Here is a 72089-nt window from a genome sequence, read left to right on the forward strand (position 1 = left end):
AAAAACCTATGGTTTTGTTCCAAGAAATGCAGGTCTGTGAACTCAGTGACCTCACCTGAGGTGAGGTCACTGAGATTAATGAGCTCACCTAAGGTTATTTTACCTGCGATCACAGGTGGCTTACCATAGGAACCTCCAGCTGTGACCACAAATAATCTGAGTGACATCATTGTTGTGGCTCAGTCTCTGCCTGAAGTCCATAGTGGGTGGTTATGTTCTGTGCCCACTCGCTGTTACTTCAGATGTAGTAGAGTTGAAATCATCTTGAGACCGTGTGTGGACTATGTCGGACCTGGGTGTTTGGGGGGTTAATAAAGGAATAAAAGAACGTTTTTTTTGTATTTTATTTCTAATAAAGATGTTTTTTTCTGTTTGTGTTTACTGCCTTTCACTTATAGATTAGTAATGGAGGGTTCTCATAGACGCATACCACTACTAATCTAGGGCTTAGTGGCAGCTGTGGGCTTATTACCCTTTATTACCTTGATTGCCACCAAATCGGGGCAAATGGGATGAGCTAGGTAAAATGCCAGGCTTGTCGCATCTAATTGATGGGACAATCCTGGGTGGCTGCAGGTTGCTATTTTTAGGCTGGAGGGGCCAATATCTATGGGTCTCCTCAGCCTGAGAATATTAGACCCTAGCTGTCAGCTTCATCCTTTCTGGGTCTCAAAATTGGGGGTGACTACACACCAATTTTTGTAATTATTTATTTAAATAATAAAAAAAATCCCAAACTGCATGCGGTCACTATGATTTTGATACATAGGCAAAATAGGCACACGGCTGGGAGCTGCAGCCTGTAGCCATATGCTTTATCTGTGCTATCATAATATGGGAGGACCCCACACAAATTTTTTTATTTATTCATTTTTATACTATAGTTATGTGTCGCGCCCCGGGGCAGCCGAGCTGCTCGGATCCGGGCGGTCCGTGGCTCGAGGGTTCCCGGATCCGGGGGCAACATCGACCAGTTTTAAATAAAAGGAAAAATAATAAAAATAGTCCGACTACGCCACTCGTGGTGCGTGGCCAGGGATGGTATGGCCGCCGCTGCCGGTTCTTTCTGGTGATGATAGATGGGGCAGCGTGGATGGTGACGCCCTTCGCGAGTAGGGATTTTCCCCCAGGTGTAGGTAGGGGTTAATGTAAATGCGCAGGGAAATAACTCTGTCCAGACAGGGGAGTGCAGTTAGGTCGCTTTTACTTACAGCTAGGTTCACACCCTGTGGATGTGCTGGATCCCAAGTGTGCCCAAGTCCTGTGTCACTGTGCCAGCCGACCTGGTGCCACTCGCCCACCAATGCACTTGTGTGTGTGTGAGGGTCCTCCCTGGCTTGAAGCACCCGGAGGTCCGTCTGGTATCTGGGTCCTGCCGCAGGCAGCTTGGACTATTTGAGGGAATATGTCCCAGTCCTCCCTTTCCTGCTGATGCCTCGGATGTTAGTAGTGGCAGATGAGTCCTGGAAACCCACCCGCCTGGAAGAGTTAACAGATGGCTTGAAGTCCCAGTCTGTTCTGGGATCTGCACCCCATGCGTGCAAAGTACTGGGAGCCCTGGATGTCCACCCCCACAGGATTCCACTGTCCCTGGAGCTTGATCTCCCGCTCTCCAGCTACTTTTTCCCCTGAGTGTCTGATGTTTCTCCTCATGTCCTGGTGTTGTTTTTTCTACTACTCCGCTGACTTTCTTACTCCTCACTTTTCTTTCAGTTTCATTCTCTTTCTCTGTGTCTCAAGATTCCTTTGTCTGTCTTGACACCTTTGTTGTCAACTCTCTCCTTCTTACTACTGCTCACTTCGACAACTACTACACTAATCTCCACTACCTCGCTTCCACTTTCACCAACTCCCTTCCCAGGCTACTCACTGCTCCCCCAGGTCTGGTCCCTCCCTTCCCAGTTGGCTGCCTGTTAGAACCAGGTGACAGGACTTAGCACTGTGAGCTATGGGAGTCTTCCACCCTGGTTTGGGAGTGTAAGGGTATGTGCGCACGTTGCATTCTGTGCAGTGCGGAAAAGAATGCACCCTCTGGCAGACTGGACAAATGTAAACACTGCATTTGTAAAAAAAAAATGCATCCAAAACGCATGCATTTTGGATGCATTTTCCATGCGTTTTGGATGCATTTTTGACAGTGCGTTCCCCCTGCAATTCAGCTGTTACATGCCCACTGACAGCAGACACAGACAGAGTCGTGTGATGAGAATGAACTCGGATGAACTTCACCCGACTTCATTGTCATCCCCTGGCTCTGTCTCTGTGTCGCGTCCTGATTAGTGGTGACCCGTGAAGGACTCACCGGTGATCGCTAATCCCCTGAGTGACTGAAGTGAGCAGCGTGATCAGCGGTGCTGTCACTCAGGTGACCTGTGGCCAGCTGGAGTCCTCCACCCGAGACTGCAACTTACCTGTGACGTCATCACTGACCGCGCAGCTAACTTCAGTCACTCGGGCGACTTGCTGTCACACTTGGAGGATCCTGCAGTGGTCGCGGGTAACCTGAGTGTCATCATCGCTGATCGCGCGGCTCACTTCAGTTGCTGCGTGGAGCTGACAGAGAGCAGTCGTGGTCTGTGGCTGCTCCTGTCAGCTTCATGTAGCAGAGCTGGATGCATCGCGGGACCTCGCTTGGATTACGTCGGACCTGGAGGGGTATTTGGGGGATTAATAAAGTGGTGAAAGAGGGTGTTTTTTTGTCTTTTATTCCAAATGAAGGATTTTTTTGGGTGTATGTGTTTATTTTCTTTAACTTACAGGTTAATCATGGAAGGTATTTTGGGGAGACACCTGCAATGATTAACCTAGGACTTAGTGGCAGCTATGGGCTGCCATTAACTCCTTATTACCCCGATTGCCACCGCACCAGGTCAATTCGGGATGAGCCGGGTACAATCCCGGGAGTGTCGCATCTAATGGATGCGGCAATTCTGGGCGGCTGCTGGCTGATATTGTTAGGTTGGGGGGCTCTCCATAACGTGGAGCTCCCCATCCTGAGAATACCAGCCTTCAGCCGTGTGGCTTTACCCTGGCTGGTATCAAAATTGGGGGGGGCGCACATCTTTTTTTTTTATTTTTAATTACTTATTTATTCATTTTACTGCATGATATAGACCCGCCCACCGGCGGCTGTGATTGGTTGCAGTGAGACAGCTGTCACTCACCGTGGGAGCGTGTCTGACTGCAACCAAGCATAGGCACCGGTGGGCAGGGAAACAAGGGAATACAAGATGGAATAATGAGCATTTTCAAAAGAGGAAAAGCCGCCGGAGCTTTGTAACAGGCATGCAGCACCGTGCCAGTGATCGGTGAGTATGAGAGAGGGGGAGAGACTGACCAACGGACAGAGAGAGGGACAGACAGAAAGAGAGAGACCGACGGACAGAGAGGGAGACAGACAGAGTGACCAACTGACAGAGAAAGAGACCGACTGACAGACAGAGGGAGATTGAAAAGACTTGCGTTTTGCTTGTCAAAAAAGCATGCGGAACGCAACACAAATGCAGTCCAAGTGAATTTTGGTTGCGTTTTGACCCACATCATTGATTTCAATGGGTGGAGAACGCAGCTACAACGCAGAAAAGAAGGGACATGCTGCTTTTTTTTCCACAGTGATTTTTGGCATCCAAAATGCTGCGTTTAAAAACGCAGCGTGCGCATTGAATTTTAAGACTTCACGTAGACTTTGCTGGGGAAGCAGAACACAAGCAATTTGGCACTGAAAACGCTGCTGTTCAAAATGCAGCGTTAATGCAGGAAAAAACGCAATGTGGGCACATAGCCTAAATCAGCCAATAGACCTGTCAGAGTGCATCCGGACAGGCCCAGGCACGACCACTGGAATATTTCCAATATATGATGCATTAGTATTATAAGTGAATAGACTTTACGTGAATAGCTTAAAATATAGACTTGTCAGGAAAATTCTGTGTTCAGATTTGGAATCAGGGAATTCAATTTAGTATGATCACTTTTTTCTCTCATTGTTCTGCAGATTTGATTGTCTGCAGACTCAAATCTGAGTGTTTTGTAACTGTTTACCTTCTCCAGTATCATGTGACGTGCTGATAAATGGCTCATTTTACAGCCATCTGTGGGCATTTTCTGAAGGTTCTGGAGTGAGAAGGACCTGACAGGGGACACTTGCTTGGAATCTAATTTAGAGAAAGCTTAAAAATGTCACCTCCAATTCCTGGATATTTTTTGGGGTGCATGAGCCATTAGCATTGGATGAAGTTTTGAAACTTCTTAGCAAGATAGAACTCAATGAATCAAAAGTTATTTTGATGCCTCCAGTATTGCCAAAAGGAGGAGAAGTCTATGTGTACTGCTCACAATCACCGGAAAGGGCACATTAAATGGATTTCAGGTATGACCAGTACAGGTGGATTTGCAAAGGTTCTAATGTGACTTCAAAGATGGAATGTTTGCCTACAGTTATTAAACAATACTACTACCTTAAAGATCCAAATTGAGCGAAAAAACAAACATTTTCTGGTTTCAAGAAACGTATATTTTCTCAGAGAGTCATCAGACATGAATCGATTATTTGTCATTCATTATTTCGGAGATGAAAAACTACATAGGCCATCAGCCCATGGTAATCAGAAGCTGACAAAGCAACCCTTCATTCCTACAATGAAAACAGTGTTTACTGATGCTAGAAAAGACATTATGAAGTCAAAGAACTATAAAAAAGCCTACAGTAGTTTATTGGCCAATATGTCACATCCTAACAATCAGCATATCCTTGTGGTTGTACCACGCAATTTAAAACAGGTTCAAAATGTGGACTACCAATTAAATTGTTAAGGTGAACTCTTAACCAGAGATCACTGGTTGCCTACTGCCTGGTCTAATTGGTGTGGGTCGAGTGCATGCTTGAAAAATGAGATCAGACACAGTCGGATATTCATCTTTCCTCGACAGAAGTCAGCCCATGCTCTGCTTTATTACAACTGAGCTTGCTCTGATATAACCTTGCAAAGGGGCATGTCCGGATGTGCTCATTGGTCAGTGGGTCGAACAATGTATTAGTCCATGAGCTGATTTGTAGGCGTCATTGTAGGTGGGTCTATGACATCACTGGATGGATCCATGGTGATGGTGATGGGAAGGACGTCATCTGGTGGATCCATGCTGGATGGTCTGGTCTGTAATGTCATCTGATCTTTGGTTTGGTCTTCCCTTATATGGTATCTTCTTACACCTGGACATTCCTTGCATTCCAGGCAAGGTGTGGATAAACAGGCAACGACAGCCACCTTTATATCTGTGTCATGTATACGATCTGAAACCTGAATTATGTAAGGCAAATCGACATATTTCCCACAATGCTCTATGTCCAGAGGTTAATTAAGTATTTCATTTTATGGCTCTCCTCAACAGTCCCCCCTAAATACTTTATTAACCTTCTGACCCTACCGTGGTCCTCTAACACATCAGCTCTAATGCTTTAACTGCAACTTTTTCATTTTTCTATCCGCTATACAAGCAATGCTAAGCCTTTGCCCCCGCTGGTACAGACTGCTAATCAGAGAGTTGATCACATCCCGCACACACAGTTCACAGAGGCACAGGTAACGAACCAGTCCTTAGAACAGACTATTTAATACCGAAGATTTTGAGATTAATCGATAAGAAAGAGTAAGGCAATTGCAAGAATAAGCTTCTTACTGTTATGCTGCAGCTTTTAGCGTTACTGTTTCTGAAAGACTGAATCTCAGTCAACATCTGAGTGCTGTCCGCGTCTTCAAGACTTTTCTACCCGAATACACCTGATTGTATCACATCACTAATGGATCTCTTCTTGTCTCGGGTCCACAATCTACCACCAAGAGGCCTTTAACAAGATTTCCCTTACACATGGATCCGATTACCTTCAGTAACACAGAGTAGCACTTTTACGGCTTCAAATACCAACAAATAAAACAATACCAGTTACCTACAAGTGTATGTTATCCTTAAAAAGTCACTTAAACCCTTAAAATAATTGATTGGTTCAGGTCAGATAATGTTTTTTTCCACCATGAGCCCTTATTTGTGTAATGTTCCTGTACCCAATGTTCCCTTATCGTTATTTCCCATGTATCATCCCCAATCTAGAAATTCTCCATAAGGTTCTATGTGAGATAATCCAGCACTAGGTGACCCTCATTCTGCTGGTACGATGGACTCTTTACAGCGGTTGTTGTCTCCAGATGGGTTTTCCCTCAAGCTTCATGGAAGTCGCTGTGGTTGGGAAAAGCTGGATCGGTCCACCTGATTCTGACTCATGGCTCATTCTGACTTGTCTTTTTAGGATCACCCAGTCTCCTGGCTGGAGACCACGTGCTCCTAACACTGATTTAGGATCTGGAATTGGAGGATACACATGTTTAACACACTATATAGGCAGTCGTATATGGCTCATACATCACTGGTCAGGATATCACACTGTATCTGCAGTATCTGTGAGAAATATAATCACGTTCTAGGTACTAAACCAAAAATACCTTATATAAAGATCTAATTAATAAAGGAAAACGAACATTTGTTACATGATTTGCAGCGTTCACCATTATCTTGTGGATCGTTACATGTTTATGTAATAATCATTAAAATTCCAAACAACATCCACCCATGTGATTATAGACACAATTAAATATTCCAATAAAGGAGGGGGCAGGGATTGGGGCAATAGCCCTAAACTCTCCCTACCTCGCAGCGGAGGTCGGCACCCTATAAGGCGAATTGGCGCCCCCGCTCACCGACGGCTCACCCTCCCTATCCCTACACTGCTAAGGTAATACGTGCTGCTAATGTCAGTGAGGGAATATAGAAACCGTGAGATACAGGGATAAAGAGGCATCAATATGCAATTATATATCCAATTCCTTCCAAAAGATTAAATATTCACACTCTGTATTTACATAGCTGTTTGGTAGCTTAAATCAATATGATACAGCAAAATTGAAGGACCAAACCCTAAAAGAAATTAAATATCTCACATGTATAACATGTACCCACTGTATCAATATAATAATAATAATAATAATAATAATAATAATAATAATAAGGCCAGGTAAAGTCTTGAGGAGATCTCGTCCAATCACAGACCCTCCGCTGTCCAATTCACACTCAGGCTAATAAAATAAACGCATATTTGTCAGACATTTAGCATGAAAGAAGCGCAACGCATTTCTCCCCTCTTCACAATGGCAGATGGGTTCATCAGGTACTGTAAGATCTTTATAATGACCTGTGCTATAGAATATGTACTTTTTACCACTTTTTAGGAACTCCATCTTTACATACCACCAGCATCATGAGTTTTTCAGCAGTAATGTTTTCCATACTGGATATGTTTCAGAGCAGGCCTGAAAAGAAACTCACACAACACGCATAAAACTCATATAAACCTACTCATGGTAGATGTATATGACTAATCTGCAATCACCGGAGCAGTAGAGCGGATGAGGGGGGTGTTTCTACGAGGTCTTTACAGGGTTTTTTTCTACCTTAATAGGCACACGTCTTACTAGACTGGAGGTGTCTGGCCACCTGGGTACTGAGCAGTGGTGCCGCCCATATCTTGTCCATCCCAACACCTTTGTCACATGGGTTACCTGGGCCATTATTGAGTAGAACGCTCACGGCAGAGAAAGCTTACCGCCCTTTATCCACAGACCTTTCTCAGTCACTGGCTCCCTGCGTCTCACACTCCATTCCTTGCTGAATCGCTTGTTCCTGTAAGGATTTAAGAACACAAGGAGTGACCAATGTCACGGACGACGTGACAGGAGCCACCGAGGTACTGGTCTGCTTTGCATAAGGACTCTCAACTCTAGGCTCATTCACTGCTTCTTTGTTGTGCACCTGTGCGAGCATCTCCTCCGGCTGCTGCCTATATCCACATTTTGACTATCTTACCCTTTTCCGCTCTACAAACCACAGTGATCGCAAATCTTCATCTCATTCTCCTATTCCGATGAGAGAGGAGTGGTTTGATTTTTAATACCTCATGTTGCGTAACCTCAGCATATCCAGTGCAGAATCAACCAGCATCTAGGTATCTGGATCCATCTACGGAAAAACTCAAAATCTGCATTAGCAATGGCCTCATCTGAGACATGTTCAAAACCTGACAATTCTTGTTACATCAGAGCAATCATGAGATATGTCTGTCTGCTGTATCCTCCTTACAGATAAAAATATAAAGACAACTTAATAGAAAAACTCAATCGATGAACAAATTAAAACCTTAAATAATATGTGTGATTTTCCACATCATCTTTCCCCCCCTTTATGAATCTATTATCCAAAACATAATTAGATTCAAAAAGTGTGTGGCCCCGGAGCTCTACATTTAGGCATGAAAGTCACATTGTATAGATTGTACCTAATCGGGAACACCAGAAATATTGTTTTTATCTGTAACGTAATAATGGAAAACCCTTTCAATGGCTTTTATAACCTTTGCTTGAACCACAGAAATCTGCATTGCAATCATTCTTTCTATAAAAAGAAAGCAGATTATTCAATACATTAAATATAAAACACAGAATTCCATAAATCATCCACATTCCTTAAAACAAATTATTGTAATTATTAATAAATATATTAATAAATTATTATTATATTATTATTATTATTATTATTATTATTAACTATAATAACGTAGCACACCTTTGGATATTGGATGTAGGGGCGTTCATTTTTGAATCATTGAGGACATTATCAGCATCTCTGTGATCCTGTCCTATAACTTGAAGGGATATAAGAATCTAGAACAAATAAACTGGCCATGTGGGAAAACAAAATGTTGATTTGCCATAGAAAAATTATCTAACAGACTTCTATGCTTGAAAAGCTATCAATGAATCTAAACATGTCCACAGTTGACTTTTATTTCTTTGGGATAAAATTAGTAAAATAAAACTACTGTCAATGACCTTTTTCCAATATAATTTGCAATGAATTAAATGCAGGAAGCCCCTATTTTTTTTTTTTTTTCTTTTGGGCTGCTCTCACAATAGATTCCAAAGGGAGACAAAAAAACCCTGTTCCACAAGTTTTTAAGATTGCTCCTCCCCCCAAAACCAGATGGAAAGAGGCTTCCTCAGCTGCAGGAGACTAGTCACATTTCCCTTCTTCTGTTGATTTATTTGTTTATTTTTATTTTACTGTTGATTTATTTGTTTATTTTTATTTTTTAAAACATGCAACTCTCAGGATAAATCTATCAGATCCATAACGGAAATATTTATTATTTACTTCTTTATCATGACCTCTACTGCAAAGGTACGTTATTTAAAGGTTTTTTTTCTAATTTTATTGCTTACTAATTAATAAGATATTCCTCCTTGTGACTGTCCTGACTCAATCCAACCTGCACACTGGATCTATATTAAGTGTCTTCCACAACTTACCAATCATTCAATGTTCCATCTTTTAGTGCTATAAACATTTATAGTACTCCATCCTTCCATTGCTCAAACATTTACAGAGCACATGGTCTTCTTCACACAAACCCCCGACTCACTTTGCTTTCTTTGTCTCAATCATGCTGTAGCCATGTGCTTCGTCCACCATTTTAAAATCTTACCTAAAATGTCTGCCTCCATGACTAGCACATGGTTTATCACAGGATTGCGGCCTAGAGTCCTCACATCTCAACACATTCCACTCATCCGGATTTTTTCCGACCACAACTACACACAACTTCATCAATTTCTCCATCTTTCTCTCAAGATAAACAATATCAACAAAACCAACAAACAAACACAGGACTAGATGACTCACAACTGACACACAACTTGAACACTAAGTAAAGTTTTTGTTAAGTCTGCAGCAGGCGCCTCGTCACGGTGTCCCTGCCCAGTTTCTACATGGTCCGTAATTCATAAAGACACCAATGGTGTCACCCCTGGCTACAAGGTGCCCGTACCAGCCGATTCACGTCCTGCGCTTTTTCTAGACCCCAAGACACCTCATACCAATTATATCACCCAAGCTTGCGCTAAGCCCCAATGGTATCCGTACCAGCCATTTCACGTCCAGCGTTAGGCCCCAAGACTACCACGTACCAGCCACAATGCGCAACTTAAACGCTATGCCCCAATGGTATCCGTACCAGCCATTCCACGCTATACTGCGCTAGGCCCCAAGATTACCACGTACCAGCAGTCCCACGTATTTCCTCACAGAGCCATAAACTGTACCACAGGCGACAACCGTATACTATACCACAGACAATATCCTTTACTATATCAACAAATTTGAGAGCCCGTGAAAAACACGTGCCTAACCTGACCAATTAAAACCTGACCTATATCTCTAAGTCTTGTACCAAACCATATTAACTACTTAAGTCTCCACTAGATCCACAAACCATATCACAGGCAACAACTAACAGAACTCATAAACCCACATGCTCTCTTAACTACCAGTCAATCTCTCCTCAAGACAAATACACAACAGGCAGCAGGCAACTGAATATGTGATGGTTCTTCCGAGATTAATATGGCCAATAGCCGTGAGAACCGTCTGCCCGTCAACAGATACCCCAACAAACCGGACACAGTCAGGCAATCAGTGCCACACACCAGACCGAGACCACGGGAAGACTACAGATTATGAAAAATCAGCAGACTTACCATACTCTCGTTAGGAAGTGATCAGTTTCCTGGGGTGTCCAGCACGTCATGCCATTCCAGTTGCCGGTTCATCAGGATTTCAGGTGTCTCCGTCTATTGGCCCCACGTTGGGCACCAATAATGTTAAGGTGAACTCTTAACCAGAGATCACTAGTTGCCTACTGCCTGGCCGAATTGATATGGGCCAAGTGCATGCATAAAAGAATTCACACCAGACACAGTCGGATATGAAGTCTCTTCTTGGTCACAGTAAAAAATGGCACCAAAACAGACAGAGGAGACTCATGCATCCTCTTGATATAGGCTAGGGGCGTACACAAGTTCAGATATGCCCATTTAGTGGGACAGTTCATGGGCTAGCGAATGGGGAGATCCGTGTTGCTGTTGATGGGCAGGTCTGACTCCAGTGGATGAAACCATGACGATGGGAGGGACGTCATCTGGTGCATCCATGCTGATGGTTTGGTCTGGGATGTCTTCCAGCTTGACCAGGGATCTTCCCTTATATGGTGGTCTTCTTTCATCTGGACATACCTTGCATTCCAAGCAAGGTGTGGATAACAGGAAATGGTGGCCATCTTTATATCTGTGTCATGTATATGATCTGAAACCTGAATTATGTAAGGCAAATCGATATATTTCCCACAATCCCTTGTCAAGAAGTTAATTAAGTATTTCATCTTATGGCTCTCCTCAACAGCTGGAGCACTAGCGTGGCAGGAACGGGAAGAACCAGGTCACCAGGGTCATGGAGTCCCATAGGACAGTACAGGAACAGGTACAGGTACCAAGTAGCAAAGACAGGTCCAGTTCACTAGGGTCACAGAGTACTTTAAGGCAGTAATACAGGAAACAGGAACAAGAGGACCTGAGCACTTAGCTCACAAGACAAGGCATAGAAACACATACGATGATCAGGCCCCGCCCACATGGAAAGGCCAGTCCTATATACTCAGCACAGCCTCAGGTCTCCTGTTGCAGCAGTGCTGGGCCTATAAGACCAGGTGAGTGGGCACGGCCAGGTCCTATACAGAGGCATCAGTCAGAGTCAGACTCCTGAGACCCGGAACAGGACTCAGGGGATCAAGAGCAGGAGCGGCAGGCGTGACCGGTGGGCGCATGGACTGGACTAGTGAGCAAGGAGCGGTGGTGCGATGGTGAGACTGGATCAGTGAGCACGGAGCGGTGCAATGCAGGTGCGACCGGATCAGTGGGTACGGAGCGGTGCCTGGATGGTGAAACCGGCTCAGTAGGTAAGGAGCGCTGCTGGGACACCGGGAGCGTGACACTCCGTTACATGCACAGCTCTGCTCCATATATGTCGTACACACATTTTCAGCGACTTGTGATCAAGACCGATCAGTTCCAAACGTCTTTATTTAAAAGTCGTACAACAAATCTTCTCCTCACCTGAACTTATCAATAAAGAATTCAATAAAGCAAAGATCGAAATAAGAGTGTGAAGGGGTCACATACATACGCAACAGGGGTCACAAACATACGCAACAGGGGTCACATACATACAAAACAATAGTTTACAATAACCGTCCACTGACACCGCGCCTCATCCAGTGTCTGCACATTAATATAGGAGTACACTGAGGAGCTGATCATGTGACCCCTGACTCCTCCCCTCCATGTGACATCATCACAGGTCCTGTAAGCACAGAGCAGCCATATATCTAGTGTGCGGCTCTGCAGGTGGAGGTAGGTGCAGGGTATTATATATCTAGTGTGCGGCTCTGCAGGTGGAGGTAGGTGCAGGATATTATATATCTAGTGTGCGGCTCTGCAGGTGGAGGTAGGTGCAGGGTATTATATATCTAGTGTGCGGCTCTGCAGGTGGAGGTAGGTGCAGGGTATTATATATCTAGTGTGCGGCTCTGCAGGTGGAGGTAGGTGCAGGTTATTATATATCTAGTGTGCGGCTCTGCAGGAGGAGGTAGGTGCAGGGTATTATATATCTGGTGTGCGGCTCTGCAGGTGGAGGTAGGTGCAGGGTATTATATATCTAGTGTGCGGCTCTGCAGGTGGAGGTAGGTGCAGGGTATTATATATCTAGTGTGCGGCTCTGCAGGAGGAGGTAGGTGCAGGGTATTATATATCTAGTGTGCGGCTCTGCAGGAGGAGGTAGGTGCAGGGTATTATATATCTGGTGTGCGGCTCTGCAGGTGGAGGTAGGTGCAGGGTATTATATATCTAGTGTGCGGCTCTGCAGGTGGAGGTAGGTGCAGGGTATTATATATCTAGTGTGCGGCTCTGCAGGAGGAGGTAGGTGCAGGTTATTATATATCTAGTGTGCGGCTCTGCAGGTGGAGGTAGGTGCAGGGTATTATATATCTAGTGTGCGGCTCTGCAGGTGGAGGTAGGTGCAGGGTATTATATATCTAGTGTGCGGCTCTGCAGGTGGAGGTAGGTGCAGGGTATTATATATCTAGTGTGCGGCTCTGCAGGTGGAGGTAGGTGCAGGGTATTATATATCTAGTGTGCGGCTCTGCAGGTGGAGGTAGGTGCAGGGTATTATATATCTAGTGTGCGGCTCTGCAGGTGGAGGTAGGTGCAGGTTATTATATATCTAGTGTGCGGCTCTGCAGGTGGAGGTAGGTGCAGGGTATTATATATCTAGTGTGCGGCTCTGCAGGTGGAGGTAGGTGCAGGTTATTATATATCTAGTGTGCGGCTCTGCAGGTGGAGGTAGGTGCAGGGTATTATATATCTAGTGTGCGGCTCTGCAGGTGGAGGTAGGTGCAGGTTATTATATATCTAGTGTGCGGCTCTGCAGGTGGAGGCAGGTGCAGGGTATTATATATCTAGTGTGCGGCTCTGCAGGTGGAGGCAGGTGCAGGGTATTATATATCTAGTGTGCGGCTCTGCAGGAGGAGGTAGGTGCAGGGTATTATATATCTAGTGTGCGGCTCTGCAGGTGGAGGTAGGTGCAGGGTATTATATATCTAGTGTGCGGCTCTGCAGGTGGAGGTAGGTGCAGGGTATTATATATCTAGTGTGCGGCTCTGCAGGTGGAGGTAGGTGCAGGTTATTATATATCTAGTGTGCGGCTCTGCAGGTGGAGGTAGGTGCAGGGTATTATATATCTAGTGTGCGGCTCTGCAGGTGGAGGTAGGTGCAGGGTATTATATATCTAGTGTGCGGCTCTGCAGGTGGAGGTAGGTGCAGGGTATTATATATCTAGTGTGCGGCTCTGCAGGTGGAGGTAGGTGCAGGGTATTATATATCTAGTGTGCGGCTCTGCAGGTGGAGGTAGGTGCAGGGTATTATATATCTAGTGTGCGGCTCTGCAGGTGGAGGTAGGTGCAGGGTATTATATATCTAGTGTGCGGCTCTGCAGGTGGAGGTAGGTGCAGGGTATTATATATCTAGTGTGCGGCTCTGCAGGAGGAGGTAGGTGCAGGGTATTATATATCTAGTGTGCGGCTCTGCAGGTGGAGGTAGGTGCAGGGTATTATATATCTAGTGTGCGGCTCTGCAGGTGGAGGTAGGTGCAGGGTATTATATATCTAGTGTGCGGCTCTGCAGGTGGAGGTAGGTGCAGGGTATTATATATCTAGTGTGCGGCTCTGCAGGAGGAGGTAGGTGCAGGGTATTATATATCTAGTGTGCGGCTCTGCAGGTGGAGGTAGGTGCAGGGTATTATATATCTAGTGTGCGGCTCTGCAGGTGGAGGTAGGTGCAGGGTATTATATATCTGTGTGCGGCTCTGCAGGTGGAGGTAGGTGCAGGGTATTATATATCTAGTGTGCGGCTCTGCAGGTGGAGGTAGGTGCAGGGTATTATATATCTAGTGTGCGGCTCTGCAGGTGGAGGTAGGTGCAGGGTATTATATATCTAGTGTGCGGCTCTGCAGGTGGAGGTAGGTGCAGGGTATTATATATCTAGTGTGCGGCTCTGCAGGTGGAGGTAGGTGCAGGGTATTATATATCTAGTGTGCGGCTCTGCAGGTGGAGGTAGGTGCAGGGTATTATATATCTAGTGTGCGGCTCTGCAGGAGGAGGTAGGTGCAGGGTATTATATATCTAGTGTGCGGCTCTGCAGGTGGAGGTAGGTGCAGGGTATTATATATCTAGTGTGCGGCTCTGCAGGTGGAGGTAGGTGCAGGGTATTATATATCTAGTGTGCGGCTCTGCAGGTGGAGGTAGGTGCAGGGTATTATATATCTAGTGTGCGGCTCTGCAGGTGGAGGTAGGTGCAGGGTATTATATATCTAGTGTGCGGCTCTGCAGGAGGAGGTAGGTGCAGGGTATTGTATATCTAGTGTGCGGCTCTGCAGGTGGAGGTAGGTGCAGGGTATTGTATATCTAGTGTGCGGCTCTGCAGGTGGAGGTAGGTGCAGGGTATTGTATATCTAGTGTGCGGCTCTGCAGGTGGAGGTAGGTGCAGGGTATTATATATCTAGTGTGCGGCTCTGCAGGAGGAGGTAGGTGCAGGGTATTATATATCTAGTGTGCGGCTCTGCAGGTGGAGGTAGGTGCAGGGTATTATATATCTAGTGTGCGGCTCTGCAGGTGGAGGTAGGTGCAGGGTATTATATATCTAGTGTGCGGCTCTGCAGGAGGAGGTAGGTGCAGGGTATTATATATCTAGTGTGCGGCTCTGCAGGAGGAGGTAGGTGCAGGGTATTATATATCTAGTGTGCGGCTCTGCAGGTGGAGGTAGGTGCAGGGTATTATATATCTAGTGTGCGGCTCTGCAGGTGGAGGTAGGTGCAGGGTATTATATATCTAGTGTGCGGCTCTGCAGGTGGAGGTAGGTGCAGGGTATTATATATCTAGTGTGCGGCTCTGCAGGAGGAGGTAGGTGCAGGGTATTATATATCTAGTGTGCGGCTCTGCAGGTGGAGGTAGGTGCAGGGTATTATATATCTAGTGTGCGGCTCTGCAGGTGGAGGTAGGTGCAGGGTATTATATATCTAGTGTGCGGCTCTGCAGGAGGAGGTAGGTGCAGGGTATTGTATATCTAGTGTGCGGCTCTGCAGGTGGAGGTAGGTGCAGGGTATTATATATCTAGTGTGCGGCTCTGCAGGAGGAGGTAGGTGCAGGGTATTATATATCTAGTGTGCGGCTCTGCAGGTGGAGGTAGGTGCAGGGTATTATATATCTAGTGTGCGGCTCTGCAGGTGGAGGTAGGTGCAGGGTATTATATATCTAGTGTGCGGCTCTGCAGGAGGAGGTAGGTGCAGGGTATTATATATCTAGTGTGCGGCTCTGCAGGTGGAGGTAGGTGCAGGGTATTATATATCTAGTGTGCGGCTCTGCAGGTGGAGGTAGGTGCAGGGTATTATATATCTAGTGTGCGGCTCTGCAGGTGGAGGTAGGTGCAGGTTATTATATATCTAGTGTGCGGCTCTGCAGGTGGAGGCAGGTGCAGGGTATTATATATCTAGTGTGCGGCTCTGCAGGTGGAGGCAGGTGCAGGGTATTATATATCTAGTGTGCGGCTCTGCAGGTGGAGGTAGGTGCAGGGTATTATATATCTAGTGTGCGGCTCTGCAGGAGGAGGTAGGTGCAGGGTATTATATATCTAGTGTGCGGCTCTGCAGGTGGAGGTAGGTGCAGGTTATTATATATCTAGTGTGCGGCTCTGCAGGTGGAGGTAGGTGCAGGGTATTATATATCTAGTGTGCGGCTCTGCAGGTGGAGGTAGGTGCAGGGTATTATATATCTAGTGTGCGGCTCTGCAGGTGGAGGTAGGTGCAGGGTATTATATATGTAGTGTGCGGCTCTGCAGGTGGAGGTAGGTGCAGGGTATTATATATCTAGTGTGCGGCTCTGCAGGTGGAGGTAGGTGCAGGGTATTATATATCTAGTGTGCGGCTCTGCAGGTGGAGGTAGGTGCAGGGTATTATATATCTAGTGTGCGGCTCTGCAGGTGGAGGTAGGTGCAGGGTATTATATATCTAGTGTGCGGCTCTGCAGGAGGAGGTAGGTGCAGGGTATTATATATCTAGTGTGCGGCTCTGCAGGAGGAGGTAGGTGCAGGGTATTATATATCTAGTGTGCGGCTCTGCAGGTGGAGGTGTGTGGAGGTTCCCCATTACTGGGGCAGGCGGCATTAACCTTTTCAGCTCTGAGACTTTCTTGGTGTTTTTCTCTCGCTGATTTCTATGAATCGTGAGGTTTTTGTTCCTTTTCCTCTGATAGATACAAACACCCCAACTATGAGAGGCCGGAAGTGAGGAAACCCGTCTGCCCTCGGTCCCCGGCCCCTTTCTGCCCTCGGTCCTCGGCCCCTTTCTAGCCTCAGTCCTCGGCCCCTTTCTGCCTTCAGTCCTCGACCCCTTTCTGCCCTCGGTCCTCGGCCCCTTTCTGCCCTCGGTCCCTGGCCCCTTTTTGCTTTCGGTCCTTGGCCTCTTCCTGCTGTCAATCCGCGGCCCCTTTCTGCCCTCATTCCTCGGCCCCTTTCTGCCCTCAGTCCTCGGCCCCTTTCTGCCCTCAGTCCTCGGCCCCTTTCTGCCCTCAGTCCTCGGCCCCTTTCTGCCCTCAGTCCTCGGCCCCTTTCTGCCCTCAGTCCTCGGCCCCTTTCTGCCCTCAGTCCTCGGCCCCTTTCTGCCCTCAGTCCTCGGCCGCTTTCTGCCCTCAGTCCTCGGCCGCTTTCTGCCCTCAGTCCTCGGCCGCTTTCTGCCCTCAGTCCTTGGCCGCTTTCTGCCCTCATTCCTCAGCCGCTTTCTGCCCTCAGTCCTTGGCCCCTTTCTGCCCTCAGTCCTTGGCCCCTTTCTGACCTCAGTCCTCGGCCCCTTTCTGACCTCAGTCCTCGGCCCCTTATTGCCCTCGGTCCTCGGTCCCTTTCTGCCCTCGGTCCTCGGCCCCTTACTGCCCTTGGTCCTCGGCCCTTTTTTCCCCACACAGTATTATGTTCCCCCAGAATGTTCTCATTCTATGTTTCCCCTTATTATCTCAGGTCCCTACAATATCGGATCCTCTCAGTGGAGATCTTCTATAGAAGAGAATTCTCCTGATTGCCCCGTGAAGGATGGATATGGACAGGGACAAGATGGCGGAGAGGATATTACACCTCACCCTAGAGATCCTCTTCCGGCTTACTGGAGAGGTGAGAGATTCTGATGACGTCACATTACACCATTCTTATCTATGGGAATAACAGATGGACAGAACTGGAGAGGTGAGGACTCTGGAAATGTCTGGAGTGAGATTTATTACTGTGTCTCTCCATAACCAGGATTACACAGTAGTGAAGAAGACCTCTAGTGAGCGCTATCAGGCCCCTGCGTCTGTGGGATGGGGAAGACCCCTGAGCCCAATCACGGGGCCTCCACCTCACCCCCCGATACATGAGGACATCAATGACCAGAAGATCCTAGAACTCACCTACAAGATGATTGAGCTGCTGACTGGAGAGGTGACACTGCTGGGACATTATACAGTAACGCTATGAAGGGATCGGGGGTGACGGTATCATTGTATGTGTCAGGTTCCTATAAGGTGTCAGGACGTCACCGTCTATTTCTCCATGGAGGAGTGGGAGTATTTAGAAGGACACAAAGATCTGTACAAGGACGTCATGATGGAGGTTCCCCAGCCCCTCACATCACCAGGTAATAGACAGGACTAAATACACACGGCCTATAATTATCTGTATGTAAGGAATGAATTCAGTCCCTGTATGTGTCTCCTCCAGTTCTATCCAGTAAGAGGACGACACCAGAGAAATGTCCCCGTCCTCTTCTCCCACAGGACTGTAAACAAGAAGACCCCGATGTTCCTCAGGATGTGTTTCCTCCAGCTCTATCCAGTAAGAGATATCTACTCATGTACTTTCTGCACTAATTTGCGTGTTACATTTTTAGGTTTTCTGCTCTGTTTTTTTTCAGCTGTGTTTTCTTTGCTTCTGCTTCTTCTGCTGTTTGTTTCTAGTGCCTTCTCTATGTCATTATGAAGGCAACTCAAAGACCTGCAGAGGGTTCATGAATACCCTGTTTCCTCAAAAAGACAACCTACACCAAAAATAAGATCTAGCATGATTTTATGGGATTTTTGGCGAATGCTTGAAATATAAGCCCTAGTCCAAAAATAGTTACTGTCAGGGCCAAGGTTGGGAAGAGTCAAACTGCGCAATTTCTCAGGAACCTCACTCTCTTCGGGTCCCCATCAGTTGTATTCTGAAGTTGATTGTTTAAGGACCTTTGATGACTTCAGAGTCATGTGACATGAGGTAACCAAAGGTCTCTTAATTGCAGGAGTCTAAATTAATTGAATAGAACACAGGCTGGCATGCAGGACTGGCATTAGGGGAAATGGAGAGCAAACTGGGCAATTTCACGGGGCCCCCATTCTCTTTGCAGCCCCAGTGTTTATATATCGATTATAGGACTGCTTAAGGACCTCTTTGACATCACGTCAATTAAGACACCTTTGCTTACATAATAAAGTCTAAAGCTGAAGAGGAGACAGGCCGGTGTGTGTGTGTGTGTGTGTGTGTGTGTGTGTGTGTTCATGCCAATTTTAACCAGCTTTGCCAAAATGGGCAGAGTTACAGCCGCACACTGAAATGCAAACGTTTTCAACTACTAAAGAAGATGTAATAAAATTATTGCTGTAGAGAATGTGAACTTCTGGCAAACTACCCTGGAAGGAATAGAGACACATACAGAAGGAGAGTTGACACCCAGACCCTGATTCATCAAAGCAATTATGTCAGAATTCTGGCATAAATCACTTCAAAAGTTCCCAAAAATGTTTGTGCAACACAGAGTTGTGAAAAAAATTGTGCGACTTTTGGAGGTTTCACGCCAATTTTAACCAGATTTGCCATAATGGGTAGAGCTTGGCCAGAAGAAGGGTGTGATGCCACCGCTTCTCTGATTCATAACAAACTGCGGCGTTCCCTATGCCAAAAATCTCACTCCAGTCCCTGATGTCATTTTTCAGTGTACATTGTCGGTCTTGATGAATTGGAGCCCTAATGTTTTTCTGCACAGACTGCAAGACCCTGCTACCTGCTTTGTTTACAAAGCCTTAAGGTGACTTTACACGCTACGAGATCGCTAAAGCTAAAGCGATCTCGTTTGGGTCACAATATTTGTGACGCACATCCGGCCGCTTTAGCGATGTCGTTGCGTATGACACCTATTAGCGATTTTGAATCGTTGCAAAAACGTTCAAAATCCCTTATCGGTGACATGCCCCCCTCTTCCTAATTATCGTTGCTGCTGCAGTAACGATGTTGTTCCTCGTTTCTGCGGCAGCACACATTGCTACGTGTGACACCGCAGGAACGAGGAACCTCTCCTTACCTGCGGCCGCCGGCAATGAGGAAGGAAGGAGGTGGGCGGGATGTTCGTCCCACTGATCTCCGCCCCTCTGCTTTGATTGGGCGGCCGCTTAGTGACGTCGCTGTGACGCTGAACGAACCGCCCCCTTAGAAAGGAGGCAGTTCACCGGTCACAGCGACGTCGCAGAGCAGGCATGTGCGTGTGACGCTGCCGTAGCGATAATGTTCGCTACAGCAGCGATCACCACATATCGACCGTACGATGGGGGCGGGTGCTATCACGCTCAACATCGCTAGCATCGGATAGCGATGTTGCAGCGTGTAAAGCGGCCTTTAGGATGGGCCATCAATGTTACAGCCCCATTAAATATCCGGCATCTGTCTGTAACTATTTTATGTTCGTCTTCGAACGAAAATCTCTTTTTAAAGGTCTATGTTGTGCATCAATGTTACAAGGAGATTTTTGCAGGTTTTGCCAACTGTCATGGCGGCGTCAGGATCTGTGGAAATTATAGATTATGGTACTCTGCATTTTCACTTCTCTGATGTCTGTGAGCAGCGCAGGGAGACGCAGGCATCGAACCACAGGCTTGGGCAGGCTAGCAAGAGTTATTCTCTCCTGGGCTGCTTGTTAATGTCTTTGATCACATGCTGTAGAGGAGAAAGTATCATTCGCTCCCCTTCTGCATATGCTGGCTGGACTATTTCATTAATGCCAGCTATAGTTTACCTATACAGGTCTGGTGAGGTGTTGTAATCCAGACTTAACGGTGGTTGTTGTGCATTATTACTGTGAGCTGTTGTGGTGCTAACCCTTGTTGTCTTTTTGTTGCTGCATTTCTGCTCTTGCTTTTCTCCTTAGTCTCTCACTGTTTATTTCTGTGAGTTTGCAATGTGTCCCATTTGTCTTAATCTGTGTTTCCATCAATCATACTCCTGCCCCTTCCTTTCCCGGGGGGGGGGGGGATAAGAGATTAAATCTGGTAAGGAGAATAGTAAGGTACAGGACTCTGGCATCTCCACCTTCAGGGGCAATCCAGAGGTTAGGAATAGCTTAGGGTCCCCTAGCGTGAGGGACAGTATAGGAGCCCCTGTCCCTCATTATCCTGCAGTCACATTGTGAAAATCTATCAGATTATTTGTAATAGCACATTCCAGAGAACTGTTGCTAGTAATGGGAGATCCGAATTAATGAAGATGTAACTCTAAAGGGGGCTTTAAATGCAGCGACATCACTAGCGATGTTGCTTGTGAAAGCACCCGCCCCCGTCGTTTGTGCATCACGGGCAAATCGCTGGTCGTGGCGCTCAATATCACTAGGCCCCGTCACACGGACTTACCTGCCTAACGACGTCGCTGTGGCCGGCGAACTGCCTCTTTTCTAAGGGGGCGGTTCGTGCGGTGTCACAGCGACGTCACACGGCAGCCGTCCAATTGAAGCGGAGGGGCAGAGACTAGCCGCAGGAAAGTGACGCCCACCTCGTTGCCGGAGGACGCAGGTAAGCTGTTGTTCGTCGTTCCTGGGGTGTCAAACGGAGCGATGTGTGCTGCCTCAGGAACGACAAACAATCTACGTCCACAACGACCAACGAGATTTTGAAAATTAACGACATGTCAACGATCAACGATAAGGTGAGTATTTTTGATCGTTAACACTCGCTCGGAGCTGTTACACGCAACGACGTCACTAACGACGCTGGATGTGCATCACGAATTCCGTGACCCCGACAACATATCGTTAGATATGTCATTGCGTGTAACGGGGCCTTTAGATGTCAAAATTGGAAAACAGATTCAGAATATATTTTTTCCTGATTTAATTTCTGATGTTATGATTTAAAAAATAAATGTACTTTCATGATATCATTAAAAAATAATAACATGCTGTTTATTTTTAGCAGATGACTGTATCGGGAGTTCAGATGGAAATAAAATATGTTCAGAATTTGTAACAGATGATGAAAGTATCACACATGATACATATGAAGAGCATGCTGCTGTCCCAGATATACCTCCAGTCCTTCCTCGGAAAGATCTATCATCTGATCTTTTCAAACAAGTCCAAAATTCTGATTTATCACAGAATTGTGAGCAAAATAAAAGTTACAGAAAGGATGTGGGACATGAAACGGCTCCTACAAGGGAGAAACTATTTTCGTGTTCAAAATGTGGGAAATGTTTTACCAGGAAATCACATCTTAATATCCATCAAATAATTCACACAGGGGAGAAGCCATTTTCATGTTCAGAGTGTGGGAAATGTTTTATTCAGAAAATAAACCTTGTTAGACATCAGAAAATTCACACAGGGGAGAAGAAGCCATTTTCATGTTCAGAGTGTAGGAAATGTTTTATTCGGACAGCAGACCTTGTTAGACATCAGAAAATTCACACAGAGGAGAAGCCATTTTCATGTTCAGAGTGTGGGAAATGTTTTATTAAGAAATCACACCTTGTTAGACATCAGAAAAATCACACAGGGGAGAAGCCATTTTCATGTTCAGAGTGTGGGAAATGTTTTATTCAGAAATCACACCTTGTTAGACATCAGAAAAATCACACAGGGGAGAAGCCATTTTCATGTTCAGAGTGTGGTAAATGTTTTATTCAGAAAGCAGACCTTGTTAGACATCAGAAAAATCACACAGGGGAGAAGCCATTTTCATGTTCAGAGTGTGGGAAATGTTTTATTCAGAAAGCAGACCTTGTTAGACATCAGAAAAATCACACAAGGGAGATGCCGTATTCATGTTCAGAGTGTGGGAAATGTTTTATTCAGAAATCACACCTTGTTGTTCATCAAAGATCTCACACAAGGGAGAAGCCATTTTCATGCCCAGAATGTGGTAAATGTTTTACTAGTAAATCAGGTCTTGTTTACCATCAAAAACATCACACAAAATAAACCATTTTTATGTTCTGAATGTGGAAAATGTATTTCTTAGAAATCAGATCTTGTTAAACATGTGAAGAAGCCGCACAGGGAAGGAACCTTTTTCATGCTGTGAATAATTGAAATGTTTAACTGGTAAATCAAGTCTTGCCGACCATCAGAAAACCAACAGAGCGGAGCAGCCATTCTTGTTTTCAGAATTTGGCAAATTTTTTTTATCATTAATCAGGTTCTGTTGTCAGATGATTCAAAGGGTTTTATTTAAAAATTGGCTACAATTGCTCAAGTAAGAATTGGTGAGAGATAGAACTATTTTCTCTCTTTTTAAACTTATCGTATTTTTCAAACCATAAGAATGTGGTCATGACGCACTGTTAGGCCGGCTTCACACTTGCGATTAACTCGCATGAGTGCAATGCGAGAAATTCTCGCACTGCACTCGGACCAATGTTAATCAATGAGGCAGCTCCCATCTGCTATTTTTTTCTCAGTCCAAATCTGACTGAGAAAGAAATCGCAGCATGCTGCATTTTGGTGAGTTTCTCGCGCGAGTCTCTCCAATGCAACTCTATGGGAGCGGGTAAATAAGCGGATGTCACAGGGCCGGCACACACACCATCCTAGTGACATCCGTTTTTCTAAATACATTTATCGCATGTTTCAGAAAACACTGGTAAATGAGTGAGGTCTGACAATGTCGGTCAATCTATCTCTGTCAGTCGGTGTCTCCCTCTCGGTCTCTATTCTCTCTGTCCATGTCGGTCTCTCCCTCCCACCCCCTCTCTCATACTCACCGATCCACGATCACCAGCGTGGCGCTGCACGGCGTTCACACTGGAGGCTTCTCTTTTGAAAAAGCCGTCCGCTCATTATTCAATCTCGTATTCCCTGCTTTCCCTGCCCACCTGCGCCTATGATTGGTTACAGTCAGACACGCCCCCACGATGAGTGACAGCTGTCTCACTGCAACCAATCACAGCTGCCAGTGGGCGGGTCTATGTCATGAAGTAAAATAAATAAATAATTAAAAAAAAACGGCGTGCGGTCCCCCCAATTTTGATACCAGCCAGGGTAAAGCCACACGGCTGAAGGCTGGTATTCTCAGGATGGGGAGCTCCACGTTATGGGGAGACCAGCACCCTAAAAATATCAGCCTGCAGCCGCCCGGAATTGCCGCATCCATTAGATGCGACAGTCCCGGGACTGTACCCGGCTCATCCCGAATTGCCCTGGTGCGGTGGCAATCGAGGTAATAAGCTGCCACTTAGGCGGGCTTTGCACACTACGACATCGCACCTGCGATGTCGGTGGGGTCAAATTGAAAGTGACGCACATCCGGCATCGCATGCGACATCGTAGTGTGTAAAGCCTAGATGATACGATTAACGAGCGCAAAATTGTCGTAATCGTATCATCGGTGCAGCGTCTGCGTAATCCATAATTACGCTGACGCGACGGTCCGATGTTGTTCCTCGCTCCTGCAGCAGCACACATCGCTGTGTGTGAAGCCGCAGGAGCGAGGAACATCTCCTACCGGCGTCACCGCGGCTTCCGTAGGATATGCGGAAGGAAGGAGGTGGGCAGGATGTTTACATCCCGCTCATCTCCGCCCCTCCGCACCTATTGGCCGCCTGCTGTGTGACGTCGCTATGACGACACACGACCCGCCCCCTTAGGAAGGAGGCGGGTCGCCGGCCAGAGCGACGGTCGCAGGGCAGGTGAGTGCATGTGAAGCTGGCGCAGCGATAATTTTCGCTACGCCAGTTATCAAACGATATCGTACCTGCGATGGGGGCGGGGACTATCGCGTGCGACATCGCAGCATCGGCTTGCGAAGTCGCAACGTGCAAAGCCTAAGACACAAAATTATTGAACAAGGGCACATCTCGCATCAAAATCTACGCCACTCCATAAAGCACAAAGAAAAACAAAAACTGGAGCATTCAAAGGGCTGATTATAAAACATCAGATTCTCTATTGAATATAAATATTAAAAATAGGTTTCAAATTATTGCAAATATATAATGGTGCTAATAAGAGGCAAAGGTGAAAGACCACATAATGATGGGGAGCAGAGGTAAAAACCACCATAATAGAGAGAAATAATCTGGACGGGGACCAAGTAAAATGAAGGAATAATCATAAGTGGCTAGCAGGTGAGGCGCCTCTATCCTGGCGTGGTATATAGAAAAACGTACAAGCCAAATCAGCATCCCACAATCAGAACAGGGCAGAGGCACTAAAAACCGCTAGTCACATGATACAGAGTAAATACAAGTCCCAGACATAATAATGAAGGTGGTCACCCGAGCGTCCCACACCAGTAAAAAACGCCCTCCTACGCGCGTTTCGCAACACAGGTTGTTTATAGCTTCATCAGGGAAGGTGTGGAATAATGCCGTTCAAGGACCTTAAATAGGGAGTCACATGATCCCATTGGACCTGCAATGACCTAGGAAATGCGTTCCAGCCAATCGGATCCCTGCTCGGACGCATGCGCACCGCACGATAAGCATCACACGCCCCCCGGCCGCCCAATGAGAAGGGAAGCCCGGAGCCCAGAATGATCTGGACGCCAGGCCACCCCCACCCATAAGAAGGACGGCCAGGGGGCGGGCGAGGCCAGTGAGCGGCGCGCACGGGTCACAGGGATCAAAGGGCGGAACATAGCTCCACAGCTCTAGGCTGCAAAGCCTGCCTAAGTCCTAGGTTAATCATGGCAGATGTCTCCCCAAGATAACTTCCATGATTAACCTGTTAGTTAAAGAAAATAAACACACACATCCAAAAATCCTTTATTTGTAATAAATGACAAAAAACAACAACCTCTTTCACCATTTTATTAAAGTCCCCAAATAACCCTCCATGTCCAACGTAATCCACAGAAGTCCCACGACGCTTTCAGTTCTGCTACATCGGAAGCTGACAGCGGTCACAGACCACGACCGCTCTCTGTGAGCTCCCCGCAGCGACTGAAGTGAGTCGCGCTATCAGCGATGACGTCACTCAGGTTACCCGCGGCCACAGATCTCAGCGGGAGGACTTCTGCTGTGGCAGCGGGTAACCTCAGTGATGGCACCGCTGATAGCGGAGATCACTGCAGCCACTCACCGGTGACCGAAAATCTGGCCATGACACACAGACAGAGCCGCGGGATGACAGTGAAGTCGGATGAAGTTCATCCGACTTCATTCTGATTGCGCGGCTCTGTCTGTGTCTGCTGTCAGCGGCCATTCAGCTCTGCTACATGGCTCTGTCTGTATCTGCTGTCAGTGGCCATGTAGCAGAGCTGAATGGCAGATGACATAGCTGCTGAGAATACAAAAAGGAACACATACGCATCAAACACGGATTGCACACGGACTACAATCAAATGAAAAATCACAGAATCGCATTGCAGTTGCATTGCACACTGATCATAATGTGAACAGAGCTCATGCTACTTTCTAGCATGAGACTCGGACCGATTTTACACACATAAGTGTGATTCCAGCCTTATGGGGGGATCTGCTGCTGACTCTGTTACAAGGGTAATATCCCCCAGTTTCTAGTGCAATGTGTTAGATGACTTTCCCTCTAAATAGTGCTTATAATAAATCTGTGGCTGCCTTTATTATTTACTAAAACAGTGAAAAGTCGCAGATTAGTGAATTTTTTAAATATAATCCAGTACCAAAACTTTTTGAAGTGTCCCTAATGTCCCCCAAAAGGAACTTCTAGGTTGTGAGATCCCACAACCCTCAGTGATCACCCTCACAGTGGAAGAGTGAGCTCTACGACCCCAGCTCTGCGGCATCCTTCTTAAGTACTTCAGTAAAACCTTAAAAAAAGTTTGTGACAGCCCTGGATTAGTTGACAGAGCTACTTCTTGTGCTTAGAGCAGCCGCAGAGGTTTGTGGGATCCCGCTCTACATACTAAGATCCCACAAAGTGGAAATTCAAGCTCCGCTTTGCTAGTAAGTTGGGTATTTTGAGAGCCTTTATGAACATTTGTGAAAGCTTTTGATACTGGATTATATTTAGATAATTCACTAATCTCAGGTTGCCCACTGATTCATTTACTACAAAGCGCAGCCCCAGATTGGAGATAGGAACTCTGAAGTATATCATATTGTATCTAATTGCATTTCAAAACTTGACTTTGTTAATAAATGCTTGTAAATGTATATTCTTCATGCCCGTCTTTCTCTATTGTTTAGATGTGATGATTTTGCCTGTGAACCTCTGGAGTTGAGTCAGAGCTGTAGGCATTTAGCACAAAAATAGTGAGGGGATGTCACAGAGTTGTCACGGCCGGCAGAGAATCCAATGGCAGAAGTGTTGGAAAATCCCAAAAATTTGCAGAACGTGTTGTTAACTGACAGTTCTCTGTTTCTGCAGCAGCGGACTCTATGACTCTGGAAAACTATCAGTTTTTTTCTCTCTCAGTTGTGAGCCTCTGACTTCCTTTATAAACCTCACCCTTGGGTGCTTTGGGTGAGGTTTATAGTTGATCCTGTCTGTGATTTGCAGCAGTTGTCTCCTCTTTTTGTTCTACAGACTTCTGTGGTAACTACTCCTAAGATAAGTGTTTGAATTTTGCTATGTACCTGGGCTCAGGTGGTAGCATTTGTGTCTCCCCTGTATTGTTTCCTTTTGTCTCCCTTAGCGTCAGTTTGATGAAGAGCTCATACCTGCCATTCTTACTTAGGCCCAGATCAGGGTTTGCCTAGGGTGATGTATTCCTGCTCGGCGATAGGTGCAGAACCTGTATAGGGTTGGTGAGGGCAGTGAGGGTGAGCTGTATTGTCAGGGGTCACCACTTCACTCTTTCCCTAGTGATAGGGCATTATTTTCCCCTTCCCTTTGTATTGTAATATACAGCTGGTATAGCTTCTGTCCCCAGCCGTGACAGCGCAGAAGTGAATCGCACTATGCATCCTAGATATGTGAAAGTTGTTAAGACACTCTGGTCCCAGTTTATCAAAGCTTGTATGCCAAAAAAAAGTTACAGAAGCTGTGAAAAGTCCCAAAAATTTGGATCAATTCATTCATTCTCAAATTTTGGCAGATTTTGCCATTTCACTCCAAAATTGGCAGAGTTTGGGTGGGACGGGGGCGTGACACCACAGCTCCTTAAATTCATGATGAGATGTGGTGTTCCCTATGCCAGAAATCTCACTCCAGTGTCTGATGGGAGTAATATTTCTAGCATGGCACAAGAAGGCACATGCCACTCGTCAAACGCTCCAGATTCATGAGAAGGCACTTCATCCATCAAGAGTGGTCCCCGCATAAACTGGGCTCTTTATGTTATAAAAACAATCCCTTTTGCAAAAGATAATTGTTGTAATAAAAAAAAAATGGAAGGATTGTATATGTCTAATATCCAAAGGGATTGTTTTTTTTGTGGGGCTACCCACAAATAGAGATGAGCGGACCCGTTGAAGTTCGGGTTCGGCTTTTTCAGTCGGACTTTAAATAAAGTTTAGTTCGGAAACCGGACTTGACCTGAACCCCGTTGGAAGCCACTGATTGGACAGTTCGGGTCTCCGCCCACATGTAACCGGCCATTAACAGAGTATTTATTACAGGGGGAGGGATGACGGAGTTTTTTCCTTGTGCACAATACATCCTATAACAATGTTTTTACCTCCCCGTGAAAGCCATTCACACTCTGCAAGCGGCTCGCACTGGGCCGAACACTGAGTGTATCCGAGCACACCGATGCTAGATCGAGTGGTTAGGATACATAAAGCACCCGAACTCCGAACTCTAACACTGATTTTTTATATAAAGTCTGTATTTGGTACAAACACCGAACTTTACTATTCAGGTTCACTCATCTCTGCCCACAAACCTTTATTACAAGTGTAGAAGAGACCAGAGCTAAAAGGGGCCTAGCTCTGTGTGAAAAGCAAGTAACATTTATGATACTTATGCTGGGGATTTGTGAATTTAATGAGATTCTGTCACTAACTGTTTACTACTTAATTAAAAATCAGAATAATGTAAAGATAGTGTCACGCTAGGTACGGGGAAGTACCAAATGAACAGCGAAAGGGAAGCCTAGGGAAGGGGGAGATTGTGACCCCTGACTTAATCCCGCTTTACACGCTGCAATCTCGCTTGCGAGATCGATAGCGTGCGTGCTTGCCCCCATTGTTTGTGCGATACGGGCATATCGCTGCCCGTCGTGCACAAAATCGCGTACCCCGTCACACATACCTGCGTAGCGACGTCGCTGTGACCGGCGTAACGCCTCCTTTCTAAGGGGGTCGGTTCGTTCGGCGTCACAGCGTTGTCACTAAGCGTCCGCCCAATCAAAGCGGAGGGGCGGAGATGAGCGGGACGTAACATCCCGCCCACCTCCTTCCTTCCTCATTGCTGCCATGACGCAGGTGAGGTGAGGTTCCTCGTTCCTGCGGTGTCACACATAGCGATGTGTACTGCCACAGGAATGAGGAACTACATCGTCCAAGCAGCAGCAACAATAATTGGGAATAGGGGGGCATGTCACCGATGGGCGATTTTGAATGTTTTTGCGATGATTCAAAATCGCACACAACGAGATTGCTACAGCGGCCGGATGTGCGTCACAAATTCCTTGACCCCAACGAGATTGCTGTAGCGAAATCGTAGCGTGTAAAGCCACCTTTAGTCTACCCTGGGATCTGAGTTCCCTCACCACCCTAGATAGATTCCACACCTATGCGCCGAGCCGGATACCTGACTCTAGCCTGACCCTGATCTGAGCCCTAAATAGGGAACGGATGGGATGAGCTCTTCGTCAACCCCACTAAGCACTAAAGGACACACAGAGATAACAAACAAGGGAGAACAACAAACAACTTATCTCTAGACGACTCAGTAAAAAGTTCAGTAAAGTGCAACAATGAACCTTCTGATGCGTGCAAGCCACCTGCTTGCATCCAGAACTTGTGAATGAACTGAATATCACCAGCACAAGTCCAGGGAACATGAGAGTATTTAAACCCAAGGGAAAATACAGATTATTAGCAACTGAAGGGAAGAAGAGTTCCCTTAGGTCCTAACGGGGAAAAAGATGAAAACCCAACAGAGGAGATACCTAGTACAATGAATTCAGACAGCAGTAAAAAATAGAAAGTCAGGGAGCATTTTACGCAGCCAAACGCTGTGACAGAGAGGGACTCTGAAGTGTCATTTACTGGGATGGTTTCTGTAGTTTTAATAAAATCACTGTATTACCACCAAGGGATTATCACTAGAGAACTAGTAAACCTTCTACCATGTATCGTCGATCTCCATTAGCTCTGTATACCCCTGCCCCACCCATGATTGGCAGCTTTCTGTCTTTGCTTATTGTACACAGCTGCCAATCAGTGATGTGGGTGAGGTTATACACAGAGCAGCATTTCAAGAACTGGTAGATCTTAAGCAGATAAAACTGATGTTTATCAAAACTTCAGCAAGCAGCCAAGTAAGTGACACATCGCTGAAACCAGGGTCTCTGCCCCTACATCATGCTGTTCTGAGATGAGATAGCAAAACCCAGTGACAAATTCCATTTAATGATTGCCAGATAAACATCTATTTAGCTAAACTAAGGAAAAAAATGATGTCAGCTAAATGACAATAATAATCGTGCTAAGTTTTTATTTATTTTGCTATTAACTTTTGGAAATGTAGTCTATTGTGCTATCTATAATACTCTTCATTTGTCCCACAAATACCATAGATAAATACTCCTTATTCATGGACCTTCACACAATCATATGTAAATTAGCCCTTAAATTTCATAATGGATAACGATAGTCCCCCAAACAGAAAAACGTTTGATACAAAACAGCACGCTGCTGCCCCTAATTGTCAAGATAATTATGCAATTGACCGACGCTTAACGGAAGAGGCCATGACTGTTTCCACTACTAGGCCGATTATTGGGGAGCTCACAGTGAGGGTATAGGATATATACAACCTTTTCTATCTCATGGAATATATCTACATCTTGATACAGTCACTGCCAACTCCACAATAACAAAAGGAACTACTGCTAGCTGCCACCACCAATCGCTTATACAGGCCAATTGGACACACGTTACAGGTAGTGTATGGCTTCGGGATGCAATATATAGAGTAAGAGGAATGAAGCTATTAAATTTTAGATAATCTGAAAAGTAAGCAGTGTTCATAAAATATACAAAAGATATTACAAAGGGGAACAAAACAATACAGTATATACAATTACATAAAATTAAAGGGAATAACGAAAGAAAATTATTGAACCTGGGTCACAAAAATTGGCTTCAGATTTATGGAGGGAAGGACTCCAATGGAACGTGGAGCAATCCTACATGGCAATATTCCTTTCATTGAACGAGGATCATAATTGGCATTAGCTTTTTATTAACACAAGTTACACTCACATACTGGTGACTCATAACAGGGCTGGACTTCAGATAACTATAGGATGTATCTAAGTCTTAGAAAATTATGAGGGTCCCAACTATCTGATATCTTTGCCCCTGGAGGTCCCAAGCGGGAGATATTACTATCATCTTTCCTATCACGATTCTATCTGTTCATACATAGATAAAAATATCTATGCAATGTCTCCTATCTGGCCGATATCCAATTGGCGTGACCCCGGCCATCACACATAGATGCGGAACGATGCTTTGTGTTCTCCACTATATCACAAATTTCAAAATATGACTTTCCTATCTATTATATTGATGCAGTTCATAAAACCTCAATTCATATTTTCTATAAGGAGAAACAAAGGATTTGAATTTCTCTGCTATTTTTCTGTTCAACTGCTGCTCTTATCTCTACCAGTCATACATCCGTCCTTTTCTGCATTCTTGTGCATTCAAGATGAGATTGGCCTTATATCTGCTAGAGGATTCTTTTTAGTTACCTGTTTTCAAAGGAGGGGTTCAACTGCATAGGGGTGTTGTTAAGTCTTTATGGATTTTATAATTTCTATATGACACTGGGCTACATATTGATGTTTTTCCAAAATCAAGCTTTAACCCCTTGAAAGCCAAGGTCATTTTTTGGACACTTTTCTCGACTTGGTGCTTGAAGAGTTCAATAAAATCGGAAAAATTACTATCATGATTCATGTATGACTCTGCTTGTGGAAAGCAATTATGTGTGTTTGTTTTCCTGCTATCTTTATTCTCCAGGGTTTGGTTTGATGGGAGGAGCCTATTCTGTTGTGCCTCATTCCGGGGGTCATTCTTCCGTATCTTGGAACTGTTTTCCTTGGTACTAGTGATAGTTCCTGCTCTGCACTGTGCGCTTTTGGTTCCTGTGAGTCTGTTCTGTTCCTGCCCACTACCTAGTACTCCTTTCCCTGACCTTTGTCCTTCCCGTCTTGTCTTACCTACCTGTCTCCCTAACCTGCTCTCTGCTTTGTTATCCCGTCTCCACTCCCTCTATACTAACTTGTCCTCTCAGTTTACGACCCCGGCTTGCTATCTGACTATGGCTCTGCTCCCCTCCAGCTCCTGACGATACCTCCTGGCTTTCCAACCCTCGGCTTTCACTTGACTCCAGCTCCGCTTATCCCTCTGTACCTACGTGACTTCCTGGCACTGACTTTCAGCTTGATTGACCATTCTATTGCATCATTTCGCAGATGCTAGTGACCTCTAGTGGGCTTGCGCCTAACTACACTTAGAAGCACTACATTCTGCCTCAGTACTGGCTACCCCTGGTGATAGCATCACATTTACACTCCCATATACCCAAAATAACCTAAATAAAAAGCAAAAGTTGCCCTAAAATCATTATGAAATGATTCAGATATAGTAACTATTAGCAGACAAGGGGGATGGAATAGTCATGCAAAACAGGGATGACTTTAAGGAAGCTCAGATTAATCTCTCCGACCCCATACACTAAGGGATTACAACTATGGATCCTTTTTCAGCATTTAAAACAAAATATGCTCTCCCCATAACAAAAGCTTTTGAGAAAGGAATCTTAAAGAGAACCAACCACCAGGATTTTGCTATATGTGTTTAAAATATTTTTATAGGATAATTTCAACATAAGGGTATATACAATACAGCACAATACAGTACATTACTATAAAAAAACAATTAAAAGCTTCCAATAACTTAGCTACTTACTCATATTGTACATAAACATTTAACACATAGGAATCTGAAACATAAGGGAGGTGAGGAAGGGAAGAGAAAGGAAGGGAAGGAAATCTTTATTAGGGAAGAAGTAAAGAGCAGGAAGGAGAGGGAAATCCCTTAAAAAGGGAAAGATGACAAGCATCTAAACATCTACAATTACATTATAATTCAGTTTTTGGATAAGTCGTGCTAAATATTAATGCGTAGAGTAAGTAACGGAGGATTATGTAAAGTCTTAAATATAACTTTCTAAAGGTAGAGTACGGTATAATATATTCCTTGGGGAAAGGTCAACAGCTAGAAGGGGATAAAAAGTCAGGTTAGTAATACATATCAAGCAATATTTAGCACACAATGTTTATTACGCTTGCCCAGGTCGAGATTAAACCTCAACTCTGTGGGAAGAGAGTCCGGCCTTTAGGTGAAACGAACAGTTCCTGAATTAAGGTCCTTAGTCCACCATTAAATGAAGAAGTACTAAAGGATATTCCAAGAAAGAGTAGTGGTTCCAAAGTATAAAGTTAGTGGTGGAGTATCCATTGTAATGCTACAGTAGTCTTATAACTGGTAGATCCAGTAGGGCTGAAAGATTTAGTATTCTTTTCAGTTAAAAACTCCTAAGATCAAGATCCATATTTTCAGACTACAACTGATCAGAGACCATGTAAAAAGAATTCTTAATCAAGTGGAGCAGATATGATGGCCATTCTGATCAATGTTTATGTTAAAGCGTTGAAGTAACTGAAATCCTTCCTCCGGTGATGAAACAAAGAAGGACTTGTTGTTTAAACATAGCTTGATAGTTACGGACTGTGACCATTTATATTTTATTCCACTGTTGATAAGTTCTTTTGTGAAGTCTTAAGGCTATGTGCGCACAGTTCATTTTTCGCAGCGTTTTTCGGGTGTGTTTTTGGGCTCAAAACTGCATGATCTTGCTTCCCCAGCAAAGCTTATGAGTTTTCATTTTTGCTGTCCACACACAACTTTTTTTTTAAGCTGTGTTTTTGAGCTTAAAAAAAAAATGGACATGTCAGTTCTTTCCAGCGTTTTCCCCCCATGCAATGCATTGGAAAAACGCAGAAAAACGCAGAGATCAAAAACGCAGCAAAACGCGGTAAAAATGCATGCATTTTTACTGCTGCGTTTTTTGCGCGTTTTTGCAGCGGGTGCGTTTTTAGCGGCCAAAAAAGCAGTGTCAAAAAAACGCAGCGTGCGCACATAGCCTTAGAAAGTTTCCTAGCTTGTAAAGTTGACTTACAAAGGTTTTTGAATCATGAAATCAAGTCGAAAGTTCTTGGGAGCTTCATTGAGTTTCTTGTTAGTGACAGTAATTTATTCCTTTCATAGAGAGAGGAGAAGGTGACGATTATATCCCTTGGGGTCTCCTTGGGGAGGTAAGAAGGTTTTGGAATTCTATAGGCATCAGACACAAGTTCGTTATTTGAAAGATCTGGTATCAGTGTGCTTGTCATTGTCTTAAGGTAATATTTTAAAGGGAACCTGTCATCAGAAATTTCGCCCAAAAGCTAAAAGATTCCCCCTCTGCAGCTCCTGGGCTGCATTCTAGGAAGGTCCCTGTTATTATTGTGCCCCATGTGAGACCAAAATAAAGCCTTTATAAAGTTCTACCTTTTTGTATGCAGCTTCTGTAAATGCGTCCCGGGGGCGGGCTCTCTGCCGTCCGTTATTCTGCCCCCTGGTCCTGTATGCCGCCCCCATCGCTCCTTTCCATATCTGATGCACCGCCCACTGCTCCAGCCATCCCCGCGCATGCCCAGTGCCAGTCTCACAGGACTGAACAGTGTGACCGCTGGTGACGTCTGCGCAGGCAAGTGATTATGGTCGGGGCTGTGACTGTTATCAGCAAGTACCCGGCCATAATCTCGTGAGCGCGCAAACCTCTCCAGCGGTCACACTGAGCTCAGTGTAGATGCTAGACTGTATGGGCTGCTTCCAGGGATGACGTCCCTTTAGTCACGTGATAGTATTTCGAACACGCCCCTATCACATGACAAAGGGACGTCATCCCTGGAAGCAGCCCATACAGTCTAGCATCTACACTGAGCTCAGTGTGACCGCTGGAGAGGTTTGCGCGCTCACGAGATTATGGCCGGGTACTTGCTGATAACAGTCACAGCCCCGACCATAATCACTTGCCTGCGCAGACGTCACCAGCGGTCACACTGTTCAGTCCTGTGAGACTGGCACTGGGCATGCGCGGGGATGGCTGGAGCAGTGGGCGGTGCATCAGATATGGAAAGGAGCGATGGGGGCGGCATACAGGACCAGGGGGCAGAATAACGGACGGCAGAGAGCCCGCCCCCGGGACGCATTTACAGAAGCTGCATACAAAAAGGTAGAACTTTATAAAGGCTTTATTTTGGTCTCACATGGGGCACAATAATAACAGGGACCTTCCTAGAATGCAGCCCAGGAGCTGCAGAGGGGGAATCTTTTAGCTTTTGGGCGAAATTTCTGATGACAGGTTCCCTTTAAGTCAGTTGAGATTACCGATTCTGGAACGCCTCTTTTTGTTCAGATTTTTTCTTCTAGCATAATCCTCAGAATTTGCCTTTTGCATTTTTAAAGTTGAAATGTCTTTACGTATTAAATTGATGGAATTATTTAAATCTTCTTTTTCTTGTTGTATAACCAGAATTGCATTATCCATATTTTCAGTTTTCTTTTTGATATTATTGATTTCCGTAGATAAACCTGTAATCTGTAGGGCAAATATTTGTTTGATAGAGGCCAGCATTTCATTGAATATTTTCTTAGCAGATAATTCTATGATGTGGGTGTCTGAGCAGTCGGCATCATCACAGTCCAGTATTATTGAATCCACAGTACAATCATAATTACAATCCTCAGCAGACAATCCTGATATATAAGTGTCCGGAGAGTTGACATCGTCTTCTGTACAATTGCTTGAGGGGTAATTATGATTTCCAGCACACAATTCTAAAACATGTGTGTTTGTGCAGTAGGTATCATCACAATCCAATATTTTACAGTCTTTTGTACTATTGCTTGAAGGGGAATTAAAATCCTTACCAGACAATTCAGAAATATGGGTATCTGGGCTGTAGGCATCACCACAATCTAGTATTTTAGAGTCATCCATAATGGAGTCTTTGTCTGGGTTGATGGTACGTTTAATTGTATCGCTCATGTTTTTAAGATGTTTATCTATATTGTCCTGAAAGGCTTTACATAACCTTATTAAATATGATCTGGTGATTGGAGAGTTAGAAGCAGGCATATTACTTAATGATAGACAGTCGTTTTCCCATAAGGAATCCTTTGAACTCATAAAGCTGTCTCTTGTGAATTGAAGATTCTCAGAGCTGTAAGATGCAGGTGCATTTCCTTCAGATTCATCAACTGGTGAAGGGATGGAAATTTCCAAATTAGTCTTGGGTTCCTCTATGTTAGCTGCATCAGATATATTAGTGTGGTAAACTAGTTTTGTATATTTGTCGTCTTCTTCTGAAGTTACCCTTGCAGGAAGAAAAGGAGCTATCTCATGTAGATGACAGCCCATCCAGTGGTCCTCTCCTTGTATTTGAACACTATCATTATTTTCCTCATAGGAGGGTGAAGCTATTTTGATCTCCGCAGCTTTTATATCTGCAGCCGCTGACTTGTGTTTTTGTATATCTATCTCCTGAAGCAGGGGTGTTGTAGGCTTGGAAGGAGATAGTACTGAGCCTCTTGGTGGATTTTGTCTCCAGGGTATCTTATAATCCTGGTTTTGGGTAAGTACAGCAGGTTTTTCTGTTTTGCGTTGACTGCACTTCTGTTCCAATGTCATCGATTTAGTATCTGCCTTACATGCTGTGGACGTGGACCAAGACTTCCTTACAGGCCTTAGATGAGAGCCCAAATTTTGCAAGTGCAGGAGGGTCCGAAGGGTTATGCCCTACAAAATTAGATGCTTGTAAGGGGTACTTTACATGCTGCGATATCGGTACCGATATCACTAGCGAGCGTACCCGACCCCGTTGGTTGTGCGTCACGGGCAAATCGCTGCCCGTGGCGCACAACATCGCTAACACCTGTCACACGCACTTACCTACCTAATGACGTCGCTGTTGTCTGTGAACCACCTCCTTTCTAAGGGGGCGGTTCGTGCGGCGTCACAGCGACGTCACACGACAGCCGTCCAATAGCAGAGGAGGGGCAGAGATTAGCAGCTGTAACATGCCGCCCACCTCCTTCCTTCCTCATTGCCGGTGGACGGAGGTAAGGAGATGTTCGTCGCTCCTGCTGTGTCACACATAGCGATGTGTGATGCTGCAGAAATGATGAACAACATCGTTACTCACCAGACAATATTTGGTGTTTGGACGACCTCTCCAATACCAACGATTTTTACCACTTTTGCGATCGTTGAAGGCCGCTCGTATGTGTCACACACTGCGATGTCGCTAACGACGCCGGATGTGCGTCACAAACACCGTGACCCTGACAATAAGTCGTTAGCGATGTCGCAGCGTGTAAAGTACCCCTAACTGCTTGCTTTTGTCATTTTAATGAGGCACAAGAGGGGTATTTATTTTATGTGTAGTGTTTCTTCTATTTAAGGTGGTTTTATTATTTTTCCAAACCCCAGGCATTTTCTTTAAGTTGTTCAGTACCACTTATGTTAATGTAGTACTCTTTAGTTATCTATATAACTTATTAGGAGGTAGAGCAGGTGTTCAGAAGATACAGGTCTGCTCCGGTTCCTCACAGGTAAGGAGCCTCCTGTAGATAAGAGGATTTCTTCAGTTGTCTCAATCAGAACAGCCTCCACTGAGGATCGTATAAGTACGGCACCACAGCTCCACTGCCATGTTACAGCAGCAGGTATAGTGTGTGAGGAGTAACCATGGCAACCTCAGCACAGCAGCCCGGCCTCTTCCTCACACCCTGGATACTGTTAAGTCACAAATTCCTTAATGACAATTTATTAGGAGCTTCTTATTCTTTTGGTGTGAAATGAATAAAACTTTTATGTGCTTGAGCTTGGTGACCGAGTGATTTATTTGGTGTTACAGTCCTCACATACTCTGTGATGACAGGAGTCCAGGGATATCAGCGGTGCTGCAGCTTCCCTCACTGTCTGGAAAGATGATTGATATCTAATCTATTCCTTATCAGAAACAGTTGGTTTTAAGGTACCGTCACACTAAAGGCCCCATCACACTAAGCAACATCGCTAGCAACATCGCTGCTGAGGCACAACTTGCTAGCGATGTTGCTGTGTGTGACATCCAGCAACAACCTGGCCCCTGCTGTGAGGTCGTTGGTTGTTGCTGAATGTCCTGGGCCATTTTTTAGTTGTTGCTCTCCCGCTGTGAAGCGCACATCGCTGTGTGTGACAGCGAGAGAGCAACAATCTGAATGTGCAATGAGCAGGGAGCCGGCTTCTGCGGACGCTGGTAACCAATGTAAATATCAGGTAACCAAGAAGCCCTTTCCTTGGTTACCCGATATTTACCTTCGTTACCAGCGTCCGCCGCTCTCACGCTGTCAGTGCCGGCTCCATGCACATGTAGCCGGACTACACATCGGGTAATTAACCCGATGTGTACTCTGGCTAGGAGTGCAGGGAGCCAGCGCTAAGCGGTCTGCGCTGGTAACCAAGGTAAATATCAGGTTGGTTACCCGATATTTACCTTAATTACCAAGTGCAGCATCGCTTCCACGCGTCGCTGCTGGCTGGGGGCTGGTCACTGGTTGCTGGTGAGATCTGCCTGTGTGACAGCTCACCAGCAACCCATGTAGCGACGCTCCAGCGATCCCTGCCAGGTCAGGTTGCTGGTGGGATCGCTGGAGCATCGCTTAGTGTGACGGTACCTTTAGGGTCTTCAGATCCCCCAACAGTGAATCAAAGATTAGCAGTAGTGAGTTTCTCCTATATGGTCCCTGAGGACCAATTCATTGGGGGAATCAGTATTCTTCAGTGCTTTCACTTTCATGGGACTCCCAGGCCTAGAATTGTGTCACAGACCGGCCGGGAATAACTCCCTATATCTTTCTTACCTACCTCAGGAAATTGATGAGGCTAGTCTCTAAATGATCACAGGATATTCCTATGTCTGATGAAAAAGAATTTAATCAGTATTTTCTTCTTTGGGTAGATTTATTTGTCGCTTGAACTTACTGACTCATAGAGCTCGTTCACCTAGCGTCCATCTTGAACGGCCGCAGGCTACGCCCCATTCAGGATTTTGCTATATGAAGTAAAGGCAGTGCCATACTGGCACTAGGATGCTGTATCCCAAGCAATGCCCAGGGTTCATTAACCAATGCACCCTGCATTTTAAGCTGTTGGGTCAATCGTTTTCTTCAGACCAGTCCAAAGTGGTGTTTCTGATTTCGCACCTTGGTGGAGAAGCTGTCTCCTGGGTCTGTACCTTGTGGGGAAAAAATGACCCAATTACTACTGACCTCTTAGAATTGCTGGAGAGTTTTTGAGGAACTGACGGAGGTCATCTCAACTGCACCCTTTTGAATTAAGATGGAATGATCAGGCACTGGCGGACACCTTTTTGGGAAGGTTTTATCTAAGAGAAACAATGATGTACTGGCTGGTCTTGATATACGTACTACCCTGGATGATCTTATCTCCTTTGCCATACGTTCCAGGAATGTTCCAAGGAAGTATTCTGTGTGAAGAAACCTACCCGCCTGGCTCCATCCTTCCAAAGGCCATTTGATTCCCAGGTTCCTATTTCCGCTCCTGTTCCTGAGCCTACAAAAGTAATCAGTATCAAAACATCTGATCTACAATGTGAAAATCTCCAAATCATGGTACTGTGTTTAGGAGCAGAGCACCTTGTCCAAACCTGTCCTTTGAAACCGGAAACCTATTACCTGGAATTGGAAGGAGGGATTACCCTCGGCAAAAGCAAGCCTTCTTCCTATTCCTCATTCCAGTCCATGCCTACATCGTTTGGAGATGTTCAGCTCCCTTAGACGGCTCATTTTGACTCCAGTTCTAGTGGGAATTTTGTTCAGCGAGCTGTGGTGGAGAGTTAGCAGATACCGATTCGACACCTTCTAAAGGCCTTGTTGGTGTCATGCGTGGATGGAATGCTCCTGTCCGAACCCAGATGGTTCATTCCTGGGCAAGTGGAATTATGCATGGGAGATAAATATTCTTTCTTGTGCTTCCAAACGTGTCTTTTTTCTAGGTCTGCCTAGCTCCATGCTCTTGAGTCTGTTCTTCCAAATTACGATCCTTATCCATTTAGTTTAACATTGCAATGGCCTTCTGTTCAGAGAAGAATCCTTCAGATCCATTAAACATTGTAAATATATTAGGAGAGTAATTATGACCTGAAAGATTTCTATCCTTATCAAAAAAATGCCAGGGACAAAATTTAAGCCCCTGGCCCGGACGTTAATCTGCTCAACTGATAAAACTGTGGGTGTCAAAACCAAAATATTACGTCACGTCAAAGCTTACAGATGCTTAGTGTGCAGCATAACAAAAGGGTAACAACGGAAATGGTAAAAAAGGAAGGCCCTGATGATGAGGAGAGGGGACCTCCTGCAACTCGCATGAGTCTGTACCCTACGCTCCCTAACATCTTTTTACGGGTCCTCCCCCACCCGACGTCATCACGTGCCTAGACCTTCGCTCGCCCTGATCTCATCATGGCTAGTGAGAAGGCCGACGAAAACAGTAGTCTCACCACTGCACTAATACAACACAAGGTAAAGGAAACAAAGGGAAAATAGACACAAAAAGGAAAAACACTTCAAACTCTTCCAATGCAGCTAAACATCACAGCTGCAATAGTCAGAACTCCTCAGCTTCATCCAGAGACAGGCTCCTTCCATAAAGGTCAGCATAAAATGAGATAACCGGTGTCAGATGGTAAGATGCATGAATATTTCTAACAAAGGGGAGTGGTCACAAAAGAGATGAACCTGAGATTAAGGCTACAAAGGACAGCTAGAATGGAAAGAGTTCTTAACTCCTACAGCACTAAAAAAAAAAAGTAGATTCACTCAAATCAAGTTGTACACCTATGAACAACCGGTGCTGTGACCTTCTGATCCTAGAGTCGCCAGAGGTCTCCTCAGAGCGGGACACTCTCATGACACATTATCCATAAATTCATTCATATTCAAGTTCATTTTTTCTTGTTCTGTATTGGAGATCTTCTCATATCCTTCTTATTGGTTCTCCTTCCTCCTCTTCATTTTCTGATTCTGAAATTCTCTGAATGACGTATTAGAATGAACATTTTCTCTTTGATAATCACTTAAATTATCAGGATTACAGTCTGAAGATTCCAGATCTGTAGATCTTTGCAGCGTCCGTGCAATAGTTCTTATAGAAAATCTCTCACAATATTTACAGAACTTTTGTGAAAGAAGGTGTTTGCCCGACATTGCGCTATGGGCCAAATGTCTGTCATGGTGCAGAGAAAGGCGGCAATCGCTCCCCCCCTAGAAGTGGGACTCCTGGGACAAACAGGGGACAAATGTGGAGTGGGAAAAATGTGTGATCAGTGTTGGTCAGGAATAAACTCCATTTTAGTATAGATTATTACTTATGTTGTGCTCTGATCTGGAAGAACAGGAATTGTGAGCACTTTGGGAATGTCACAGAATGGATTGATAAAGGTATAACTAGATTGTCCCCATTATTTAGAGGAATGTGATATGTACATTGTGTAATGTTCAGCAGAGATTTGGGTAACAGAAGAATGACTTTCACTATCTGCAATTATTATTTTACTTGATAAAGGATAAAAATAAATGGTAATCACTGATAAAGGGGAGAATAGATCAATAGAGAATTAATCAATAGATGTAAGGGGAAGGGAAATTCAGAGTTGTCACAATTTTATGGCTCATTGTTGGAGATTTGGCTGACAACATCCACTTGTTACACGCCTGTCCCGTGTCTGGGATCTGCCCCTTCCCCCGCTCTACTGAACTTTCCTGTGCTTCATGTTGGGCTTTGTAAGTAGCCGGACACGCTCCATGTGCTGAGCTTAACTGGCCTATATAAGGCTACCAAGATACACCCCTGTGTCCTGGTATTAGGACTATTAGTGTGTGTGTGCACAGCGACCTGTCTGCAGTCTCCAGAACATCTCCAGACAATCTGTGGCCTCCAGCACCTCAGCTACCAATCTGCCTGTGGCTTCCAGTATGTCTGCCCCTGTCTGAGGTCTCCAGGACGTCTGCGGCTTTCAATACCTCAGTTACCTGTCTGCCTGTGGGTGTCAGTACCTCTGCAGCCTGTCTGCAGTCTTCAGGACTTCTGCTGTATGCCTGTGATTGGTAGTGCCTCTGCTACTCGCCCCAGGTTTTCCAGGATATCTGCTCCATGTCCGTCCACGGCTTTCAGTCTCCTGTCTCCCTACAGCCTCCATTACCTCACTTTGTGACCCCCCTGACAGAATCCAAGACCATGGCTCCCAATGGGGCAGTTACACACTCTTTTGGAAGAGTCTCTACATGGCTCTACTCCGTACACCTCGTACACACACGACTCCGCTCCGTACACCTCGTACACACGCGGCTCCGCTCCGTACACCTCGTACACACACCGCTCCGTACACCTCGTACACACGCGGCTCCGCTCCGTACACCTCGTACACACGCGGCTCCGCTCTGTACACCTCGTACACACGCGTCTCCGCTCCGTACACCTCGTACACACGCGGCTCTGCTCCGTACACCTCGTACACACGCGGCTCCGCTCCGTACACCTCGTACACACACCGCTCCGTACACCTCGTACAGACACGGCTCCTCTCCGTACACATCGTACACACGCAGCTCCGCTACGTACACCTCGTACACACACCGCTCCGTACACCTCGTACAGACACGGCTCCTCTCCGTACACCTCGTACACACGCGGCTCTGCTCCGTACACCTCGTACACACGCGGCTCCGCTCCGTACACCTCGTACACACACTGCTCCGTACACCTCGTACAGACACGGCTCCTCCCCGTACACCTCGTACACACGCGACTCCACTCCGTACACCTCGTACAGACACGGCTCCTCTCCGTACACCTCGTACACACGCGGCTCTGCTCCGTACACCTCGTACACACGCGACTCCACTCCGTACACCTCGTACACACGCGTCTCCGCTCCGTACGCCTCGTACACACGCGGCTCCGCTCCGTACACCTCGTACACACGCGGCTCCGCTCCGTACACCTCGTACACACGCGGCTCCGCTCCGTACACCTCGTATACACGCGGCTCTGCTCCGTACACCTCGTACACACGCGGCTCTGCTCCGTACACCTCGTACACACGCGGCTCCGCTCCGTACACCTCGTACACACGCGGCTCCGCTCCGTACACCTCGTACACACGCGGCTCCACTCCGTACACCTCGTACACACGCGGCTCCGCTCCGTACACCTCGTACACACGCGGCTCCGCTCCGTACACCTCGTACACACGCGGCTCCGCTCCGTACACCTCGTACACACGCGGCTCCGCTCCGTACATCTCGTACACACGCGGCTCTGCTCCGTAAACCTCGTACACACGCGGCTCTGCTCCGTACACCTCGTACACACGCGGCTCTGCTCCATACACCTCGTACACACGCGGCTCTGCTCCGTACACCTCGTACACACGCGGCTCTGCTCCGTACACCTCGTACACACGCGGCTCTGCTCCGTACACCTCGTACACACGCGGCTCCGCTCCGTACACCTCGTACACACGCGGCTCCGCTCCGTACACCTCGTACACACGCGGCTCCGCTCCGTACACCTCGTACAGACGCGGCTCCTCTCCGTACACCTCGTACACACGCGGCTCTGCTCCGTACACCTCGTACACACGCGGCTCCGCTCCGTACACCTTGTACACACGCGGCTCCGTACACCTCGTACAGACACGGCTCCTCTCCGTACACCTCGTACACACGCGGCTCTGCTCCGTACACCTCGTACAGACACGGCTCCTCTCCGTACGCCTCGTACACACGCGTCTCCGCTCCGTACGCCTCGTACACACGCGGCTCCGCTCCGTACACCTCGTACACACGCAGCTCCGCTCCGTACACCTCGTACACACGCGGCTCTGCTCCGTACACCTCGTACACACGCGGCTCCGCTCCGTACACCTCGTACACACACCGCTCCGTACACCTCGTACACACGCGTCTCCGCTCCGTACACCTCGAACACACGCGGCTCTGCTCCGTACACCTCGTACACACGCGGCTCCGCTCCGTACACCTCGTACACACGCGGCTCAGCTCCGTACACCTCGTACACACGCGGCTCAGCTCCGTACACCTCGTACACACGCGGCTCAGCTCCGTACACCTCGTACACACACCGCTCCGTACACCTCGTACAGACGCGGCTCCTCTCCGTACACCTCGTACACACGCGGCTCTGCTCCGTACACCTCGTACACACGCGGCTCCGCTCCGTACACCTCGTACACACGCGGCTCCGTACACCTCGTACAGACACGGCTCCTCTCCGTACACCTCGTACACACGCGGCTCTGCTCCGTACACCTCGTACAGACACGGCTCCTCTCCGTACGCCTCGTACACACGCGTCTCCGCTCCGTACGCCTCGTACACACGCGGCTCCGCTCCGTACACCTCGTACACACGCGGCTCCGCTCCGTACACCTCGTACACACGCGGCTCTGCTCCGTACACCTCGTACACACGCGGCTCCGCTCCGTACACCTCGTACACACGCGGCTCCGCTCCGTACACCTCGTACACACGCGGCTCCGCTACGTACACCTCGTACACACACGGGGCCGCTCCGTACACCTCGTACACACGCGGCTCCGCTCCGTACACCTCGTACACACGCGGCTCAGCTCCGTACACCTCGTACACACGCGGCTCAGCTCCATACACCTCGTACACACGCGGCTCAGCTCCGTACACCTCGTACACACACGGCTCTGCTCTGTACACCTCGTACACACTCGGCTCCGCTCCGTACACATCGTACACACACGGCTCCGCTCCGTACACCTCGTACACACACGCGGCTCTGCTCCGTACACCTTGTACACACACGGCTCTGCTCCGTACACCTCGTACACACACGGCTCCGCTCCGTACACCTCGTACACACACGGCTCCGCTACGTACACCTCGTACACACACGGCTCCGCTCCGTACACCTCGTACACACACGGCTCTGCTACATCCACACTGTAAACCCCTCCTGACCCCACACATAACCTCCCCTCACCCAGCACCATGACAACCAGCACAGCAGAGTCCTGCATACACTGAGGAGCTGATCATGTGACCCCTGACTCCTCCCCTCCATGTGACATCATCACAGGTCCTGTAAGCACAGAGCAGCCATATATCTAGTGTGCGGCTCTGCAGGTGGAGGTAGGTGCAGGGTATTATATATCTAGTGTGCGGCTCTGCAGGTGGAGGTAGGTGCAGGGTATTATATATCTAGTGTGCGGCTCTGCAGGTGGAGGTAGGTGCAGGGTCTCTATTATTTTGGGGTCATCATTATCATTAACCCCTTCATGTCTTGACTATTTTCAACTTAAACCAGTTCAGGACCAGTTTCCCGCTATTCCTGACCCGGCTCATTTACATTCAGTTTAACCCCTTAGGGATGAAGCCAGTTTTGTATTTCATGACTCGGCCATTTTTTCCAATTCTGACCAGTGTCACTTTGACACCAAAAAGTGGACCCCACAGTTTGTTCCCCACTTTCTTCTGAGTGCGATGATACCCCACATGTGATCACAAACCTCTGTTTGGACAAATGGGAGGAGCCGGAACAGAAGAAGCAATATTTAAATTTTGGAAAGGAAATTTGGCTGAAATAGATTGCGGGCATCATGTAACATTTGCAGGGCCCCTAAAGTACCTAAACAGCAGAAACCCCCACAAGTGACCCCAGTTAGGAAATCTAGATCCTTCAAGGAATTTATCTAGGGGTATATTGAGCATTTTGAACTCATAGGCACTTCACAGAATTTGATAACATTAGGTCGTCATATTGAACATTTTCAATTTTCAAATTTCTCACTTTTTCAAGAGGAAACACCAAAAAGTGGACCCCACAGTTTATCCAAATTTTTATGAGCTCAGTGAAACCCCATATGTGGCCAAAACCTCTATTTGGACAAACAGGAGGGCTCAGGATGGAAGAAGCAGCATGTGAATTTTGGAAAAGTTTAAATAAATTGCAGGCACCATGTCACATTTGCAGGGCCTCTAAAGTACCTATACAGTAGAACCCCCCCCCCCCCCAAGTGACCCCATTTTGGACACTAGCCCACTCAAGGATTTTATTCAAAGGTTTAGTGAGCAGGTATTTCACAAAAATGTTGTTGTAGTGGCAAATTTTACTTTTAGGCTGTGTGCCCACTTCCAATTCAGTAACACTGCATCTAGGACGCAATGTCAGCCCTTCTGCAGAGATGCGAGTGTTGTCCACAGGAGAATGCAGCTGCCCGTGCCCAAGATCTGGGTTCAGGCTGCTGCGGACTTTATTCTCCCTGCGAAGAACACTCACATCCCCACAGCATAAACTGAAATCCTGCGTCTCAGGAAGCCGCGCCGCTGGTCAGTTTATGCTGCAGATAAAAGAAGCACAGTGAGCAGGAGATTTCTAAACTTCCCTCCACTGCGCTTGTACTGCACAACATCGCAGTCAAAACACTCTGCATCCAAACCACTGCAAATCCTGATCGTGGGCACACAGTTTAGAAAGCTAGAATGGATAGATGGATGGATAAATAGATGTCAAACACATATATAATGTCCCACCCCCCTGCATATTCTAAGCTGGCACCCTTTAGTAACTTTCATGTGGCATTAAAGGGTGTTTAACCTTGTATTTAGCCCCAAAAAATAAATAATTAAAATAAAAAACCCAACAAAACAGCTAGCGTAAAGCAGACGTCTGGCAGACCACAGCTGGCAGCTTCATCTTGGCTGGTAATCCAAAATGGAGGTCTCCCCATGCTGTTTTTTTTTTTAATTATTTATAAATAATTAAAAAAAAAAGTGTGGTCCCGCCCAAAATGGATTTCCAGCCAAGGTAAAGCGGACAGCTGTGGTCTGATATTCTCAGGGTGGAAAAACGCATGGTTATTTGGCCCTTCCCAGCCTAAAAATAGTAGGCCGCAGCCGTCCAGAAGTGGCGCATCCGTTAGATGCGCTAATCCTGACACTTCGCACGTCTCTTCCCGTTTCCCTGGTGTGGTGGAAAATGGGGTAATAAATGGGGATGTTGGGGTTAGGATTAATGATGTCAATGGTGTCTTTTAGATACCCGACAGCACGAACCTAGTCAGTAGTAAAAAAAAAAAAAAATGTTCTCACATTCCCTCCTTCATCAATTTTTTTAAAAGAAAAAAAAATACGGTCCACCGTAATCCATTTTGGAGGTCCCACGACGACTCTGGACCTTCCACAATATGGGGGGCACACTCAGAGAACGTATCCCCCATTTTCTGGAAGCGCAAACCCTCCATGTGAGGAGTGTGGTTGCAGAGATGCTGCACTCACACTCCTCAGGTCCACAGCACGGCAGTGTGATCTGCAGTAAGCTCAGTTTCACTACTAGCAGGGAGCCAGCTGAGAGCCGCTCTGCACATGTGGCCAAGATCTTCTGAGAAGGAAGAGGAGGGATCGTGGGGGATCGTCACTGCAGGAGGTAACGGGAGCCCGGGGATTGACAGGGGGTGACCTGGCTGGACCTGGGGAGAACTCTGATGTCGCATCTAACATTTCAGATGCGACAGAACTCAGAGGAGGAGGATGAGCGCAGCGTGCACGTCGGCCATTTTAGATGAGCGGGTGGGACTGGAGGGGCACTTTGGCCACACCGGAGAACCGAGGGAGGTGACTTATCTCCCTACTGACATGATTGACTATGCCAGGTGGAAGATAAATCATTTTTTTCGGTCTCAATCGTGATCTTCAGAGTTTGCGTTATCCCTGGTAGCTGAAACCATGGAGATTTCGCGATGCTGGGGGGCGGTAAACACGTTATTTCTTGCTGCCGTTTTAAAACGGTAGATCAGAATAAGTACCTTTCTCTGCCGCCGTTTTAATCTGTAAGGCTGTCATAAAGGGGTTAAAGATCTGTGAAAATCTTATTCCTTGTTCGGATATTCAAGTAAATGTTGCATCTTTTCTCGTGATTTCCTCGGCTTCATTTTCTGTCGTCGTCTTTATTGCTTCTTTGCTTTCATGATGAGGCTGAAGTCTGTTTCTTATTCGGCAATTTTTTTTTTTTTTTATCGTTTTTTAGCAACAAAAATAAAAAATGAGAACAATATAATCCCCTGCAGTGCGGAGCCCAGATGTGAATACACTGAAAAGCAGCAACAAAAATGATAAATCTGGCACAAAAATGGGCATCAAAGTGGCACCGAAGGGTGTTATGGAAAGGGTTAAATGACGTTGGGCCACTGATCTATATAGGTAAAACCATAATAATGTGAGAATAGACTGAAATCAGAGAACAATGGCGGCTTTCCCTTTGTGATTACTAATTAATGCCAGAAACCCATTTACATCAGCCGGAAGAGAACTTTACAGAACACCAGTTACTTAATCACATCTGGGTGAATTGGCTATTTGCTCACTTTGCTGCCAGTTCTGATGCCCAGAGCCCATTTGGGCCGGGCTGGAGTGACCTGAATCTGATGTGAGACATCACTATATAATGGTGGTGTCAGATTAGTGGCCCAAGGTCATTTAACCCTTTCAAAAATACCCTTCGGTGCCCACTTTGATGCCATTTTTGTGCCAGTTTTATAATTTTTGTAGCTGCTGATAGGTATATTCACATCCGGGCTCCTCGCTGTATTCTACTTTATAATTGGGATTATTTTACGTTTGTTGTTAAACCTGTAAAAAGAAAATTAAGAAAAAAATCCAAATAATAAACCATCTTCAGCCCCGAATAAGAAACTGCACCAATAAGAAACCAACTTCAGCATCGAGTTTTTATTGCTGATGTCGAGCGATACTGGTGGGAAAATAAGGGAAATGTCTGTTATTACCACATATATCCCCTGCCCCCGCAGTGACTGACAGCCGCTCAGCATTAGAACCTGCTGTCAGTCAGTGCTGAGAGCGCATATACAACCACTGATCACTATATACTGAGCAGTGACTAAAACCTCATCGGGGCCATCCCTATGACTGAAAGCCGGACACTCATATTATATGTCTATGACCACATGTAAATATGTCTTAGCTATTTTGTAACACTTATTATTTTGTATATATGGCTGATTTTTACCTGGTCTGGGCTAAAAACAGATTTGGATTCACAATGGTATTTTCCTATTTTTCACATATTCCAATGAGGGGGGGGTCAGTTCCGTATTTAAGTATTTTTAATTTCCTTCTTAGCAGTGACCACATGACCTCTCTGTGCGGGGAAGGGGCACAGTCAGCTCTTTCTACCTTGAAAATAAGACCTACCCGGAAAATAAGCCCTAGTAGGATTTTTGGGGCTTTTTTTGACTATACTGTAATTGAAATATAAACCCTACTCTAAAAATAAGCCTTAAGCCTGCTTTACACGTTTCAATTAAACGTGCGATCGCATTTGCGATCGCACCCGCCCTCATCGTTTGTGCGGTACGGGCAATTTGTTGCCCGTGTCGCACAATGCTGTAACCCCCGTCACACGTACTTACCTTCCATACGACCTCTCTGTAGGCGGCAAACATCCACTTCCTGAAGGGGGAGGGACGTTCAGCGTCACAGCGACGTCACACAGGGGCCGTCAAATAGAAGCGGAGGGGAAGAGATGAGCAGGAAGTAAACATCCCGCCCACCTCCTTCCTTCAGAATTGCCGGCGGCCGCAGGTAAGCTGTCTTCATCGCTCCTAGGGTGTCACACGGAGCCATGTGTGCTGCCTCGGGAACATTGAACAACCGGACGTTCAAATTTTAGAAAATGAACGACGTGTATGCGATCAACGTTTTTGCGTACAATCGCAGTCGCACGTAGGTGTCACACGCAATTACAACACTAATGATGCCGGATGTGCGTCACTTACGACGTGACCTCGCCGACACATCGTTAGATATATTGTAGCGTGTACAGCCCGCTTTAGTAGCGTTTCCATAGGGAAGTGTCCAAGCCTCTAAAAAAGTTAAAGAATACAGCAGGACTCTTCATCAAAGAAAGCAGATACCCCCAAAATTAAGCAGACCGACCACCCCAAAACAAAAATCGAACTTACCAGACCCCAAACAATTACAGAAGGCAAGTACCGATGGTGGATGGGCTCTCACACAGAGATCTGTGTCGCTGTCAGGTCCCTCACCGTTCCAGCTGCATTGCACCGCAGAGCTGTGTATACAGTGACAGAGAAGGCAGAGGCAGTAATAAACCGTCGGTGCCTTATGTAGAGATGGACGGATTTCCTCTCCTGTGCAAAATGTTTGCGTATAGATGCACTGCTATGTAATGACATTGTAGAACATCACTGCAGAGTAGGAGTCAGATGATCCCCATGTTTAACCCCTTCACCCCCGGCCGATTTTTTGGGGGGTTTTATTGTTTATTTCGCTCCCCTTCTTCTGAGAGACGTAACTTTTTTTATTTTTCAGTCAATTTTGCCATGTGGGGCTTGTTTTTTTGCGGAACAAGTTTTACTCCTGAAACCATGAGTTTTACCATATAATTTACTGGGACACGGCAAAAAAATTCAAAATGCAGAAAAATTACAAAAAAAGTGTGATTGCACGATTGTTTTTGAGATATTTTATTCTCTGTGTGTTCACTACATAGAAAATCTGATGTGTCGCTGTGATGCCTGAGGTCGGTACAAGGTCGTAGACATCAAACATGGATAGGTTTACTTTTATCTAAGGCTATGTGCCCACGCTGCGGATTTACCGCGGATTTTGCCGCGGATTTGCCGAAAATCTGCAGCAGCAGCACTTCCAAGCCATTTCAATGGCATTTTGGAAATGCTGTGCCCATGCTGCGGATTTTTCCGCGGCGGATTTGCCGCGGATTTTGATCAGGAAAAATCTGCAGCATGTCAATTGTTTGGTGCGGATTTTTGGTTTTGAATGGGGGAAAAAAAAAAAAAAATCCGCATCAAAATCCGCGGTAAATCCGCGGCAAATCCGCTGGTGCGGATTTGCCGCGAAGGTCGCGGATTTTCAGGCAGAAAAATCCGCAGGTACATTCTACCGTGGACACATAGCCTAAGGGGTTAAAAAAATCAGAAGTTTCTCTAAAGAAAACTGGCGCACATTTTGTGCCATTTTCTACAACCCATAGCATTCTCATGATCTATGGCCCAGTGACGGCTTATTTTTTGTGTCTCAAGCAGAAGTTTTTAGGCTATGTGCGCACTTACCGGATTTTGCCGCGGATTTTCCGCGGATTTGCTGCATGTTTCACTGCAGAAAATGTTCATAACATCTCTGCAGTGAATCACCAGCAAATCCTATGGAGAAAAAAAATCCTGTGCGCACTGGGCGGAATTTGACAGCTGCATGTTTTGCTGCGGGAATCCCGCAGCAAAAACAAGTGCATGTCACTTCTTTTCCGCACGTCGCTGTGGGATTTCACTCCATTGACTCCAATGTTAATCATGAAATCCCGCAGGGAATAACGCAGGCAGCAAATTCTGTGCGGTTCACTGCGTTTTCCTGCGTTTTTCCCTGCGGTATTTCACGGTTTACCTGCGGTAATGTACATCGCTTGTCTGCGGTTTGCAGGGAAGTGATGTCATTACAGGAAGAGGAAGCCGTGCAGAGAGTAAACACACACAGATCACAGACACATCACAGACATCACAGACATAGAACACAGACACAGACATCACAGACATAGAACACAGACACAGACATATAGAACACACATAGAAAGCAAACGGAAATATAGAAAAAAAACCACGTGGGCTCCGCTGTATATTTACCGTCCAGCCGAGGTAAGCACACAGCGTCGGCCCGGTATTCTCAGGCTGGGGAGGGAGAGGGGCAGGGTTAATGTCCCCCGCCTCACTCCCCCTCCCGCAGCCGAGAATATCAGCCGCAGCTGCCCCGGCACTGTCGCATCCATTATGCGGCAGCACCGGAGTGTCCCCCGGCTCTTCCTGCCGCCGTGTAGCAGTGGTGGCAAGGTAATACAAGGGGTTAATGGTGGTGGATCACCGCCATTAACTCCAGGCTTGATCATGGCAGCGTCTATGTGACAGCTGACATGATCAACCCGTAAGTAAAGTGAATAAAACACACACACAGAAAAATCCTTTATTTTAAATAAAACAAACAAGCCTCATTCACCATTTTATTGACCCCTCCCGTACCAAAGCTCCGGCGTAATCCACAGGTCCTGCGCTGCTTCCATCCAGCCGCGACTGTCACAGACACAGGCTGAATGAATGCAGCAGACAGCAGAGGTAATTACCGGTCATTTCCCACGGCCGGTAATGTGAACTCACTGCCGACCGTGGGAAATGCAGCGATCTGTCCTCTATCTATCTATCCCTCTATCTATTCTTCTGTCTATCTATCTACTATCTCAGAATTAAATGACTTTTTTTTTTCTTTTCAATGTTACATAGTTACTTAGGTTGAAAAAAAACCTAGGTCCATCTAGTTCAACCTTCCTCCACCAGTTCTACATTTAGTCACTAAATCATTTATAACCAACAATGTTTTGTGTACTGAAGAAATCATCCAGCCCTTTTTTAAAAGCTGTTATAGTATCTGCCATTACTACCTCTTGTGGTCATTCCACAGTCTGACTGCTCTAACTGTAAAGAACCCTTTAAATGCAATAAAGCACATCCCAACCCGCACGCGGCAAAACCGCGGCAATACCGCGAACAATACCGCGGTGACACCGCGGCAAACCGCATGCGGTTTTCGGGTGCGGTTTGCCACGGTTTTTTTACCGCGGGTTCGGTAATCTTTAAGAGCATGCGGAATTTTCTCAAGAAAATTCCATTTCCCAGTGCGCACATAGCCATTTCCCAGTGCGCACATAGCCTAAATGGTACCGTTTTTTGCGCAGATACTACAGTTTGATCACCTGTTATCGCATTTTGCGCAAAATTTACGGCGACCAAAATATGTAATTTTAGCATTTGGCATTCTTTTGGCACTATGTTGTTTATTAATTAGGTTAATTGATTTTATATTTTGTTAGATCAGGCATTTCTGAACGCGGCAATACCAAATGTGTGTATATTTTTAATTTTTTTAACCGTTTAATTGTCAATGGGGTGAAAGGAGCGTGATTTCAACAGATAGGTTTTGTTTGTTTTTTTTAATTTTTGAAAACTTTTTTTAACTTTTTTTTATTTTACTAGTTGCCCTAGGGTGCTATAAGGATCAGCAGTCTGATTACTTATTTATTTCTCCCGATCAGAGCAGCACCGGTCAGATTGGGAAAAATACTCATCTCCTGTATCCTGCAGTACTTGGCTGCTTGTTACAGGACCTAAGTCATGTGAGCTACAGAAGTCATCATATTACCCTGTACTACCATAACAACCATCGGATCCACGTGATCAGGTCACGTGGCTTCCAGTGGAGGCCTATGAGTAAAGTTTTATGGCAATTGCGATTATACTGAGGCTGTCACAGTTTGACAGCGCCATTTAAGGGGTTAATAGGCATGGGCAGATCGCGGATCTGCTGGTACCTGCTAGGCACACATCTCAGCTTTAGAAATCAGCTGAGGTGTGCGCCTATCTCTGCCAGCTGCCGGCAGCAGCGAGAGGGAATAAACACTATGACTGCTAGGACATCATTTTACTGCCCGCGGTCATTAAGGGGTTAAAGTCTACGAGCTCCAAAACCAGTTTAGAATATCTAAACTTTGTAATTTACATAATTTTTCTAATTTAGGAGTGAAATATAATGTGGGCACATTTTGTAAGTGGGTTGATTTTTCACTATTTTGCTGCCTTGATACAAGAAATGGGTGGTAAATTGTGCGCGTCAGCGAGTGCACAGATCCGTACACCATGTGTGGCCCCTCTTCTTCCGTTAGAGACAAGAATACATCGAATCTTAATTCCACTGTCCTGTTCTTAACCGAAAAACTGGGAAATGTTTTGTTTTTGCTCTTTTGTATTTTCCTACTCTTATTCCAGGAGCAATTACTCTTTTATTTTTCCATTCACATTGTCGTATGAAGGATTGTGTTTTTTTTTATAAAGATACCGTATTTTTCGGACCATAAGACGCACTTTTTTCCCCCCAAATGTTGGGGGAAAGTGGGGGGGCATCTTATGGTCTGAATATAGGGCTGCGGGGAATGAGGGGGCTGCGGTGGAACGGGTCATCGGGGGCACGAGCAGGCTGTAGCAGCCTGCCATGACCATGTGGACCCGCTCATTAAATATGCACGCCCATCGTCCCGCCCATCATCTCTCAGCGCTGAAGCTGGAGCTGACAGGTGGGCGGGGTGATGGGCGAGGGATAAACAGCCGGCCCGCATGATCACCCCTGGCAACTGCAGACTGGAGTGATCATGTGCGGCTGTATTCACTGCCCCCGAACATCATCATCAGTGCGGGGGGCAGTGAATCAGTACACATTACTCACCGTTCCCCTGCAGCATCACGATCTGCTCCTGTCTGTGCCGGTCAGCTGACTTGTGTGGAGACTAGCGGCGCGCATAGCGATGACGTCATCGCTGTGCGCACGTGTCCACACGCAGCCGCCGGCACAGACAGGAGGAGATCGCGATGCTGCAGGGGAACGGGGACGGCTCCACTCAGTGGCGCAGCCGCTGACATAGATGGTAAGAGGAGCGGTGCTGCAGGGAGTGAGGTGAGGTAAGGTCAGTATGAACGTTTATTTTTTTTGCCACAGGATGCGGCCATACACCAGGATGATGGGGGTATATGAGCAGGATAGGGGTTTATTATGAGCAGCATGGGGAGTATATGAGCAGCATGGGGAGTATATGAGCAGGATAGGGGTTTATTATGAGCAGCATGGGGAGTATATGAGCAGCATGGGGAGTATATGAGCAGCATGGGGAGTATATGAGCAGCATGGGGAGTATATGAGCAGCATGGGGAGTATATGAGCAGGATGGGGAGTATATGAGCAGCATGGGGAGTATATGAGCAGCATGGGGAGTATATGAGCATCATGGGGAGTATATGAGCAGCTTGGGGAGTATATGAGCAGCTTGGGGAGTATATGAGCAGGATGGGGAGTATATGAGCAGCATGGGGAGTATATGAGCAGCATGGGGAGTATATGAGCAGCATGGGGAGTATATGAACAGGATGGGGAGTATATGAGCAGGATATGGAGTGTATGAGCAGCATGGGGAGTATATGAGCAGCATGGGGAGTATATGAGCAGCATGGGGAGTATATGAGCAGCATGGGGAGTATATGAGCAGCATGGGGAGTATATGAGCAGCATGGGGAGTATATGAGCAGCATGGGGAGTATATGAGCAGCATGGGGAGTATATGAGCAGCATGGGGAGTATATGAGCAGCATGGGGAGTATATGAGCAGCATGGGGAGTATATGAGCAGCATGGGGAGTATATGAGCAGCATGGGGAGTATATGAGCAGCATGGGGAGTATATGAGCAGCATGGGGAGTATATGAGCAGCATGGGGAGTATATGAGCAGGCTGGGGGGTATATGAGCAGGCTGGGGGGTATATGAGCAGGCTGGGGAGTATATGAGCAGGCTGGGGAGTATATGAGCAGGCTGGGGGGTATATGAGCAGGCTGGGGGGTATATGAGCAGGCTGGGGGGTATATGAGCAGGCTGGGGGGTATATGAGCAGGCTGGGGGGTATATGAGCAGCATGGGGAGTATATGAGCAGCATGGGGAGTATATGAGCAGCATGGGGAGTATATGAGCAGCATGGAGAGTTTATGAGCAGCATGGGGAGTTTATGAGCAGCATAGTGAGTATATGAGCAGCATGGGGAGTATATGAGCAGCATGGGGAGTATATGAGCAGCATGGGGAGTATATGAGCAGCCTGGGGAGTATATGAGCAGCATGGGGAGTAGTTGAGCAGCATGGGGAGTAGTTGAGCAGCATGGGGAGTAGTTGAGCAGCATGGGGAGTAGTTGAGCAGCATGGGGAGTAGTTGAGCAGCATGGGGAGTATATGAGCAGCTTGGGGAGTATATGAGCAGCTTGGGGAGTATATGAGCATCATGGGGAGTATATGAGCATCATGGGGAGTATATGAGCAGCTTGGGGAGTATATGAGCAGCTTGGGGAGTATATGAGCAGGATGGGGAGTATATGAGCAGCATGGGGAGTATATGAGCAGCATGGGGAGTATATGAGCAGCATGGGGAGTATATGAACAGGATGGGGAGTATATGAGCAGGATATGGAGTGTATGAGCAGCATGGGGAGTATATGAGCAGCATGGGGAGTATATGAGCATCATGGGGAGTATATGAGCAGCTTGGGGAGTATATGAGCAGCTTGGGGAGTATATGAGCAGGATGGGGAGTATATGAGCAGCATGGGGAGTATATGAGCATCATGGGGAGTATATGAGCAGCTTGGGGAGTATATGAGCAGCTTGGGGAGTATATGAGCAGGATGGGGAGTATATGAGCAGCATGGGGAGTATATGAGCAGCATGGGGAGTATATGAGCAGCATGGGGAGTATATGAACAGGATGGGGAGTATATGAGCAGGATATGGAGTGTATGAGCAGCATGGGGAGTATATGAGCAGCATGGGGAGTATATGAGCAGCATGGGGAGTATATGAGCAGCATGGGGAGTATATGAGCAGCATGGGGAGTATATGAGCAGCATGGGGAGTATATGAGCAGCATGGGGAGTATATGAGCAGCATGGGGAGTATATGAGCAGGCTGGGGGGTATATGAGCAGGCTGGGGGGTATATGAGCAGGCTGGGGAGTATATGAGCAGGCTGGGGAGTATATGAGCAGGCTGGGGGGTATATGAGCAGGCTGGGGGGTATATGAGCAGGCTGGGGGGTATATGAGCAGGCTGGGGGGTATATGAGCAGCATGGGGAGTATATGAGCAGCATGGGGAGTATATGAGCAGCATGGGGAGTATATGAGCAGCATGGGGAGTATATGAGCAGCATGGAGAGTTTATGAGCAGCATGGGGAGTTTATGAGCAGCATAGTGAGTATATGAGCAGCATGGGGAGTATATGAGCAGCATGGGGAGTATATGAGCAGCATGGGGAGTATATGAGCAGCATGGGGAGTATATGAGCAGCATGGGGAGTATATGAGCAGCATGGGGAGTAGTTGAGCAGCATGGGGAGTAGTTGAGCAGCATGGGGAGTAGTTGAGCAGCATGGGGAGTAGTTGAGCAGCATGGGGAGTAGTTGAGCAGCATGGGGAGTATATGAGCAGCTTGGGGAGTATATGAGCAGCTTGGGGAGTATATGAGCAGCTTGGGGAGTATATGAGCAGCATGGGGAGTATATGAGCAACATGGGGAGTTTATGAGCAGCATGGGGAGTTTATGAGCAGCATGGGGAGTATATGAGCAGGATAGGGAGTATATGAGCAGCATGGGGAGATTATGAGCAGCATGGGGAGTATATGAGCAGGCTAGGGAGTATATGAGCAGGCTGGGGGGTATATGAGCAGGCTGGGGGGTATATGAGCAGGCTGGGGGGTATATGAGCAGCATGGGGAGTATATGAGCAGGCTGGGGAGTATATGAGCAGGCTGGGGAGTATATGAGCAGCATGGGGAGTATATGAGCAGCATGGAGAGTATATAAGCAGCATGGGGAGTATATGAGCAGTGTAATGCTGCCACCAGGGGGAGCCAGAGCTCTGTAGCATAATACACTACACAGAGCAATGAGAACCAGGAAGTGAATTCACAGCGTTCTCATGCATTACCTCAAAGCACAGCTGAGAAGCAGAGCTCCAGAGCATGCAAGGAATAGTCACACAGGCTGGGTCAAACACCGTACGGGCAGAAGCAGGACCGGAGGGACGAGCAAAAGCGGAGTCAAAGTCAGGCCAAGGTCAGTACCGTAGGAAGCAACCGAGTGGGGAAATAGGAGAGGAGACAGAGGACAGGAGGGATGACCAGGGGACAGAACACAGACAAGGGTACGGGGGCACAGGAACAGACAGATCAGGATATCACTCACAGGACCAGCAATCACAGGCAAAGCAGTGCTAAGCTTATAGCCGACACTGATTCACTGGAAATGCCAGCTTTTAAGGCATCCAGGGTCTGGAAGTGAGGCTCGAGAGAAGGCTCCGCCCCCTAGCCATGTGGACAGGGAGGCGAACCATGACAGTACCCCCTCCTCAAGAAGGGGCCACCGGACCCCCAGGCTTCCCAGGATACTTCCGGTGGAAAGCCGCAATTAACCGATCGGCCCAAACGGATCGAGCCGGCACCCATGACCTGTCCTCCGGACCGTAACCCTTCCAATGGATCAGATACTGGAGGGAACGACGAACCCAACGAGAATCGATAATACGCTGGATCTCGTACTCCTCCTTACCGTCCAACAATATCGGAGCTGGAGGAGTTTGAGAACCCACCACCGATGGAACAAATGGCTTAAGCAAGGAGGTATGAAATACGTTAGGAATACGCAAGGTCTGGGGCAGTTGCAACCGAAAGGCCACCGGGTTGATCACTTCGATGATCTCATAGGGACCTATAAACTTAGGACCCAACTTAGCAGATGGAACCCTAAGCCTAATATTCCGAGTGGACAGCCACACTTTGTCCCCCACCCGAAAGGGGGGTCCCAGAGAACGGCGTTTGTCCGCTTGGCGTTTCTGGGACTGTTGAGCCGTCTCGATGCACCGTTGTACCTCCTTCCACACCTTCCCCAGATGCTGAACGACGGACTCGGCCCCTGGACACCCCGAATCCACTCTAGAGAAGGTCCCGAAGTGAGGGTGAAACCCGTAATTACAGAAGAAGGGAGAAGTTCCTGTAGACTGATGGACTCTGCTATTGAATGCAAACTCCACAAGGGGCAAAAACATACACCAATCCTCCTGCTGAGCAGAAACCAAGCACCGCAGGATTTGCTCAAGGGTCTGATTCGTCCTTTCTGTCTGCCCATTGGACTCGGGATGATAGGCGGACGAGAAGGACAACTCAAGTCCCAACCGCCTGCACAAGGCCCTCCAAAACCGAGAAATGAATTGTACCCCCCTGTCAGACACAATATTCAGGGGCAACCCATGTAACCGAACCACCTGGTCAATAAAGTGGTTGGCAAGGGCCGCAGCATTAGGTAGACCGGAGAGGGGAACAAAATGTGCCTGTTTACTAAAACGATCCACCACCACCCAGATCACAGTCATACCATTTGAGACAGGGAGGTCCGTAATGAAATCCATGGACAAGTGGGTCCATGGTCTTTCAGGAACAGGTAATGGAATCAGTTCCCCGGCCGGCCGGTTACGACATACCTTAGCACGGGCACATGTAGCACAGGTAGACACAAACCGAGCAACATCTGAGTGAAGAGATGGCCACCAAAACAGTCGAGCAACAGCCCTGAGAGTGGCTGTAATTCCAGGATGGCCGCTGAGTACGGACTCATGGAACTCTTGAAATACCCGTAACCGGAGGTGCAAAGGGACAAACAGTTTAGTATCTGGAGCGGAAGATAGCGCTGAGGACTGGGCCTCCCTGACCTCAGCCTCCAACTCGGATGACAAGGCAGCGACCACCACCCCTCGCGGAAGAATGGAGGAAGGAGGCTCTGGAGGTGACACCGGGTCCAAACTACGGGACAGTGCATCTGCCCTCACGTTTTTAGACCCCGGACGAAAAGTAATACAAAAATGGAATCTAGAAAAAAAAAAAAAGAGCCCACCTCGCTTGTCGAGGCGTCAATCTCTTGGCGGACTCAATATACGCGAGGTTTTTATGATCGGTGATGACAGTAATACGGTGAACAGCACCCTCCAAAAAATGCCTCCATTCTTCAAATGCCAATTTTACTGCCAATAATTCACGGTTACCTACATCATAGTTCCTCTAGTTTGGTAAACCACCGGGCTTCAGAGAGTTGGTTGTAGAGATCAGGGATGAGTGGAAGCGGATACGTGTTTTTCACAGTAATTTTGTTTCCCGACCTGTGGAAGCACCCGTGTGGTGCAAAACGGCCGTCGTCCGGCGCTCCTGCACTCCCCCCCCCGCCTCCCTGTGTTTGCTGTAATTATGTTGCGGTTTGTGCAATAAACTTGCCAGTTCATATCGACCAGTGAGTTGCCGCCATTCCTTCTTTTTTGAAGTTCTTTTTTGGATTCTCACCTGTTGGCAGAGCACCACAGAGATCGGCTGGAGGTCCGCGTTCCACGTGAAAACCACAACCAGTGAGTACACACCTGGGCTTGCAGTGCCTGGCTTTCTTTCCTTTTGACAGGTACAGATTGTAAACACCTTTTATGACAAGCAGGACTCCATTTGACTATGGTACGACACTCCCAATCAATACCGGGATTATGTAACATCAACCATGGATACCCCAACACTAATCCAGCAGGGAGATTGGCCATTACAAAACAAGAAATAGTTTCAGAATGCAGAGACCCGATCACAAGAGCAAATTTTTCTGTAGCAAACCGAATGAGGTTTTGAGGCAGCGGTGTTTTATCAATTGCCAGGAGTTGAATGGGTCCTTCTAACCTCACTGTCTCTAACTCTAATCTTTGGACCAACTCCGAGTCAATGAAGTTCATAGCGGACCCACAGTCAACAAAGGCAGTAGCAGACCAGACCGACTCCTTGACCCGGAGGTCGACATTCAGAAGTATCTTATTGGAGGAGAGGAAAGGTACCTGATAGTCTGGGCAACCTCCTCGACCATTACCCAGACTTAGAAGTTTCCCGACGACTGTTTAGCGGAGGGGCAAGCCGGGCAGTCTTTCCTTCAGTGTCCATGGTGTCCACAATAGAAGCACAGCTTGAGATCCCGGCGTCTTCTCCTCTCCTTCCCATCTGGACTGATGGCTCCAACTTCCATCTGTTCCATAGCCAGCAAAGAAGGTGCCCTGGGTAGAGGGGGCGGAATCTCACGCATGGTGCCCCTTCTTTCCCGTAATCTGCGGTCCATACGAACGTCCTCCGTCATCGCATCATCCAAGGTGCTGGGAGGAGGGTGCAGAGCCAAAGCGTCTTTCAGGGAGTCCGAAAGACCTCTCCGGAATTGGCACCTGAGTGCAGAATCATTCCATCGTACCTCAGTGGACCACTGCCGAAACTCTGAACAATATAGCTCAGCAGTGTGATTTTCCTGAGTGAGACACATGATCCTGTCCTCAGCTACCCGTACACGGTCTGGTTCGTCATATATCACCCCGAGGGAGTCAAAGAAGAGGTCAACCGAATGCCGTTCCGGGGCCGAAGGGGGTAGGGAAAACGCCCAGGTCTGGGAACCCCCTCTAAGTAATGACATGATGATCCCCACCCGCTGGGTCTCATTTCCCGAGGACCGAGGCCGGAGAGTGAAGAGAAGCCTGCAACTCTCCCTAAATGTCCGAAATAGGTTTTTCTCCCCCGAGAATTTATCGGGGAGCATCACCGTGGGTTCGGGGGAGGTCAGTTGGACATCAGTGGGACTATGCTGTCCTACGGTTTGTGAGGTAGCTGCCACTGAGGTGGCCCTCGCAGAAGCGGAGACCTCACTCTGCAGCATATTGTGTGAAGCTACCAGGGTGCAATGCTCTGCAGCCAAATCCTGCACCAGCTGCGTAAGGTTGGCTACTTTCTCGCATAAGGTACTGAGTGGATCCATTACAGTTTTTTATGCTGTAAAGTTGGATCCCACTACCAAGAAATAAATGTCATTTTTTTTTTTCCCTATGGGAGATAAAGCCTATAGAGGCCGGCTATACTGTAATGCTGCCACCAGGGGGAGCCAGAGCTCTGTAGCACAATACACTACACAGAGCAATGAGAACCAGGAAGTGAATTCACAGCGTTCTCATGCATTACCTCAAAACACAGCTGAGAAGCAGAGCTGCAGAGCATGCAAGGAATAGTCACACAGGCTGGGTCAAACACCGTACGGGCAGAAGCATGACCGGAGGGACGAGCAAAAGCGGAGTCAAAGTCAGGCCAAGGTCAGTACCGTAGGAAGCAACCGAGTGGGGAAATAGGAGAGGGGACAGAGGACAGGAGGGATGACCAGGGGACAGAACACAGACAAGGGCACGGGGGCACAGGAACAGACAGATCAGGATATCACTCACAGGACCAGCAATCACAGGCAAAGCAGTGCTAAGCTTATAGTCGGCACTGATTCACTGAAAATGCCAGCTTTGAAGGCATCCAGGGTCTGGAAGTGAGGCTCGAGAGAAGGCTCCGCCCCCTAGCCATGTGGACAGGGAGGTGAACCATGACAAGCAGGCTGGGGAGTATATGAGCAGGCTGGGGGGTATATGAGCAGCATGGGGAGTATATGAGCAGCATGGGGAGTATATGAGCAGCATGGGGAAGTATATGAGCAGCTTGGGGAGTATATGAGCAGCATGGGGAGTATATGTGCAGCTTGGGGAGTATATGAGCAGGATGGGAGTATATGAGCAGCATGGGGAGTATATGAGCAGCATGGGGAGTATATGAGCAGCATGGGGAGTATATGAGCAGCATGGGGAGTATATGAGCAGCATGGGGAGTATATGAGCAGCATGGGGAGTTTATGAGCAGCATGGGGAGTATATGAGCAGCATGGGGAAGTATATGAGCAGCTTGGGGAGTATATGAGCAGCATGGGGAGTATATGTGCAGCTTGGGGAGTATATGAGCAGGATGGGAGTATATGAGCAGCATGGGGAGTATATGAGCAGCATGGGGAGTATATGAGCAGCATGGGGAGTATATGAGCAGCATGGGGAGTATATGAGCAGCATGGGGAGTATATGAGCAGCATGGGGAGTTTATGAGCAGCATGGGGAGTATATGAGCAGCTTGGGGAGTATATAAGCAGGATGGGGAGTATATGAGCAGCATCGGGAGTATATGGGGAGTATATGAGCAAGACATTGCCCCATAACAGTGTCAGCAGCAGATCCTCGCCCCATAAGTGTGTCATGACCAAATTTTTTGCTTGAACTTTTATTTTCCTATTTTCCTCCTAAAACCAGCGTGCGTCTTATGGTCCGGTGTGTCTTATAGTCCGAAAAATATGGTTATGTACTACTTTTATCGGTCGGTTTTACTACTTACATATCACATTTCATGTTGAATTTTTTTCCCTACCCAAATGATATCTCACTTCCCTTATTATAATAATAATAATAATAATATTTATTCATTTATATCACTTATCTCCATTAATTTTACATATCTGCTCATCTCTTTCCCATTCAGGGCCTTATAATATCGGATCCTCTCAGTGGAGATCTTCTATATAAGAGAATTTTCCTGATTGCCCCGTGAAGGATGGATATGGACAGGGACAAGATGGCGGAGAGGATATTACACCTCACCCTAGAGATCCTCTTCCGGCTTACTGGAGAGGTGAGAGATTCTGATGACGTCACATTACATCATTCTTATCTATGGGAATAACAGATGGACAGAACTGGAGAGGTGAGGACTCTGGAAATGTCTGGAGTGAGATTTCTTACTGTGTCTCTCCATAACCAGGATTACACAGTAGTGAAGAAGACCTCTAGTGAGCGCTGTCAGGCCCCTGTGTCTGAGGGATGGGGAAGACCCCTGAGCCCAATCACGGGGCCTCCACCTCACCCCCCGATACATGAGGACATCAATGACCAGAAGATCCTAGAACTCACCTACAAGATGATTGAGCTGCTGACTGGAGAGGTGACACTGCTGGGAATGCCGGGACATTATACAGTAATGCTATGAAGGGATCGGGGGTGACGGTATCATTGTATGTGTCAGGTGCCTATAAGGTGTCAGGACGTCACCGTCTATTTCTCCATGGAGGAGTGGGAGTATTTAGAAGGACACAAAGATCTGTACAAGGACGTCATGATGGAGGATCCCCAGCCCCTCGCATCACCAGGTAATAGACAGAACAAAATACACACGGCCTATAATTATCTGTATGTAAGGAATGAATTCAGTCCCTATATGTGTCTCCTCCAGTTCTATCCAGTAAGAGGACAACACCAGAGAGAAGTCCCCGTCCTCTTCTCCCACAGGACTGTAAACAAGAAGACCCCGATGTTCCTCAGGATCATCAGGTAGATGGAGAGAAGGAGCCATGAAATCTCCCTATGATGTGTAGACGGCTGTGAAGGTCTTGTGCTCAGTCTTGTTTTATCCTCCAGTATTATATGGTTTATACTTGTGTAATGAGAGCGGTGGAGATGGCAGGATTAGAGCTGATCATAGATGTGACTTCTCCATCTGTCTGTGACTTTTACAATATTTGTTTCAGGGGGAAGATCTGCCCCATATTAATACTACAGAGACATATGTGAGGGGTGATGAGCGGAGTAAAGAGGAGGTTCCTACAGATAACCGCCCAGGTGAGTAGTGACCACTAAATGCAGAGAAGTCACAGATTCTTCTCCGTCACCGGCTGTGGCTGCTTTATCAGGGTTGTAGTCCGGCCATATCAAATGGTCACCATTCTTCTGCTAGACCACCACATGCTCCTCCACCCAAAACTGTCCCCATTATTTTGGGCATTGGACGTTCTTCTGTTGTAGTGAGATCTGTATCAGCCATATCTTACAGGTAGGATCCATCCTATCACCTGAAATTAGAAAACATTGACCCTTAGCTGCCCAGATCTCTAATCTGTAAAGCAAAATGACAGTGTACGTAGAATGTGCAGACAACTTAGAAAATCATGGGAAGAAGAATCTAATCTGTATGGTGGACCCCTAAGAGAAAACTGAGGGTAATGATGTTGCTGACCTCCTAGATTCTTAGTTTGGTGCCGTGTTCTCCCGTTGAATAAAGATTGATTGCTCTCAGTGGGAGAAACAAAATAATAATCTTGTAGTTGATGAAGAGACCTCAGTATCTGGAAAGCTTGCTTTGTAACATCATTTATTTTATTTTTGTTCTCCATTAATAAGCATCATAATAACAAAATTCTTATTGTTTCTCCCACTGAGAGCAATGACTGCATATTCCTAGAATCTCGGCCTCTTATTGATAGATCTTCCTTCTCTCCCTTCTGATGAATGTGCTGATAGGGGCGTTTATATCCAGAGTTCAGCACAGGGTAACTGTAACATATGAGGGAGGTTAGAATTACCCCACAGTGGGTACATGGAGGCCGGGCAGCCCACCCACAGGATTTCTAAAATTTAACACCTTCACCCCTGGGGAATTTTAGTTTTTCACCCTTTAACTTCCAAGAAGCATAGCTTTTTTATTTTTCCGTCAACATAGACATATCAGGGATTTTTTTTTTGCCTGAAGAGTTGTACTTTTGAACTACACTATTCATTTTATCAGATGGTGTACTGAAAAATGGGGAAAAAATTCCAAGTGCAGTGAAATTGCAAAAAAAAGTGCAATTACACGATTGTTTTTTATTTACCATGTTCATTATAAGTTCACATGTTCAGCCTCTAATGGTGAGAATAGGCCTGTGCTGAGAGGTAGCCACCAGATGCTATGCCAAAGAGTCTTTGTACTGTGTTGGCTGACCGCAGGGTTCTACGATTGGATACTGACAGTCACAGATGTGGTCGGGTGCAGACGGGATGGCTGGTGTAAGCAGGTGCAGCAGATATAGTATGCAGAGCTGGTATAGATAGATGCAGGAGGTATGGCAGACACAGCTGGTATAGATAGATGCAGCATCTAGAGTGGATGCTAGGAAACAAACACGTGTTAACACACACAGCATACGACTCAGCAAGCAGCACGGTAACTGACAACTATCAACGCATCTCTAAGGATAGACCACATTGCCCAAGCACGTCCCATAGGGGGAGGATGCCTTAAATACCTATTACCTCTTAACCATAGGTTGGGAGGAACTTCCGGGTTAGGTGCACGCTGGCCCTTTAAGAATATATGAGCGTGAGCTAAGCGCAGTCCTAGGAGACCTACCCTGGGAAAAGGTGCAGGACAGTGCGGGGACGCTGGTAACAGCATTACAACCTATTTTATAAAATATATCTTTAAATTTGTATATATTATTGAAGATAACTTTTATTCTTGACAGATGACTGTACCAGGAGATTAGAGGCACAACTGACATCTTCAATTTTTAAATCAGATGACCTTGATATCATACAAGATATAACTGAAGTGAATGACTCTATTCCAGATATATCATCTTCCCTTTACAGCAAAGATTTATTATCTGATTTTATTAAACAAGTCCTACCTTCTGATTCATCACAGACTATTAAGAAATATAAATGTCCCAAAAGCAGCATTAAAAATAAAAGTGCTCTTACAGCAAATAAGCCATTTTCAACTTCAGAATATCAAAAAATTAATAACAAAAATGACACAGAGGAGAAAAGAATTTCTTCAGAATCTGTTAGTTACCAGATAACTCACACAGGGGAAAAACCATTTGCATGTTTAGAATGTGGGAAATGTTTTGGCAATAAATCACATTTTGTTACACATCAGAGAACTCACACAGGGGAGAAACCATATTTATGTTCAGAATGTGGGAAATGTTTTGCACATAAAACAACTCTTGTTACACATCAGAGAACTCACACAGGGGAGAAGCCTTTTTCATGTTCAGAATGCAGGAAATGTTTTGCAGATCAATCATGTTTTGTTAAACATCAGAGAACTCACACAGGGGAGAAGCCTTTTTCATGTTCAGAATGTGGGAGAAGTTTTACCCAAACATCAAGCCTTGCAAGTCACCAAAGAATTCACACAGGGGAGAAGCCTTTTTCATGTTCAGAATGTGGGATATATTTTAACCTAAAATCAAAACTTCTTACACACCAGACAATTCACACAGGGGAGAAGCCTTTTCCATGTTCAGAATGTGGGAAATATTTTGCATATCAATCAGATCTTGTTAGACATCAGAAAGCTCACACAGGGGAGAAGCCTTTTTCATGTTCAGAATGTAGGAAATGTTTTGCAAATCAATCAGGTCTTGTTAGACATCAGAGAACTCACACAGGGGAGAAGCTTTTTTCATGTTCAGAATGTGGGAGATATTTTAACCGAAAATCAAATTTTCTTACACACCAGACAATTCACAAAGGGGAGAAGCCTTTTTCATGTTCAGAATGTGGGAAATGTTTTGCAAATCAATCAGGTCTTGTTAAACATCAGAGAACTCACACAGGGGAGAAGCCTTTTTCATGTTCAGAATGTGGGAAATGTTTTGCAGATCAATCAGCTTTTGTTAGACATCAGAGAACTCACACAGGGGAGAAGCCTTTTTCATGTTCAGAGTGTGGGAGACGTTTTACACAAACATCAAGTCTTGCAAGACACAAAAGAATTCACACAGGGGAGAAACCCTTGACATGGGTAGAATGAGGGAAATATTTTGCACACAAATGGATTCTTTTTAAACATCACAAATCTTAAAAGTGTAGAAGTCATTATCATACCTAGAAGGTCAGAACTGTTTTACTTGAAAATTATAATTTGTTGACCTCTAAGAACAATTCACATGGGTTACTTGAAGCCTTTTGAAGTAGAGGTAATTAAACATCTGATGCAATTTTTGACTTCCCCACTATCTCCTCTCCTTGGTATTGGTGGAAAAGGTGGGGTGAAGGGAATCACTCTTTTTTTTATTGGATATTTCTATTACATTCTTAGAAACCCGTATCCCTTATTTAAGCCTTGCTAATTGGGAAGAGAGTGGCATTTCTAAATTTGCAGCTATTTATAGAGAGTCTCAGTTAACGTCCTTTTCGGAGATGGTTGAGAAATTTTGATTACATTGAAGCTGTATTTATCAATACCTCCAAGTGAGACATCTTAGTACAGGACCTGATATTGGGTACAATTCACCTCCTCTCGATCTACATAGACTTTTTCAAAAGAGGAATATAATATTAAAGGGGTCTCAATGTTATATAGTTTTTTAAGCTCCCCATTGGAAGATCTGAAGTTGTCATACGTGATAAAATGGGAGCAAGAGCTGAAAACATTCTTCCCTCAACAATGGTGGGCCGCCTCGGAATAGACTTATAGGACCTCCGCTTGTATAAATCACCTAGAACAAATTATATAAATTCATACAAGGTGGTATCTGTTTTCACGCAAAATGGCTCTGATGATCCCTGATTACTCCCCATTCTGTTGGACAGCCTGTCTTCAGAAAGGCACGCTGGGGCATGTATGGTGGTCCTGTCCTAAAGTTATGGTATTTTGGGAGCAGGTGTTTGTTCTAATTTCATCTGTAACTGGTGTTCGTGTAATTATGGATGATCCACTGGCAATCCTGAATGTAGGACTTGATAACTTCCCCTAAAATGTGAAACCTGTTATTGCTGATATACTTACCTCGGCCAGACGATGTCAGGCTATAAAGTGGAAACTCCCTTCAGTTCCCTCGGTTGAGGAGCTTGTCAGGAAAATTAATCCTCATTTTCATTATGAGTTTACACTTGGCCATAATGTAGAGAGAAGAAAGCGAATTCCGAAAAATTGGGGAATTTTCATTACATACTATTTGTCCCACGGGATTTTGATGTATTTGTATTATTGACTCCTACCTATAGAATAGACCGAATTGGTGTCTTCCCCTTCCCCCTTTCTTTTTTTTCATCTTTTTTTTCTTTTCCTTTTTCCTTATTTTGCTTTGTGGTGGTTGTTAATATTATCGTAGTGTTACTTCGATTGTGATATGTATCGATTGTTTTGTGAAAAATTGAAATAAAATATATATTGGAAAAAAAATTCACATGTGGAGAAAATATAAATTTGACAAATTCAACAAGAAAACACAAACGTGACAGTAAAAGTAAACGAACGGAAAGCACGTTAGAAGTTACATTAGAATCATACATGCAGTTACTAATAGACGTCTGTTTTCTAAAAATTAAATAAAGCAATATTCCATGTGCATCGAACATTTCACAATGTTATATTTTTATTTTCCTATCGCCACGACAGCACCCACTTGAGAGAGGGGTCCGCCCCTTCAGGACGGGAAACCTACAGATAAAAAAGGGCGGTCCCTCTCCCTCATCAGTTGGTTTCCTGTTCTGATGGATCGGAACCTATAGGTACCTGGGCTCCAGTAGTGTACGTGCGGTGTCTGCGGGAATGGCAGAGCTCTGGGTTTGGAGGCACGGTCGGTGGAGCTCCTGTGGTGGACTTCGCCCTCCTAGTGTTCCTGCATTGGTTGTCTCTGGTCCGGGTGAGGCCGCCAGGGGAACCACGTCTGCGGGAGGGTAAGTGCTGCTTCCCTCATGGCTACCCGGTGACTTCTTGAGATAGCGCGGTCGGGCAAGGTGCTCTCCCTACTGCGTCGCACGTGTGTCTGTACTGACACTTCCGGGTTGCACACGGCCGTGCACGCGCGGGCAGGGTGACCCGGATGTGCCTGGCTGCGCGCCTGCACGCTGGTTGGCCACCGCAGCTGTAACTTGGAAGTGCTTGTGAGCACTTCCGGGGTATCTGATCCAGAGGAAGAGACGCTGGAGGGGGATTGGCATCCTCCATCTTAAAAATGAAGTTGAACCCTGACAGAGTGGTGCTTACTCCGACCCTCTCCAGCTATGGACAGCCCGCAATCACCCGCATCCCGGGATACTACTCGGGAACCATCCCAAGCTCCATCCAAGCGAAAGAGCAGCAGTGCAGATAGTCACTCCAGAGGTATTACTACAGGTCGCAAGAGGAAGGAGGATCATGAAAATCTCGGTTCTCAACCCTCTAGAGTCGGCCAGACAATCACCTCGTCTCTGTCTCTAGCTTCGGTATCCGTCTTTCTTGCTATGGGTGAGTGATCTTCGTGAAAGTACTCCAATAGCTAATGTCCCCCTTCTTGTCTATAACTGTGTTTAGGTACATAGGAAGTTTTCTGCCGAGCAGAAAAATAAAGAATGGCCCTTGTGTGCCTGAAAATTACCCAGTTCTTATAAAAAAAGACTTTGGTAGCCCTGTATCAAGCAGACTGTATGGGAAGAAGCCCCTACATCCTATCCCCAGTGGCAGATCTTAGGGAACTTATCCACACCAAAGTTCAGTCATCTTTAAAATCGTTAAAGGGGTCAAAAAAACATAGGAAACAAATTACTTGCCCCGATTCATCCTCAGCCCTTAGTTCGGAAACCAGGTCGAACGTTTCTTCCTCTGATAGTTCTTCCTCCTCAGATGAAGCAGGGAAATCGTGCTTTCCTCTGGAGGGGATGGATGGCCTTGTCAGGGCTGTTCGCTCCACCATGGGGATTCAGGATACCAAACCTACTAAGTCCACTGAGGATACTAATTTCTCAGGATTATCTCAAAAGAAATGTAAATCTTTCCCAGTGAACGATACGATTAAAGCCCTAATCAGGAAGGAGTGGCAGAAGCAGGATAATAGGGGCTTTCTTCCATCCTCTTCTAAAACACGATATTCCTTTGATGATGATGATGACCTCTCTCAATGGTGTAAAGTGCCTAAAGTGGATGTGGCAGTTGCAAAATCTTCTAAGAAATCAGCACTTCCATTTAAAGATATGGGTTTCCTGAAGGATGCCCTTGACAGGAAATCTGATACTTACCTGAGAAGAACCTGGGAAGCCTCGGCCGCAGCACTAAAGCCTGCCATTTCTGCAACTTGCACGGCTAGGTCACTGTCAATATGGGTAGACCAGTTAGAAAAGCAAATTAAATCTGGTTCTTCTAGAGAAAAGTTACTCTTGTCCATCCCACTCCTGAAGGACGCAGCGGTCTACCTTGCTGACGCCTCTGCTGATTCCGTACGTTTGGCGGCCCGATCTGCGGGATCTTCTAATGCTGCTCGACGCGCACTGTGGTTAAAATCATGGAAGGGGGACACGTCTTCAAAGACAAACTTGTGCACACTGCCTTGTCAGGGTGAGTTTTTGGGCCTGAGTTAGACGACATTCTCACTAAAGCTGGGGATAATAAGAAGGCGTTCCCTAACACATACTTTCCTACCTGTAGGAAATCCTACAAAAAGTGTCAATTACAGCCCAACAGGTCAGAGCGCCGGGAAAAATATGACCCTCGCACGTCAGGTTCCAAGGGTTCCTTGTTTGGTGGCGCATCATTCAGGAGAAAACAACATAAACAGTAACATTGACCTCCCTGTGGGAGGTAGACTCCGCTTCTACAGTACCATCTGGAAGACCATTATATGTAGCTCCTTCATCATCAATGTCATCTTTGAAGGTCTTCATTTAGAATTTACTTCCATACCTCCACAATCCTTTGTTTTAACCCCTACTAGGAAAACGTCAGAACAACATACTGGTTTTGTGACTGAAGTCCTCACTCTCGTTACAAAACGGGTCCTAGTTGAGGTCCCTGCCCATCAACGGGGCCAAGGTTTCTACTCTCCTCTTTTTCTGGTTACAAAGCCAGATGGCTCTTACAGAACAATAATCAATCTGAAAAAACTGATCCTCTTCTTAAAATATCGACCATTTAAGATGGAATCAATCCAGTCAGTCAGTCAGTCACAAAACTCCTTTTCCCCAATTATTACATGTCAGTCTTAGACTTAAAAGATGCGTACTATCACATTCCTGTCCACCCACATCATCAACAATATTTAAGGGTAGCTGTCTTGATAAATAAATCAATAAGACATTTTCAATTTGTAGCAATGCCCTTCGGAGTTTCACTGGCTCCTCGAATTTTCACAAAGATTATGGCAGAAGTCACAGCACATTTAAGGGAACGTCAGACCTTGATAATCTCTTATTTAGACGATCTCCTGATAGTGGGTAAAACGGCGGATGAATGTACAACTCGCCTCAATCACACTATGTTTACCCTTCAATGACTTGGATGGATTCTGAATCTAAAAAATCCAAGCTAACCCCGACCGCCTTTCAGTCTTTTCTAGGCATGTTACTGGACTCTTGTCAACAACGTTGTTTTCTACCAGACGAAAAAATCCAGAGAAAAATTCTACACATGCAGGTCTATCCGTACATATCCCTAAGGGACGGCATGTCCTTATTAGGCTCCATGACGTCCTGTATCCCTGCAGTTCTCTGGGCACTACTCCATACCAGGACTCTACAATGGGAGGTCTTGTCGGCAGCAAAAACTCTACGTTGCGCTGTCAAGTCCAGTCTGACACTGACCAGAGCAGCACAGGATTCCCTTGTTTGGTGGATGACAGAGTCCAACCTGAC

General features: G+C 46.4%; 2 protein-coding genes across 3 annotated transcripts; both read left to right on the top strand.

Moving 5' to 3' along the window:
* Positions 1-17749: 17749 nt before the first annotated feature.
* LOC142260650 (uncharacterized) lies at positions 17750-24228 on the top strand. Of its 2 annotated transcripts, none has more exons than XM_075332036.1 (4): positions 17750-18008; positions 18081-18204; positions 18288-18401; positions 21779-24228. In XM_075332036.1, the coding sequence occupies exons 1-4, from the start codon at positions 17754-17756 to the stop codon at positions 22783-22785; spliced, it is 1500 nt and encodes a 499-aa protein (XP_075188151.1). In that variant the 5' UTR covers positions 17750-17753; the 3' UTR covers positions 22786-24228. The 2 variants fall into 2 exon arrangements, with proteins under 2 accessions (XP_075188151.1, XP_075188152.1); XM_075332037.1 differs by having other exon boundaries at positions 21782-24228.
* A 39177-nt stretch (positions 24229-63405) lies between these two features.
* Positions 63406-68831, top strand: LOC142260655 (uncharacterized). The gene is made up of 4 exons (XM_075332042.1): positions 63406-63862; positions 63946-64043; positions 64241-64331; positions 65993-68831. The coding sequence occupies exons 1-4, from the start codon at positions 63730-63732 to the stop codon at positions 67291-67293; spliced, it is 1623 nt and encodes a 540-aa protein (XP_075188157.1). The 5' UTR covers positions 63406-63729; the 3' UTR covers positions 67294-68831.
* The last annotated feature ends 3258 nt before the right edge of the window (positions 68832-72089 follow it).

This window comes from Anomaloglossus baeobatrachus, unplaced genomic scaffold (assembly GCF_048569485.1).
Source record: "Anomaloglossus baeobatrachus isolate aAnoBae1 unplaced genomic scaffold, aAnoBae1.hap1 Scaffold_154, whole genome shotgun sequence".
In the NCBI taxonomy this organism is placed as follows: Eukaryota; Metazoa; Chordata; class Amphibia; order Anura; family Aromobatidae; genus Anomaloglossus; species Anomaloglossus baeobatrachus.

Coding starts and splice junctions, on each gene's coding strand:
- LOC142260650 (XM_075332036.1), top strand. CDS start 17,754: ATGGACAGAACTGGAGAGGTGAGGACTCTGGAAATGTCTGGAGTGAGA. Junction 18,009..18,080: donor TTGAGCTGCTGACTGGAGAG/GTGACACTGCTG, acceptor TGTATGTGTCAG/GTTCCTATAAGGTGTCAGGA. Junction 18,205..18,287: donor CCAGCCCCTCACATCACCAG/GTAATAGACAGG, acceptor TGTCTCCTCCAG/TTCTATCCAGTAAGAGGACG.
- LOC142260655 (XM_075332042.1), top strand. CDS start 63,730: ATGTGTCAGGTGCCTATAAGGTGTCAGGACGTCACCGTCTATTTCTCC. Junction 64,044..64,240: donor ATGTTCCTCAGGATCATCAG/GTAGATGGAGAG, acceptor TATTTGTTTCAG/GGGGAAGATCTGCCCCATAT. Junction 64,332..65,992: donor TCCTACAGATAACCGCCCAG/GTGAGTAGTGAC, acceptor TATTCTTGACAG/ATGACTGTACCAGGAGATTA.